The 72089-nt window shown below is 41.6% G+C and overlaps 4 non-coding genes across 4 annotated transcripts; 3 read left to right on the top strand and 1 right to left on the bottom strand.

The window, feature by feature from the left end:
• Window positions 1–37595: 37595 nt before the first annotated feature.
• Trnat-ugu (transfer RNA threonine (anticodon UGU)) lies at window positions 37596–37670 on the bottom strand. The gene has a single exon. It is a non-coding gene; the product is annotated as a tRNA-Thr (tRNA).
• A 305-nt stretch (window positions 37671–37975) lies between these two features.
• Trnat-ugu (transfer RNA threonine (anticodon UGU)) lies at window positions 37976–38050 on the top strand. Its single transcript has one exon. It is a non-coding gene; the product is annotated as a tRNA-Thr (tRNA).
• A 370-nt stretch (window positions 38051–38420) lies between these two features.
• On the top strand, window positions 38421–38495 carry Trnat-ugu (transfer RNA threonine (anticodon UGU)). Its single transcript has one exon. It is a non-coding gene; the product is annotated as a tRNA-Thr (tRNA).
• Window positions 38496–38865: 370 nt separating this feature from the next.
• Trnat-ugu (transfer RNA threonine (anticodon UGU)) lies at window positions 38866–38940 on the top strand. Its single transcript has one exon. It is a non-coding gene; the product is annotated as a tRNA-Thr (tRNA).
• Window positions 38941–72089: the final 33149 nt, after the last annotated feature.

The raw sequence follows: 72089 nt of genomic DNA, 5'->3' as shown, positions 1-72089 counted from the left end.
GCACCACAAAGGGAAGAGATTTGCGACTTCATTGGACTTTTTGATTCGTTACGAGGAAGAAGGGGATGACATGTTGAGTCAAATTGTCACTGGAGATGAAACATGGGTATCCAATATCACTCCCGAAAGCAAGCGACAATCGATGGAATGGCGAGACACAACCTTACCTGGCAAGGTCAAAGCCAAACAGACGCTGTCAAAGCGCAAGATTATGGCAACTGTGTTCTGGGACCGGCGCGGTTTTTTTTTGCTAGTGGACTTTATGCCACGAGGAACGACAATCAACTCAGATGCCTACTGTGCAACTCTAAAGAAGCTCCGCAGAGCAATTCAAAACAAAAGGCGCGGCATGCTGACAAAAGGAGTTTTGCTCCTGCACGATAACGCTAGGCCTTACACCTCTCAAAAGACTCGGGATTTGATTGATTCTTTTGGCTGGGAAGTTTTGGACCGTGCACCATACAGCCCCGACCTTGCTCCTAGCGATTTTCACCTTTTCCGGCACCTGAAACACCATCTTGGCGGGCAGTGCTTCAATGACGACGATGACGTGAAAGCGGCCGTGAACTCTTGGCTGTCGGAGCAGGCGGCCGAATTCTTTGAAGAGGGAATTAAAAACTTTGTTGTACGGTATGACAAGTGCTTAAATAAACAAGGCAACTATGTAGAAAAATAGGTAAAAGTGTGTAGAATCAGAAAATAAAAGTTTTTTTACAAAAGTATTTGTATCTTTTTTAAAAAATAAAAACGGCCCTTACTTAAAAGACAACCCTCGTATTCTCCTCGCTAAACCACATAGCATGGGAAAGAGGTCACGGTTACGCTGTCACCTCCCAAGCCGATCACCTTCGTCGCCAATATTCATTCGGATTAAATAAAGGTCAACATCATCGGTAGACTGACTATGGTATGGGACACAGTCTAGTCACTCCGAAAAGAGAGACTTGTTTGGCTTCTGAGAGTGAATGACATTCGCTCAGCGGCCCTAAATAAATATTTATAGATACAACAAAAATAGAGTAAGATATTACTGCCACATTATAATTTTGTTCTAACTTATCATCACACATTTGGCTGACAGTGTTTAACATCTCATCTCTGCCAGACACAGAATTTTCAATAATCGTAAGGGCGGCCGTAGAAAAGTTAGTATTCTGTGCAGAGTCCGAATTTCGACATTCTCGTAGTATCTACAGTTAATAGACGATAACACACCAGTTGTACTGTACTGCCAAAATACAGGTGATACTGAAACTAGCGTGTGCAAGTTCAAGTTTCATTTGTTGACCACGCAGCTGGTATTAAACAAAACAACTGGATCTACAGTAATCTAAACGTACTCTGTATCTTCGGGCCTTGTACTAGAACGACTTTTCAGTTTGTGCACCCATAAAAAGAAACTGAATTGTTAGATACTTTTCACCATCCAACATTCCTATTGCACCTTTTGATGGCTCTAAAATGTCAAAAGTTCGTTTGCAACTAGTAAGTTTTTTAGAGATGCCTCTCCCCGGAAGCATTTCCGTGATTCTATCGTGTTGCTTGACTACAGTCTGTAGCACAGAAAGCTGTTTCATCTACTCTCCTTTTCTTGCTTCAAGCTTGTCTGTATCGAATTCTCGTCACCAGCTTTCTTCATGACATGGACAGTCTTTATGGCAGCATAAGACATGGATTAAACCACTGCCATCTCATTTATCAAATAATCGTCATCGAAAATGTAGGTCAGGACAGTGTTCAAAACATTTGTAACGCACGTCTAATACTGAAAGGCTGCAATGCCTTGCATATATTACGGCCTCGGTCCGTGACAAATGAAATCGTATAAAAATGCTGGGGATTCACTCGTATCAATTTGAATAATGTTTCCTCAATGTAGTTCTCAATAAATTCGCCAGATTATTTTCTTCTCAGAAAAGAGAGTTGTCACCAGTATCATATTTCGCAGTGCCTAATCTTGATAAACAAAGTGTGCAGTGATATATATATATATATATATATATATGTTACATATTTTCCCGTATGTTCCGAAGAGAGGAAGTCAACAATTGGATACCTGTTTAAATCTGAAGGAGCAGTAATATCCTGGCAGAGTAAGAAGCAGACAACTGCAGCCGTATCCATAACCGAGGCACAACATATGACCATGACCTCTGCACGTCACGAAGCTCTGTCATACAGCCACAGAGTCTATTGCTTCGAAGGTTAGACAGTGAAATATCTTCAAACCTAAGAAGGATCCTATCAAACTATTATGTCACAACAAACAAGAAACTGACTTGTCTCAGACTAGTTCTTACAAGAGTCGAACCAAACATTTGGACACAAAATACCACTTCGTAAAAGAAAAGAAGTAGAGTCAGTCCACCTCACTGCGGACCACATGTCTACAGACCAATTATAGCGTCACAGCCAAGTAATAAAATATTTTCCCCTGAATGTTGTTAACGTAAATATGTCGAAACAGACACTGTAAAGTGCGTAAATGAAAAGTAGAAAACTTTAGGGATACATTAAGTGTAACAGAGATACCAGTGTGTAAATGTAATCTCTAAATGTGCAAAGATCATAGACATAAGTGATTACATAAGTCATTGTACAAGAGCCCTCGATCTCTCTTTTTGATATCATCGCTTATTTTGCTCCCTCGCTTTCTTAACTCGCTCGATTCTGAATTGCGCTGGCTTTCATCAAATGATAATTTAGCTGAGTGTTCAGCTTCAATTCTTAGCTGGAGAATAAACGTTTCTTCAGATTCCAGGAATAATTATATGTACAGGAATCATATAAAAGTATTGTGTTCACAGACAACATTTTTTGGTTTCCCGTCACAACTATCGATTAGTCGCTGTTATGACTAAATGTGTATGTGTCAATTACTTTGAATATATTGTTAAATTCATTTTTATTTCATTTAAAATACTACTCCTTTTCTTACAAGATTATTAATTGTGGAGTAATTAAATACGGAGGATTTTCTGTCTGTCCGCGTAATTTCCAAGCGCTATTTCATAAGCGGCTATCTTTTCCCTTCAAATCATATTCTTTTCCGAAAGGAACAGCATTAAATTCCACGATCAGTCTATAGATTATCAAAAGAACTGTCTTCCAAGCTAACTGTATGCCGTAGCCATTTTAAAGTTGCCACAGAAATTTTTTAATAATTCACGTAAAAGCATTACCAATGGAATAAACGTTTTCTTTGACATCACCGTCATTGTTAAGTATTACAAGTCAGAATTTACAGGAAGTTAATATTTATCATGTCTCAGTTATTTTACGTAATCCTTGTTCATTTAGTGGGAGGTGGTGACGTTAAACAACTACTGGCAGTCATGATGACAAAATCTGCGTCAAAGGCTCACCGTCATCTGCTGCTACAAGATTTTGGATTGAAAATGTAGGTTTTTAGGGTTCCCTACTTCAAAAATGGTTCAAATGGCTCTGAGCACTGTGAGACTTAACATCTGAGGTCATCAGTCCCCTAGAAGTTAGAACTACTTAAACCTAATTAACCTAAGGACATCACGCACATCCATGCCCGAGGCAGGATTCGAAACTACGACCGTAGCGGTCGCGCGGTTCCAGACTGAAGCGCCTAGAACCGCTCGGTCACAAAAGCCGGCTTCCGTACTTCATCCTGCAAATAACGGAACCGTTATAAGATCACTTTGTTGTCCGTTTGTCCGACTGTTCAAAACCATTTTTCTCGGAAACGGGCAGACGCACCGAGTTGACATTTAAGTCACATATTAAGGTCTGCGGTCCCTTGGCGATGTAAAAACGTGAAGCTTCTGAGTCAATGCAATCAAAAGATACGGCCATTTATGTCACATATTTTGATATTCGCGGACTCACTCATCAAAATCTACCGGCTACTTTCTATTGACCAAGAATCATGAAATTTGAGAAGAAGCAAGGTTTCACACTGCAACTAAAGGATAAATTCCTAAAATTATATGTTTTTAATTATGTAACACGAAAGAAATATCTCTTTTGTCATTAGCCGGCCGAGATGGCCGAGCGGCTCTTGGCGTTACAGTCTGGAACCGCGCGGTCGCTACAGTCGCTGGTTCGAATCCTGCTTCGGGCATGGATGTGTGTAATGTCCTTAGGTTAGTTAGGTTTAAGTAGTTCTAAGTTCTAGGGGACTGATGACCTCAGGAGTCAAGTCCCATACTGCTCAGAGCCATTTTAACCATTTTGTCATTAGTTATCTGACTTCAGTCCAGAAATTAAAACAGTCTTGAAGGACCTGCAGTCCCTGGGATCATATATATTTTAGTAGGGGTGTGATCTATACCTGGGTAATGTAAACATCTTTTGCATTACTATGGACGCTCTTTTCTTTATTCCATGGACTGCATTGAACAAGAGTACGTGTAACGATGGTTAACTTGTTACTGTGTATAGTAAATACTATAGTTCCAATCAGATATCTTCAGCAAATTTCTCTGCTAACAGAAAGAAAAGGCAGTTCACTACCTCTACCACCTTGAACCAGGCTATTAACGCAAGATTCTCTCATTTTACCCGACGGCGTCTGCCTGTGTATGCACCTGACTTTGACAATGATGGTTTATAATTTCTTTTGCTGCAGAAATGATGTATTTTGTCCTGTATTTTGTAAATAATATTTGTATTGTATTGAGTGAATGCTATAATTATGAAAATTACGAACGGAGATAAATTATTTTACATATAAGAAATAGATCGTAATCTTTAGTGTTCCATGGAGAAAGAAAAATAGTGCATTATGAGTTTTAGCAACATTAACTGATAAACATTTCAAATTCGTTGTCAACTGTAGACAATAGTTTTAACATCCTTAAATTTCACAAATTAACCACTGAAGGTTTCCTTTTATGGAAAACGCACTTACTGACTGATCTAGCCATGTAAATCTCACAGTCTTCCTTTACAGCTTCAATGTGAAGTCTGGACAGCAGGACAAAGATCCTGGCGATATTTCAGTACGCCAGAAAACCCGCAGAAATGAAGTGTGGAGTAAATTTTGATGTTAATGTTTCGTAATAATAATTATTAATGGTAGCATATATATGAAGAAAAAAATATTCAAACTAAGTTATTTTTCTGAGTACTTGTAAAAATATTTATTCAAGTTCCTAAATTACATAACCTATTATGACGCTAACTGGTATTTGCTAACTACAAGGGTTGCCCAGAAAGAAATGCACCGCATACTTTTTTCTCAGCAGAAAACAATGCTACAAATGCGAAACGTTATGTATGTATTATTTGAAGTCTTCTGACAAGGGAACCTCCCCATCGCACTCCCCTCAGATTTAGATATAAGTTGGCACAGTGGATAGGCCTTGAAAAACTGAATACAGATCAATCGAGAAAACAGGAAGAAGTTGTGTGGAACTATGAAAAAATAAGCAAAATATACAAACTGAGTAGTGCATGGGCAAGATAAGCAACATAAATGAGAGTCTGAGCTCATGAGCGCCGTGGTCCCGTGGTTAGCGTGATCAGCTACGAAACGAGAGTACAGTGGTTCAAGTCAGCCCTCGAGTTAAAATTTTAATTTCTTATTTTTCACAAAGTTATGATTTGTCCGTTCGTTCATTGACGTCTCTGTTCACTGTAATAAGTTTAGTGTCTGTGTTTTGCGACCGCACCACAAAACCGTGCGATTAGTAGACGAAAGGACGTGCCTCTCCAATGGGAACCGAAAACATTTGATCGCAAGGTCATATATCAACCGATTCCTCCACAGGAAAACAGTCTGATATATTCTATACGACACTGGTGACGGCATGTGCGTCACATGACAGGAATATGTTGTCGACACACCTAACTTGTAACTTGGCGAATGGGTAAAAAGATTATTCTAACTTGCCCGATCTAGGTTTTCTTGTGGATGTGATAATCACTCCCAAAAAAGTGATGGAAACATAAGAGTTTGTCACATAAACAGAAAATAAGAAATTAAACTTTTCACTGGAGGGAGGACTTCAACCAAGGACCTCTCGTACCGGAGCTGTTTACGCTAACCACGGGACCACGGCGCTCGTGAGCTTACACTCTCCTTGATGTTGCTTATCTTGCTCATGGACTACTCAAATTGTATATTTTACTTATTTTTTCATAGTTCCACAAAACTTCTTCATGTTTTCTCGATTGATCTGTGTTCAGTTTCTCAAGGCCTATCCACTGTGCCAACTTATAACTAAATCTGAGGGGGGTGCGATGGGGAGGTTCCCTTGTGAGTGAGCGTGTCAAGTTTCCGTCACTTCTAACAGATAGCGTTGCTGCAGGACAGTTTCAAAATGGCGTCTGTAGGTGATGAACGTTACAAACAACGTGCCATCATTGAATTTCTCACTGCAGAGAAAGAAACTGTGGGAAATATTCACAAACGCTTGTGCAAAGTCTATGGAGCATCTGCTGTCGACAGAAGTAGAGTTAGTCGCCGGGTATATGAGGTCATCAGAAAGTGGTTCGGCGGAGCTCCACGATTTGCAGCGGTCGGGGAGACCATCCACGGCTGTCACACCTGACAGCCACGACCTAGCCCCCTCGGACTTCCACTTGTTTCGGCCATTAAGGGATGCCATTCGTGGAAGACATTTTTAGGACAATGAGGTGATTCACACAGTGGAGCACTGGCTCTGCCACCAGGAAAAGGATTGGTACCGACAGGACAAACACGCCCTTGTTTCGCGCTAGAGGAAAGCCATAGAACGGGAAAAGCAGAAAAATAGGGTGTGTAGATAGAACACCATCTTTCGTGTGTTTAACTCTCATTATGTTCAATAAAGAATTGTTGCAGAAAACGCTGCATCACTTTCCGGGTAAACCCTCGTATGTAATATACACGTAAATAAAAAATGTCTCGGTTCCCTGCGTATCATTCATGTTACCTGGGTGATGATCTCGTGTCCCATACTTTGCAGTTCGATAGCGGAAGTTATCGCCTTGGTTCATTGTTTTTAAAGTCTATGCAGATAGTTGGGCAAAAAGAAAATCATTAAAGCAGTATTCCATTTTATTAGGATCGAAACTGGAGTCCAGGACTGCTCCCAGCGGAAAGGCCTCGAACAACATGGGGATGGTTCACTCCAATCACACACTGCTCGCACCCCAGAAAGTACAGAAAGTAGTTAACTGCCAAATACAATAAATATGTGATCTGTACACTTTCTGAGATTAAGACTAATCATAAATGCTAAATTTAGTATTTATTAATGAAATGCAACGGCTCTGTACACCCATAGGGGAACATATTCTATGATGCGTGGTACATGGATACAAACACACTCACCCTGTCTAAGAGCTTCCAACTTCCGATGAACACAGCTGATATGAGCAACTAATATCTTCTTTGTACAGGGAGGTCTATGCTATATACTACTAGATAGAGGTCACTGGGTACCGTCTACTAGAAGTTAAAGATGTTACTTTTCCTTATTCTGGATATCTCGGTCGGGAAGAGGTTTGCTCACAAAAGACAAAGCCCGTGTTCGAGTTCCAGTACGCACGACCTTGCAATCTGCCAGGAAGCTTCAAAACAGAGCTCAATCAGCTCCAGAGTGAAAGATGCAATTAGTGAGACACTTATTTATTCATCCACCAGTCATGTAATACGAACTGTGGGTGCTGATTCTTAGAGTTTGTTTATGTAAAATTTCAAAGAATAACAGTTAATCAATATGTGAAACGTCTATGATGTGTATATGCAGACTGAAGTGACGAATGAAAATTTGTACCAGGGGCGAGATTCAAACCCAGGTCTCCTGTTCACTGGGCAGATGCTGTAACCACTACACCATCCTGGCACGGTGGCTTTGCCCAACTAGACGGACTACCCAAGCACGCTGCCCTCCTCAGTCCATCTACGGTAAGGATCAATGTTTACCGCAGCCAGTGCTTGGTACAATGCTGAATTCTATTGCGTGTGTAACAACTTCACATAGAAAGTAAAATCAGAACTAGAACTGTGTCCAGGTGCTAAAACACGCTTTTAAAGTTATTAGCAGCAGCTTGAACGACTACTGATATCACAATACACGTGTTAGTTGCGTGTTTCATGGATCATTTTGCACGATAGGTCGTAATGATGCGGAACGAGTTATTTTACATTCACATCGCAAATTAATTTGGACATGCGGCTACATTTTAAGCATCACCAAGCTTTTTTTCTTTTTTTGAAAAGGAAAAGATATACAGGTGTGAGTTAGTAATTCCTACCCACCACCTATCACACATTACAATAACAGAAATTCTGCTACAGAATAGAATGACTTTTCAAGCAGAAACTTTCTCAGTTTGATATCAAATTTTACTTTGCTGTCTGCCAGACAATTTAAATCGCCGAGTAAGTGCTCACAAGTATTTGTGCTAAAGACTAGAGGAATGTGGAATAATGAATGTCATTTTTCCTTTGGTATTGTAATTGCGTACCTCGTTGTTCCTTTGAATTTTAGTGGATTACTTACAACAAACTTGATATGGGAATAAACGTACTGTGAAGCAGTAGTCAGACTGCCCATCTCCTTAAACAGATGTCTACATGATGATTGAGAGTGAGCACCACATATTATTCTTACAGCATGTTTTCGCGCAATGAAGACTTTCTTTGTTAAAGATGAGTTACGCAGAATATTATTCCATATGACATTATTGAATGAAAATATGTAAAATATGTCAACTCACTGATTTGTCTCTCCCCAAGATCGGAAATACTTCTAAGCGTATGTGCGCCTGAACTATGTTGTTTTAGGAGTTCCAAAACGTCTTTATTCCAATTTAAATTCAGCTGTTTTCAAATGTAGTCGGTAATAATTCCAGTGTTTTCTTCTACACTTGTGAAATTACGTCAGAAGCCAATCCAGGTCGCAGATGTTCCTTCGGTAACATTATTGTAAAAGGTAGCGTAACTATTAAAATGAAACTATATGGTTTCAGAGACCTTTTTAATATGTGAAACGTCTACGATGTGTATATGCAGACTGAAGTGACGAATGAAAATTTGTACCAGGGGCGAGATTCAAACCCAGGTCTCCTGTTCACTGGGCAGATGCTGTAACCACTACACCATCCTGGCACGGTGGCTTTGCCCAACTAGACGGACTACCCAAGCACGCTGCCCTCCTCAGTCCAAATGTCCACTTGGTATTCCTCGTAAATTCGAACAGCACTGCACGCGCTCTCCCACTGTATTGTAATAGCATCTCAGTATCGAACGAAATGGGGAGTCCTGTCTGAAGCCCATGCATAGGTGCTTCAATCAAAGCTTTTGATTGAAGCACCTATGCCTAGGTTTCATGCAGGATCCCCCGTTTCGTTCGATGCTGAGATGCTATTCCAGTACAGTTGGAGATCTCCTGGAATGCTGTTCGAGTTTTGATGAAAGCATCTGTGTCTGGGTTTCAAGCAGGATTCTCCGTTTCGTTCGATGCTGAAATGCTATTCCAATACAGCACGAAATGCTTACTTCGTAAACAAACGCTGCCGTGATCGTCAAGTGTCAGACATTTGAAAGTAAAAGTTATTTTAATTACGTATACTGTCATGGTACTCGATACACAATCGTAAGGTTTTCGTCAATGAAAGTTCCTAGCTCCTCTCTGGCGCATCCTTATTTAACAATCCACAATTGAAATTGTAGAGCCGGCCGTTGTGGCCGAGCGGTTCTAGACGCTTCAGTCTGGAACCGCGGACCGCTACGGTCGCAGGTTCGAATCCTGCCTCGGACATGGATGTGTGTGATGTCCGTAGGTTAGTTATGTTTAAGTAGTGCTAATTTCTAGGGGACTGATGACCTCAGATGTTAAGTCCCTTAGTGCTCAGAGCCATTTGAACTATTTTTTGAAATTGTAGGAAATTTATAGACTTTGAATACATTATTTGAAAGTCAAACAGAGAATCACATTTGACTGTCAATATTTCCTACAGTCGCCGTCCTGTGATACAAGACGGTGTGACATCTGTGCACAAAATACCGGAAACGGCAGCAGAAGACTACACAAGATCCAAGATAGTGAACATCCACAGCTGTAGATTACGTAGCATAAACTATGCAAGTCCCAGCAATACCAGAATATTTTCGACAGCAAAGGGGTTTCCCTTGGCCCTTTGGTAAAGTGGACATTTACACTGTCCAGTCACCTTAATGTGACCACGAGTCAGATGCCTGCTACAGCGGTAACTGCTGCGAGACGTGGAGTGACAGGGATGTGGAGCCATGCTGTCTCCAGTGCCGTGACCAGCTGCGTTAGGATTCTCGGATGAGGATTCACGGTGTGAACAGCCCAAAGCAAGGTGGTCCCGCATATTCTCGATTGGGCTTAAATCAAGGGAGGCTGGTGGCCACGGGGGTACGGTGAACTGATCCTGGTGCTTTTCAAACCATAAACGTACACTGCCAGCTGTGCGACACATTGCATTTTCCTGCTGGTTGACGCTGTCGTCCCGAGGAAAGGCAAGATGCATGCAGTGGTGGACGTGGTCCCCGAGGATAGATGCAATGTGCCTTCCAGAATGGCGAGATAACTAATGCTACGAAAAATCCCCAGGCCAAAACACTCCCTTCTCCAGCGTCGACGTTTCAGACAGTTGACACCGTGCACGCCAACAGCCATCCTGATGGGGCAAAAAACGTGTGATTTATCTCAAAAGGCCACTTGTCGTCACTCAGTGGATGTCCAGTTGCGGTAGTGGCGTGCAAATTCCATCCTTAGACGCCGATGAACATCAGTCAGCGTGGATAAATGAACGAGGCACCTGCAGTGGAGGCCCATATGCAGCAACGGTCGTTGAGGCGACACTGTTGATAGAACCTCAGGTACCGCTCGCCGCGGATTTTGAATTCGCGCCAGATGGCATGGACGTTGAAGACCCCTAGAGGTATCTGCACCATCACGCTGTAAGCTGTGGCAGCGTGCGCCTCCTGTCGCACATTTAATGTGAGGGCGCCACAGTGGAACACGTGGTCCCAGCGGCCAATAGCGGTGTCCCCGATCATGTATTTAAGTGCCTGCCTCTCGCTCAGCCAATCTCCCAAGGTGGCTTCCGTCAGCTCCCCCTCCCTGATGATGTCCTCCTCCCCTCCATCTACCCCTCCTATCAACTTTGACCCTGCCCCACCCCCCACTTCCGGTGTCCTTTCCTTTAGGCACCCTCCCTCCTTCTCTTCCCTTCCCTTCTCTTTCCTTTTCCCCCGTCCCCTCCTTCCACCCCTCTTCCCCCGGACTTCCCCTCTCCCTTCCTCCCTCCCCCTATCTCCCCTGCCCGTGGCATCTCTGCTCTCCCCTCTCCCTCTCCCACCCCCCTCCTTCTCATCCTCTCTTGGCAGGTCCCCGGACTCGCACACGCTCAGTGAACATTCGCGCGCCGGAGATCATCGCCATCTGTGTCTCTTGTGTGTGACGTCGTTTTGTGTTTTTTAGTGTCCGCTGTCACGCTTCTACGTTCACTTGTGCCGTCGGATTCACCAGTGTTCTGCGCGCCGTGTCAACGTGTTTTCACTGTCGTTATCGTCGAGTGTGAACGGCTCCGTGTTTTTTGTGTATCTGTGACCACTCTTTTTTGCACGTCACTTTGTTCATACTGATTCTCCATTCTGTGTTCTGTTATTGTCAACACTATGGCTGAAGAGCGGCGTAGCATGCCGCTGACAGCCTACCTGTTGTTTAGGTATTAAAATAACAATAAAGGAAAAAAAAGCTCAGCCAGTCAGTCTAAACTTTGCTTGCGTCTATTGACATCTCGCCTTAGACAGCGTATTTACGTTACTTTGTTCCGTGTACGAGTGGACGTCGTTGATTCGTGAGGTCTTCTTGTGACTCTATTGTTTGTTGCTTCCTGTGGTTCGTAAGGTTTCGCTTGGTTGTCCTTCGTTGTTTGTGTCCGTCCTCTCCTGTTTGTGTTGTTGTTCGCGGGCCGCTCCGTGGGTCCCGCCACGCTTTCCTTCATGGCAACACCGCGGTCCTTCCAGTCACGGTTACAACAGCCCCTTGGTTCATCTGGGCGGTCAGGTGCTCAGCAATTACACCTCTATTCGTCAGTACACATCTCCACAGCCGCCATTCAACCTTTCATCTACGGCCCGTGGTGCACCATAGTTGCCTCGGCGCCAGTTTTGGATAGCTGCATTTGCCATACACGTTATGTTTTAACTACGGTGACACGTGAACAGTTTGCGAACTTAGCTGTATCAGAAATGCTTTCACCGTTGGCCCACGAGACAATGATCATGTCCCTTTGGACGTAAGGGGCAATAAGACAACGACTGCACTGTTATCCCACGTACTGCACTACTCTGCACGAATTAACCGACTGTCATTGAGTCCGGTGATGACTTATGGTAAGCAGCGTGGCTGACCTCTTGGTCAATTTGATGGCCTCTCTTTCGAATTGGCATCACGCTACTTTTTGAGGTTTGCGAAGTAGTCTAAGGCTGCTTTCGTGGGGGGGGGGGGGGGGGGGAGATGGGGGGGGTTCAGAAGACGGAGCTCCCCCGGAGACGCTTTATATACTCCTCCGTCCGATCAGGCCTTGGAAGGCCCAACGGTACCATCCGGCCGCCGTGTCATCCTTTCAGCCCACAGTCCGCCGCTCGTGGTCTCGCGGTAGCGTTCTCGCTTCCCGAGCACAGGGTCCAGGGTTCGATTCCCGGCGGGGTCAGGGATTTTCACCTGCCTCGAGATGACTGGGTGTTTGTGTTGTCCTCATCATTTCATCATCATCCAAGAAAGTGGCGAAATTGGACTGAGCAAAGGTTGGGAAATTGTACGGGCGCTGATAACCACGCAGTTGAGCTCCCCACAAACCAAACATCATCATCATCTTTCAGCCCAGGGGCGTCATTCGATGCGGATACGGAGGGACATGTGGTCAGCACACCGCTCTCCCGGCCGTTGTCAGTCTTCGTGACCAGAGCTACTTCTCAATCAAGTAGCTCCTCAGTTTGCCCCACAAGGGCCGAGTGCACGCCGCTTGCCAATAGCGCTCGGCAGACCGGACGGTCACCCATCCAAGTGCTAGCCCAGCCCCACAGCGCTTATCTTCGGTGATCTGAGTTGGCACGCTTTATATACATTCCGCTGCTAATGCTGCCACCTGCCGTCTGTGAGTGGTTATTGCATGTTGACGTCGAAAAGAGGTGATGGTCACATTAATGTGACTGGACTGTGCATAACAATTTTCCATCAAAGAATAAACTACAAATAATATCTCGAAGTAACAGAGCTCTGTTGTTACCGCCCCTCCAACGATTATGGAAAACTCCTCGCCTCCTTTTATAGTGGCACGTCCGTCTCTTGTGATATGTAGTGGTCAGTTTCGCATTACTCAGCAAATTACACAGAAGTGTTCGGATAGTTTTTATCAAATAGTGCATCACAGCTTGTCGTAGATGGTTGAGGATACTGAAACATATTTACTGGGAAGTTAAAGTACCAAAAGAAAGGAATAATTAACATTCGTAACTTTGAAACTTCCTGGCAGATTAAAACTGTGTGCCCGACCGAGACTCGAACTCGGGACCTTTGCCTTTCTGCAAGGTTCGCAGGAGAGCTTCTGTAAAGTTTGGAAGGTAGGAGACAAGATACTGGCAGAAGTAAAGCTGTGAGTACCGGCCGTGAGTCGTGCTTCGGTAGCTCAGATAGTAGAGCACTTGCCCGCGAAAGGCAAAGGTCCCGAGTTCGAGTCTCGGTTGGGCACACAGTTTTAATCTGCCAGGAAGTTTCATATCAGCGCACACTCCGCTGCAGAGTGAAAATCTCATTCTGGATTCGTAACTTTATTTTATCTAAAGAGTCGATGAAGTAACAACAATCTCTTTTTTAATTACTTCTCAATAACACACGTGAAAAAATTATGTGTTGCAATAGACATAGTGTCACGTTTCGCTAACATAAAGTAACCGGCAGATCTTTTATCTGTGAGGCAGAAATCAGACGCCACAATTCTGTTTATCTGCTGTCATCCGAAATTCATCTAGTATGCAAGTTGAGACTGCTGTGGGAGTGGTATCTAAAGAGACGTAAGAGAAAGTATGCCGCAATAAACTTAACGCGTGCTGTGGTTAGCAATCCTGTTGTCATTAAAATCTGATTTAACCGTTTCGTCTAGGACATTCTCGTAAAATGTACATAGGACAGACTTCGTTTTACAACGCATTTTGGGGGAACTAATCTATCGGATTTCATACAATTAAGCTCTGATTACGAGAGACGGCACTAAATTTTTTAAGTTATTTCAGATGTCAAACTATGCCGCCTCCTAATCAGTTTCGAGCAGTGTACAACTCTACTGTCTGCTTTTCCCCCTTTCTGCGTCATTATAAATCGGCAGTAATTAATACAGGGTATATCAAAAAGAATCATCCGATTTTAAAAAAATCTTAAGTATCATGTTACTTGAGGTACGTGCTTGAACAACATATTGTTGGAAACAGCAAACACTCGAGTTTTACATGGTTCCTGCTAGGTAGCACCAGTGTGCTCCCACTTCAGTTCTAGTAAAAATGGTGTTGGGACAGCAGAAAGCGTTTTGTGTTCTACATTTTGCGAAGCGTGGGTCAGTAATAACTGTTCAGCGTGACTTTCATACTTGGTATCGTGTGGATCCTCCTACAGCACAGAGCATTAGACGATGGCATGAACAATTCCGGAAAATAGGTTGTTTGTGCAAAGGAAAACCAGCGGGTCGTCCCCGAGCGTCTGACACAGACGTGGAACGCATCCGCCATAGTTTCACAAGTAGTCCGCAGAAATCTGTTCGCCATAGTTTCACAAGGAGTCCGCAGAAGTCCGTTCGCCGTGCAGCTCGACAGCTCAATATGCCCAAGATGCCAGTCTGGCTTGTGTTGCTTCGATGTTTACACATGAAACCATACAAAATTCAGCTACTGCAAGCTCTTCGTGAAGGTGACAAACAACAACGTGAGAAGTTCTGTAATTTCGCTCTTGCTAAGATTGAGGGTGACAGTTTTCTTCCGCGCTTAGTATTTAGTGACGAGGCAACATTCCATTTAAATGGGAAGGTGAACAGTCATAATCTGAGAATATGGGGTACTGAACAACCACATGAAGTAGTACAACATGAGAAGGGCTCTCCAAAATTTAATGTGTTTTGTGCAGTTTCACGGGAAAAGGTGTATGGGCCATTTTTCTTTGCCGAGAACACTGTTACAGGGAGCACATATCTCGAGATGCTTGAGAACATTCTTTTCCCATAGCTGGAGACTGAGTCGAACGACTTCATTTACCAACAGGATGGGGCACCGCCACACTGCCTGCCATGTGTAAGAGCGGGCATTTTTAGATCAAAGGATTACTGAACCGTGGATCAGTCGAACTGGACAAAATGATTCAGCCTTACATTACTGGCATCCAGTGTCACTGGACCAGACTGTATGTGTGGGTTTATGTGATTGTATGTGTGGGTGTATGTGGGGGGTTATAAAAAACTCTGTTTATGTGCCTCCGTTCCCAACAACAGTGAATGAACTGAGACATCGCATAACAGCAGCTGTGGAAGTTGTAGCTCAATACGTGCTCGCTGCAGTGTGGGAGCAATTTGAATACCACAGTGACGTATGCCGTGATCTCAAGGAGGGCATATTGAACACCTATGAAAAAGTAACTTTTTGAGTTTCCCGTTCATCAAAAAACAAAATTCATTTTATATGTTTATCAGTTTCAGAAATAACAGATGTGCCAAATCGGATGATTCTTTTTGATACACCCTGTAATTCGACAACTGCATGATACACTTGTATGGAATGTTTTTACTTCTTATTTTGGCTGGAAGTTGACAGCAGGCGCTTGAGCGTTCTCAGTGAAAAACAACTAGGCAAGCACAAGCAAAGACGGTGGGGTCAACCATTGACGTCATTGTAGCTAGTTACACATTTCTGTGTACATGTCAGTGTTCGGGGACTGCATTCCCCTCTGTGCTTCAATTTCTACGGAAAACAAAATGGCTCAAATGGCTCTGAGCACTATGGGACTTAACATCTATGGTCATCAGTCCCCTAGAACTTAGAACTACTTAAACCTAACTAACCTAAGGACATCACACAACACCCAGCCATCACGAGGCAGAGAAAATCTCTGACCCCGCCGGGAATCGAACCCGGGAACCCGGGCGTGGGAAGCGAGAACGTTACCGCACGACCACGAGCTGCGGGCTACGGAAAACAATATGCAGCTTGATCTTCACAGCTGATTGCTAATACGCAGAATCAACGAAGGTGACTAAACGTTTTTAACACATGCGCAGCGATTATACCTGTTCAATCAAAACAACTGTGCCATTAAAATAAATAAATAAATAAAATGAAAAAAATAAAAAGAAAGGTGAAGGAGGGAGTGCGAACGCATGACGTTTCGCTAAGCAGTCGTATGGCTCTGATCACTATGGGTCTTAACATCTGAGGTCATCAGTCCCCTAGAACTTAGAACTACTTAAACCTAACTAACCTAAGGACATCACACACATCCATGCCCGAGGCAGGATTCGAACCTGCGACCGTAGTGGTCACGGGGTTCCAGACTGAAGCGTCTAGAACCGCTCGGCCACACCGGCCGGCCCAGCAGTCGTATTCTTAAGATTTCTGTACGCATGATGAGCACGGAGTAATAATTCAGATAATAGATCAGAAACATTCAAGCTTGGGTTACACCTTCCAGGTGGCCCTAGGACGTAGTTACTCACTATAAGGAAGTTCTCATTTGGTATTTTAAATGGAAGACTCATTAGTGTTCCATGGTTGAGATCTCATTTTAACTACAGGTTCCATCATAAATACCTGGGTGAATCAGAGTTCAGAAAAAGGCATCTCCAATGCCATCGTTCCCGTTACAGCCTGAGAGTGTACAAACTAACCTAAGGACTGATACTTGCTTCACAAACGCACTGGAGACTTTCAAACGACTTTATTATGTTCTCCAGTATCACGCTCCATCCCACTTAAGCAGCTGCAGATGTTTCCTACCACGACGTTACGTTTTCAGAAGTACGAAATACAGCATACCCTACTAGCGGAGAAACCCAGTGTTGCCCAGGTATTTATTTATAGCTGTGCGCCCATGCCCGTACTATGAAGCGTATGGCCTTAGTGTTTATGACCTCACATCTTCTGAACTATGTGTCGTACAGTGATATAATAAGGTATGTACATTCAGTGAGGCATGTGGACACTGTCTGCGAAATTTATTGCTAGTGGATTTAGCATCAAAGAAGTAACAAATTTAAATATCGTGCATAATGCAACAGTTTTTCACGCATCACATTGTTTTTATCATCATATCTCCTGAACTAAGTCTCGTCAAATAACATAATTTTGCACTTAACTTTCGGTGGTGTATGTGCATATTGTCTGTAAAATGTGTCGCGAATACAGTTGGTAAGAAGGAAATAATAAATACAACGTCACGCCCCATGCAGTACGTTTACACCAAGAACAGCGGAAAAGTAGTAAGGACTAAACATTTTTCCTTTCATCATTTTGTAGGGGTTGTCAGCGAGAAAAATTTTTGTAAAGGTTTGACATTATGTGTAACGTTTGTTGCAAGTCGCTAAGTGCAGTCATTTTCAAATAAGGCACGAATAAAGTATGAGAATTCAAGCGTCGCTGGCTACGCTTCTTCTTCAGTTCCACCTCCCCCCCCCCCCCCCCACCAAGCCAACCACTTTCGTAGGTAGGTGGTTCTTACCACAACAACGACTGTCGCTTGACGGTAAAGTACATGTGTACGAAGTTTTAGGGGGAGATGTGGAACATACACACTCGCACGCACGCACCACACACACACACACACACACACACACACACACTGAGAGAGAGAGAGAGAGAGAGATACACTTTTATGATATGTATGGACTTCTAATATCTATTCCTGTTTCAAGCACTGCAGTGCCCTCTCCCCCTCTCCCTCAAAAAAATCATCAAGACAGCAATATGCAAATGAAATGAGAAATGCCCTCTGATGAAAGAAATCTACGTTTACATCCGTAGTTTCCAAACCACTGTGCAGTGCGTGGCAGAGTGTACTTCCTGTTGTAAGTACCGGTATTATTAGGGTTCTTTCCCGTTTCACCAGTGTGTGGCGGGCGAGAAGAAGGACCTCTTAGACGTTTGTATGTGGGTTGTAAATAGTGTAGTCTTGCTTTCGCGACATGTAGGAGACTGCAGAATATTGCTGCAGTCATCACTTGGTACTTCCAAAGGGCCGACTGCACCAACATCGATTAAAAAGCATTATAACTGAGGGGATCACTGTTAAGGCGTAAGCGTGGTTAAGTTATTTCCGTGCCGTACCAACTTAAAACGCTGGTTAACAAAACTTGTTCAGTTAGTTATCGTAATGTGGATATTGTTACAGCAATGCAGAGGGCAAAAAAAGGAGGTCAAATGTCTAAAAATTTTAAATTGGTAACATTTTAGCGCTAGTCAGCTGTAATGCGAAAGTTTAGAATGAGTGGTCATATACAGCAACAACACTGTTTATTTCATTTCAGGCCAACGAGCAATGATGTCCAGTGTAGTTAAAATGTGGTCACTGATGGTTTGGCAGTTAAATCAAAAATATGATTTTCTACTGTGGAAGAGTTCCACGTTATATCCAGCCAGAAGATTGAATCTTTGTGTAAATACCGCAGGAGACTGAATCTTTATGTCAGTAACAGTCCACTGTACCAACGACTCTAGGAAATCAATCCAATACGCTAAAACCATCCATCACGGAGTGCAATTCCGGTCGAGAAGGAAACTTAATGTATTGTGAAGACATTGCTGCTATGATCCTAATACATTACTAACAGTTCTTTGCACTACATGCATTAGCACTGTCACCAATAATTATATTAAATACACCAGCCCTTACTGTCATTGGAAGTCCGTTCTTTCCGAAAAGTAGGAAATTTCAGTCTTCCGTTAATCTGACCTACTAACCACCACATTGTTTCTTTTCAAAGACAGAATCTCTCTTGTAATTTTCTGTCCCCATAATTTTCGAAAAAAATTTTCTTTTCCACAAGCACACCAATACGATTGTGCTGACGATCGATATGGTCAACATGTAACATTTCTTCATCTTCTGTGCCATCTAAAACATCAAAATGTGACGCCATCTTAATACAGTATATGCTTACTTCATTTTAACTGCGATAAATTCAAGATAAACGAGCCTCCGATTTCGGTCAACTTTAATTGCAACTAACTCCCTCGTTTAGCTTTAACTGGGGGTGATGCGGTTGAATCTTGGGGTCGACCGGGGCTAAATGCCGACTACGATTAATTTTTAATCAGCATTTGTGCATTGGGCCCTAAGTAGGCTCCTGCTTGATAATTTGTATCTACCTTCAAGTGTTTGCTAGTTTAGTTTTTTTTCAGTATCTCCCTGGTGCTCTCCCATGGATCAAACAAATCTGTGACCATTCGTGCTGTCCTTCTTTATTTATGTTCAGTGTCGTCTGTTAGTCCTATCTAGCATAGGTCCCACATATTTGACCAAATATTCTAGGATTGTTCTCACGAGTGTTTTGTAAGCAATATTTTTTGCAGGCTGATTTCATTTCCCTATCGTCTGCCAATAAACCAAAGTCTGCCACCTGCTTTATCTGTGACTGATCCTATATGATTGTTTCGTTTCATATCCCTGCCAATTATTATAGCAAGGTAAACCCTAATATAAAATAAACTACACATCACGAAGAAATTGTCCGAATGGGACAGAAAGCAGTTGATGCAGTGTATATGTGCAGACAAACGAATGATTATAGTTTCAGAGAAACAGACCGAGCGAGGTGGCGCAGTGGTTTGCACACTGGACTTGCATTCGGGAGGATGATGGTTCAAACCCGCGTCTAGCCATCCTGATTTAGGTTTACCGTGATTTCCCTATATCGTTTCAGGCAAATGCCAGGATGGTTCCTTTGAAAGGTTACACCCGACTTCCTTTCCCACCCTCCCTAATCCGATGGGACACACGTCCGCACTGTTTGGTCCCTTCCCCCAATTCAACCAACCAACCTTCCAAAGAAATAGGATGATTTATTCAAGACAAAAGGCTTCACAAATTGAGTAAGTTGATAACCGTTAATCCACCTCTGGCCCTTATGCAAGCAGTTACTCGGATGGGCACTGATTGACAGACAGATTTGTTGGATGCCCTGGGGGATATCATGCCAAATTCCGTTCAACTGGCACGTTAGATCGTCAAAATCCGGAACTGGTTAAAGGGCTCTGCCCATAATGCTCCAAAATTCTCAATGGGATGAGATCTGACGACCTTGCTGGCCAAGGGGTGTGCTCCGACAAGCTCGAAGACAAACAACAGTAACTCTCGTCATGTGCGGGCTGGCATTATCTTGCTGAAATATAAACCTAGGATGGCTTGCCATGATCTGCAATCAGACGGGGCGTAGTACATCGTTGTCGTACTGCTGCGCAGTAAGGATGCCGCAGATGACAAACAAAGGAGTCTTGCTATGAAATGAAATGGCCTGGTTGCTGGCTCATATGGCGGGAGCATCTCCAGACAGGTCTTTGTTGGTAATCGAGAACTGGAATCTTATTGACTGTCGTAGAATTGTGTTCAGTGATGAGGCCCGCTTCTAATTGAGCCCCGATGAGCAGCAAAGATGTGTCTAAAGACGCCCTGGCATTATCTTGCTGAAATATAAACCTAGGATGGCTTGCCATGATCTGCAATCAGACAGGGCGTAGTACATCGTTGTCATACTGCTGCGCAGTAAGGATGCCGCAGATGACAAACAAAGGTGTCTTGCTATGAAATGAAATGGCCTGGTTGCTGGCTCATACGGCGGGATCATCTCCAGACAGGTCTTTGTTGGTAATCGAGAACTGGAATCTTATTGACTGTCGTAGAATTGTGTTCAGTGATGAGGCCCACTCCTAACTGAGCCCTGACGAGCAGCAAAGATGTGTCTAAAGACGCCCTGGATAGTGGTGGGATTCGAACCTGACTGCCACATGCCATACGACCCGATGACCAGGAATGATGGCCGGGGGGTGCCTATTCATTGCATAGTAGGACACCTTTGGTTGTCATCCGCTGCACCGTTACAACACAGGGATACTCTATACCCCGTTTTGTCGTCCTTCATGGCAAGCCATCCTGGGATTACATTTCAGCATGAGTGTTTCTACCGCTTGTCTTCGTGCTTACCAAACCCTAGCTTGGCTAGCAAGGTCGCCAGATCTCTCCCTACTTGAGAACATATGGAACGTTATGGGAAAGACCCTCCAACCATCTCGGGATTTTGATGATCTATCATACCAGTTGAACAAAATGTAGGAGGACCTCAAACAACTCTATCAATTCATGCCAATCCGAGTAACTTCCTGCAAAAGGGCTAAATGCGGACCAACACGTTACTGATTTGCTCAATTTGTGTAGCACTTTGTCTTGAACAAATCATCCAATTTTTTTGAAATTGTAATCTATTGTTTGTACATGTACGTCGCATCTACCGATTCCATCCCATTCGTATACTTCTTTCGTGGTGTGTTCTTTTTTCATTTTTAGAGTATATTTGTGTGAGTTGACCTATTCCAGCTGTGATTCATTGAGATTATAGACATAGGATACTACGGTTTTCGTTTTGTAATGCAGCAAATTTTACATTTATGAACATTTAAAGTAAGTTTACAGTTTATGCACCACTTTGGAGTCTTATAAAGATTTGCGCAGCTTTTTTCAGACAATACTTCTTTATAGATAATAGCATCATATGCAGTAATTCTGAGAGTACTATTAATGTTGTCTGCAACATTATTAATATACAACCTGAACACTTCCCTAAAACACAAATGAAGTTAATTCTGTATCTGTAGATGATTCTCCAACCAAAATAACATGCATCGTTTCTATTACAATAAACTGTCAATACGTTCAAAAATTTCACTTGATACACCACGTGATCGTACTTTTGATAATTAGTGTAGATATGGTACGAGTCAACTGCTTTTCAGAAGTCAAGCAATAATATACCTATCTGGCTGCCTTCATTCATGCCTTTCAGGATGTCATAGGAGAAGAATGCAATGTGTGTTTCACACGATCGGTACGAAAGGGTAAGGGCACAATTAAAAAAAAAAGTTAACAGTGTGCTGATGTTTCTTACATAATCATAGACTTTCCATTCACATAAACCACGAAACAATGTCGTCACTATAGCGTCATATTTTTCTGTAAGTGTGCCCATGTTCAAACTTTGTGATTTCGTGAACTAATTACTGTCTTTGATATATGAATATGTTCAATATCCCTTGTTACATCTTATATATACTATTTGGTTATTGCATGGATCCACTTGAAAATCGTTTAAAGCCGAGATCGACTAATCGTGTAAACAATGACGTGTTGGTATAAAATACTGTCAAGGTGGAAAATGCATAAACAATTTAAATTTTTTTGCTACAGTGCTGGAATTTCTTGGAATATTTGTGTGTATCGACTGAATTTGCTTCTTTTGCCTAAATATGAGTATGACAACATCGCATTTCTTTTTTAGGCACATTCCATTCACCACTCGCAACCGTTATATCAACTGAAAGATGAGGCGGAATAATTCTTCTTCTGTTTCCCCAGTGACATGTAACCAAATTTGCATCGTCTACAACTGACGTTTTCTAGGAAATAAGGTAATGTAGAACTTTATTCTACTGTGCGGCGGCAAACCAGTGGAAATTACTTATGTTTTTGTCCGTACAACATACTTTTGCATCAGTTTCAAAATTTAAGTTATTTTGAGAAAATTTTATTTCATTCCCATTGATTTTATTTATGCAGTGGTTCTCTCACATGGACACATGTTTATTTGAGCTGTTCTATGGATTCGTTTATAAATAATTTTTCCCCTACTAGTGACGATTTTCTTTTATTTACAGTTTACAAGACGTTTTTCAGGAAACGATCATTTTCGAGTGTGTTTATCTCCGCGTGCTGTACTATTTCTTCGTAATGTTTTTGATGTGTGAGGTTGTACTTGTTCTGTTGATAAAAAACGCGCAATTATTAAAATAAATACACTTTGTAAAAAAGCATGTCATCCTCTGTGTAAAACCTATAACATTATCTCTGATGATTGCATCTAAAAAGGTCTTTGGAATTGTCTTGTTCCTCATTCTCGATACACGCTGTGCACAGAAAATTGTATGCGAAGCTTAGCATACGTGAGACACTGCACAACAGGGCCATAAGAAAACTGTAAGTACGAGTTCCTCCAAATATGTAAAGATCGGTAATCACCTAAAAATGGCAGGTTTTTTATATATTGCAGTTAAGTCAACAGAATAAAGCAGAACCTCACACATCAAAAAGATTACGAAAATTGGTTAATATTCAAAGTAAGACGCACCTGAAAATGGGAACCATCTCCGAAATGAATAGTGTAAAATGTAAATAAAAGAAAGTCGTGACTGGTAGCAGAAAAGTTATGTAGAAACAAACGAATTCTTTTCACAGTCGCTGACTTTCGTAAACCATTTCTGATGGATCAGTTCAGATCAGTGCTATTTTATATCGATGTAGTTCATTGTATTGACTGAACTGGTGGGTGTTAGTTTAAATTTTTGTTTCGTAACGTGGCTAAGCTGATTGTTAAAGTCTATGGGTAGTCTGTAACCCGTTATACCGAAAACGTTAACCGATAGTTTAATTGCTGACGATAATCATCATTATCTATTAAAAGTAAGGTCTCTAAATCAGTTCCAAAATGGTAAAGACTTTGTAACCCCATTCAGAATTAATTTTTTAGGGGAACCCACACGAGAACAGATAGTAGACACGCTACAAAATTTTCTCACTGGTCAGCCTTCCCAGGCCCAAACGCAAGGCCGACGTGAAACTGATGCAGTACGCAAAATGAGGTTTGCGAAACACGTCAGTAAAGAAATCGTCAAACATGGAAACGTGACGAATCCATCAACGACTCTTTACGCAACGACCGGCGAGGACGTGTGTGGGCGAGTTGTCACTTGACTCCGCTTATGCCATCCTCGCGGCTAATCTTAGACATTCGAAAATTTCTACGCTGCCTTCTTTTCCTAACGTTATCAGTCTCTATGATCTAGGTCATTCTCCCACAAAGGTAATAAGTGAATAATATGTTTAGGAAGAAGTTCAAAAATGGTTCAAATGGCTCTGAGCACTATGGGACTTAACATCTGTGGTCATCAGTCCCCTAGAACTTAGAACTACTTAAACCTAACTAACCTAAGGACATCACACACATCCATGCCCGAGGCAGGATTCGAACCTGCGACCGTAGCGGTCACGCGGTTCCAGACTGAAGCGCCTACAACCGCACGGCCACACCGGTCGGTAGGAAGAAGTGCTCAAATGAAAATATACGTAACGTCGTAATAACCAGACCAGTTGAAATTTGAATATGCCACTTTGGGATTATGTGGTGAGATATCTAGGGACTCGAGCTAGGGTCGTCACCACCCCTTAAAAATTTAAAGCTGTGCCCTTAGCAGGCTAAGTGATGCTCGCCGTCTATTTCGATGCCCGAAATCCGATACTCATCGAATGCCTCGAGCACGGACAAACAACTAACAGTGATGTGTGCCGTGAGACACTCCGCAGCCTTCGCAAATCCACTAGGAACAAACGCTGTGGGCTTCTCACGGAGGGAGTGATTCTGCTCCACGACAACACGCGTCCACATGTTTCCAAGGTCACACAAAGTGTAGTGGCCAAGTTCAAGTGGGAGCACATGAGCATGCTCCTTGCAGTCCGGACATGTCGCCCTGCGACTTCCATGTGTTTGCTCCGCTAAAAAAAATACCTCAAATCGAAACGCTTCAACTACGATGTCTAACTGAAGGACAGGACACAGTGAGGGACTCACTTACGTCACAGTCAATGGCGTTCTGGTACATCTACATCTACATCCATACTCCGCAAGCCACCTGACGGTGTGTGGCGGAGGGTACCTTGAGTACCTCTATCGGATCTCCCTTCTATTCCAGTCTCGTATTGATCGTGGAAAGAAAGATTGTCGGTATGCTTCTGTGTGTGCTCTAATCTCTCTGATCTTATCCTCATGGTCTCTTCGCGAGATATACGTAGGAGGGAGCAATATACTGCTTGACTCTTCGGTGAAAGTATGTTCTCGAAACTTTAACAAAAGCCCTTACCGAGCTACTGAGCGTCTCTCCTGCAGAGTCTTCCACTGGAGTTTATCTATCACCTCCGTAACGATTTCGCGATTACTAAATGATTCTGTAACGAAGCGCGCTGCTCTCCATTGGATCTTCTCTATCTCTTCAATCAACCCTATCTGGTACGGATCCCACACTGCCGAGCAGTATTCAAGCAGTGGGCGAAAAGGTGTACTGTAACCTACTTCCTTTGTTTTCGAATTGTATTTCCTTAGGATTCTTCCAATGAACCTCAGTCTGGCATCTGCTTTACCAACGATCAACTTCATATGATCATTCCATTTTAAATCACTCCTAATGCGTACTCCCATATAATTTATGGAATTAACTGCTTCCAGTTGCTGACCTGCTATTTTGTAGCTAAATGATAAGAGATCTATCTTTCTATGTATTCGCAGCACATTACACTTGTCTACATTGAGATTCAATTGCCATTCCCAGCACCATGCGTCAATTCGCTGCAGATCCTCCTGTATTTCAGTACAATTTTCCATTGTTACAACCTCTCGATACACCACAGCATCATCTGCAAAAAGCCTCAGTGAACTTCCGATGTCATCCACAAGGTCATTTACGTATATTGTGAATAGCAACGGTCCTATGACACTCCCCTGCGGCACACCTGAAATCACTCTTACTTCGGAAGACTTCTCTCCATTGAGAATGACATGCTGCGTTCTGTTATCTAGGAACACTTCAATCCAATCACACAGTTGGTCTGATAGTCCATATGCTCTTACTTTGTTCATTAAACGACTGTGGGGAACTGTATCGAACAACCCTAGTAACAGGGAATCATTCGTTCGTGAAACAGTGGCGTGGTTGTGCTCGGCCACTGGCGATTATTTTTGGATAAAGACTTCAATTATACCACCAGTTTTTTTAGTACCCTTTGTTTTAAACGCAACTCACATAATAGAGCCCAGGACCTTCCCCTCAACATTAATTTCATGCACGTATGCTTTTCCCTGAACATCAGTCGACACTCAGCTATAAAAACGACTTTAATTTAAAGTTACGAATTTATCTTATTGGCCGCCTACCTTTCATTACTGAGGGAATGGGCACAATGATTGAGGCACTGGATTTGTATTCGGGAGGGCAGGCATTAAAATCGTAATGGATCGATTCAGACTCAGTTTTTCTGCAATTTCGTTAAATTACATGAGGATGCAGAATGAGATTTTCACTCTGCAGCGGAATGTGCGCTGATATGAAACTTCCGGGCAGATTAAAACTGTGTGCCCGACCGAGACTCGAACTCGGGACCTTTGCCTTTCGCGGGCAAGTGCTCTACCATCTGAGCTACCCAAGCACGACTCATGTCCCGTCCTCACAGCTGTAATTCTGCCAGTACCTCGTCTCCTACCTTCCAAACTTTACAGAAGCTCTCCTGCGAACCCTGCAGGTTCTCGGTCCGGCACACAGTTTTAATCTTCCAGGAAGTTTCATATCAGCGCACACTCCGCTGCAGAGTGAAAATGTCATTCTGGAAACATCCCCCAGGCTGAGGCTAAGCCATGTCTTCGAATATCCTTTCTTTCAGGAGTGCCAGTTCTACAAGGTTCGCAGGAGAGCTTCTGTAAAGTTTGGAAGTTAGGAGACCAGATAATGGCAGAAATTAAGCTGTGAGGACGGGGCGTGAGTCGTGCTTGGGTTGCTCAGATGGTAGAGCACTTGCCCGCGAAAGGCAAAGGTCCCGGGTTCGAGTCTCGGTCCGGCATACAGTTTTAATCTGCCAGGAAGTTACTTGAGGATGGCCGGCATCATTAATTGTCCAAACTAAGCCTCTAATGTCCTCGTGGTTAATGGGCTGTTAATGCCTATGTACCAAAAAAAAAAAAAAAAGTTCAAATGTGTGTGAATTCCTAAGGGACCAAACTACTGAGGTCATCGGTCCTTAGACTTACACACTACTTAAACTAACTTACGCTAAGAACAACACACACACCCATGCCCGAGAGAGGACTCGAACCTCCGACGGGAGGGGACGCGCAATCCGTGATATGGCCCCTAGGACCGTGCGGCCACTCCGCTCGGTGCCTATGTACCTTTCTTTCCTTATTTTTTTTTATGGAGTCGTATTATTAGACGCCATATTCTTGAGGGCTATTTGGAATAATTTAGGTTAACTTCATAAGTCTTGTTTCTATCTAAAGTGTTATCTGCAGCTACAATGCATAATGACAGTCGTTCACACTTGTTATCAGAGAGGGTGGTAACTATATGAACAAAGCTTCATACAAACGACAGCGTAGGTGGGGTTAAAGCTAGGTGTGAGAAAAAACCCGCTCCAAGTTTCTCAATTGACTGTCACCGATTCAAGAGTAGACCACTCTAAGTTAATACTACATGAACGTTCGTTCCGAGAGGTCACTACAGAAGTGAGAAAATTATGTAAGTCTGATTTTTAGTACTTAAGTGTAATTTTTATGTTTTACTTGTACTTACTTGAACTTACTATTTGGCGAGTAGATGTTTCAGTTGGTCTCCAAAATCAACAATGACACATTTGTCAGAAAGTGGTAGAACAGGGCAAATCCCCGCAGGTCTTTTGGAGTACACGACAATTTTGCAGTGATAATCCCCGCAAAAGATGATACTCGAACACACTGCGTGATATTATTTCAACTGAAGACATAATTCCACTGTCTAAAATAAAGATTTAGGGGAAACTTTTTGGCAAAGCATTGAAACCTGTGAGTCTAACGTCGACACCCAATAAAGAACTATTGGAAAATGAATGCAAGACGAAAAAAAACTTAGTGCAGAGAAAGAGAGACGTGCTAATGAAAGAAAGCAGCGTTCTGTAGAAATAAAACGACGTTTGCTAGATTTCATTACATTAAGGCCAAAAAAAAGGAAGAAAAGGTCAAACAGCCAGTTAATTATTCTTCCGAGTCAGATTCAGACTTCTCGCATCACGACAGTAACTTAGATATAAACATGAACTTACTATTTGGCGAAGAAGTATCCGAAGAAGAAGAATGAAAGCCTGGGACTTAAACGAAAAATGTGGGGACCTAACAAAGTACTTTACTTATTAGGTACCTAGAAGCATTAGTGCCGGCCGGGGTGGCCGAGCGGTTCTAGGCGCTATAGTCTGGAACCACGCGACCGCTACGGTCGCAGGTTCAAATTCTGCCTCGGGCATGGATGTGTGTGATGTCCTTAGGTTAGTTAGGTTTAGGTAGTTCTAAGTTCTAGGGAACTGATGACCTCAGAAGTTAAGTCCCATAGTGCTCAGAGCCATTTGAACCATTTGAACCATTAGTCTAATTAATAGAACTCTTTAAGGTTACCTACTAATCCTCATTCCGTAAAGAAGAAACTATTATTTTTGATTTAGGAGACGTTACAGTTCAATATTGTTTCAAATGTTTTAATTATGCAGTCATCCATTTTTATCCATGTGTACCTGGAATCGGGGACAGGGCTGCACCGTGAGGCTTTAGCCCATTTTGTGGGGTAAAAATCAGCAATTTTTTCTATCTAAATTATAAATTTCTCTGTAATTAATAATTAGACACAGCTGTAATTTGGGTGGGTTATAGATAACAGCTCAGTCTATGATTTCAGGCTGAAATCGAGGGGAAAATATACCCCTCATTGACCCTGTATTAGAAAAACTGAAAATTGCGTGGTTTTGGCCCCACATACCATATTGCTCCGATTTTCTTGAAACATCTGCTCTTCTTTGAAGAGCTAGTTCTCGGTTCTAAAGGTACACTTTAGAACACTCTAACGCGTCATAATTTTCACTCGAACGATATGACACTGATCTTCTTGAAACATCTGCTCTCGTTCAAAAACAAGTATTCGTTTGTAAAAGTACACTTCGGAACTATAATACTTTTTACTATCTCACAAACTAATCAACATTAAGCCAACCAATTAGTTACCGTACCACAGATTCCAGAAAATTTTATCATTGTAGTATTCGCTCACCTTCGCACAAAAGCCACAAGCCACTGCTGTTGAACCTCCATTTCCTCTGTAATGCCAAGTCACCCATCGTTAGACATGTACAGCAGACCAAAAGAGTCTACACCTCCTGAACAGTACTGTGTTTCTGTAATCGAAACTGCCCATTCTATCCGGATGTACCAGGACGTCTTGGCTAATAAACGTACCAACTGGAGTCAGATGAATCAGTGCTTAGACATGTCCAGATATGTAGGTGATGACGGTTTTAATCACTAATCTACACTCCTGGAAATTGAAATAAGAACACCGTGAATTCATTGTCCCAGGAAGGGGAAACTTTATTGACACATTCCTGGGGTCAGATACGTCACATGATCACACTGACAGAACCACAGGCACATAGACACAGGCAACAGAGCATGCACAATGTCGGCACTAGTACAGTGTATATCCACCTTTCGCAGCAATGCAGGCTGCTATTCTCCCATAGAGACGATCGTAGAGATGCTGGATGTAGTCCTGTGGAACGGCTTGCCATGCCATTTCCACCTGGCGCCTCAGTTGGACCAGCGTTCGTGCTGGACGTGCAGACCGCGTGAGACGACGCTTCATCCAGTCCCAAACATGCTCAATGGGGGACAGATCCGGAGATCTTGCTGGCCAGGGTAGTTGACTTACACCTTCTAGAGCACGTTGGGTGGCACGGGATACATGCGGACGTGCATTGTCCTGTTGGAACAGCAAGTTCCCTTGCCGGTCTAGGAATGGTAGAACGATGGGTTCGATGACGGTTTGGATGTACCGTGCACTATTCAGTGTCCCCTCGACGATCACCAGTGGTGTACGGCCAGTGTAGGAGATCGCTCCCCACACCATGATGCCGGGTGTTGGCCCTGTGTGCCTCGGTCGTATGCAGTCCTGATTGTGGCGCTCACCTGCACGGCGCCAAACACGCATACAACCATCACTGGCACCAAGGCAGAAGCGACTCTCATCGCTGAAGACGACACGTCTCCATTCGTCCCTCCATTCACGCCCCACGTGTTGAGCAATTCGGCGGTACGTCCACCTGGCCTCCCGCATGCCCACTATACGCCCTCGCTCAAAGTCCGTCAACTGCACATACGGTTCACGTCCACGCTGTCGCGGCATGCTACCAGTGTTAAAGACTGCGATGGAGCTCCGTATGCCACGGCAAACTGGCTGACACTGACGGCGGCGGTGCACAAATGCTGCGCAGCTAGCGCCATTCGACGGCCAACACCGCGGTTCCTGGTGTGTCCGCTGTGCCGTGCGTGTGATCATTGCTTGTACAGCCCTCTCGCAGTGTCCGGAGCAAGTATGGTGGGTCTGACACACCGGTGTCAATGTGTTCTTTTTTCCATTTCCAGGAGTGTATTCACCCATTCGTCTTGGTGTACGGTACGCCCATAATCACTGCTTTTCTTTTTTTGTGTAATAAGTCAGGATCTTATGGAATGTCTCTTAATTACGAAAACTTGTGATACCACTTATTTTTTTAACCATGTTTACACCAATTTTCAGCTTTAAAGTACCTAATTCATGTTTCTGAATATTTAAAAATTTTATTAGCTCTCGAGCGAAGCATTGGCTTATATCAACGAAGATAAAGTCAGTCGTCAGCTGCACAAAAAAACGTTTATTTGGTTCACTTTACCGGCTTCATCAATTTCAACCGTCATCTACAGAAGTGAAATAGGCTCAAATTATTCGTAAACCAACATCAAAATAAGAATCGGGCGGTAGTGTTCTCCAAAGGTTTGGCAGAAATACGTGTGTAAAGCATGTATGTCAAAAAAAAATGCACAAAGAATGAGCAGTAGAAGTAAAACAGGTTTGTTAAAATAAATGTAGAGTAGTTAAGCATGAGAACCACAACATACCTTTGCTACAGAATCAGTAAAATAGAGTGACTTGGTTAAAAATATATATGGGCGATGAGTAGGAAACAAGGAACTGTCAGACAGCATATCGTACATAGAACGGGCGCCGAAAGTTAACCAACATACCGGCAACATGAAGGGCATTGGACACGCCTGTATTCAAAATGGGAGCGCCAGTGTACATATAAACTGCAATAATGTCTGCAACAGTTGAAGTGCAAGTAAGCATTAAACCTGGAATTAGGTTTATATATATATATATATATATATATATATATATATATATATATATATATATATATAATTTTTTTTTTTTTTGCCGGCTAAATATCGATAGTTTCATACGCTACTTAGCTATACAATGAAAACTAGTTTTCCTATAAATGTCACAAAAACTTGTAAAACACAACGTTTTAACGTAATTCATGAGAAATTTCAACGTTTTTTATTAACTTACCAGTCGATGTTATGTACATTAATGTCGTAGCATAACATCCACAATTTTGCATTAATATCGTTGCTTAATATCCATAATTTGGAAAAATATGTAATTTATTTTGTTACTTTCATAAATATCTTTTACTTTGATAATAACTTCAAAGATTTTCTATTTGTAACAAACACTGAATATTTTGGAATTATGTCAAATCAAAACACAAAAATTCGTTAAGTAATATTTTGAAAGTTGTGGATACTTTCAGAACAAAGCATAATTGATACACGTTATAACTTTTATAGTATTGCGACCTTGCTCGCTAGCTGTTCGAGAATCTTTGCTGTGAGGATTGTGAATAAAAATATACTACATACGACGTTTTTATTATGCAGACTGTAACTTCGATTGTCGTGGAAAATGCTTGTGAGGTAGCTATTGAGTTGGCAGAACTGTAAATAAAAGCCGACGGGTGAAAAATAACTACAAAACTTCAGTCAGTCTTGTACATGACCTGGAACCTATTTGTTTTTAATAAGGTTATGCAGACTGGATACTGAGGCCAACAATGAACCTCCAAATCATTATAAAGTATCCTCTTAACTACTTACTATAATTACTGCTGTAGCAGTGGTCGACGCTAATAAGCAGTAAATACAGACTAACATACTTCGTCATAGTGTAACGGGTACTTTATAACTCAGCGGAATTATTTTGACACAGATAGATATAAATCCCTCATAGATAACCACACTGGACAAAAAATTAGTCACCCGAGGAGATATCAAGTTAATACAGTGTAAGTAAGAGAGTCTCTACGTTTATTCAGGAGAGATACCAAATTGATAGGTTATTGATCGCTACAGTTTACCCACTGTTCCTAAGCCCCCACACGTTTTCTGTCAGATGAAATGACGTGATTTAACAGAACACTAAAGTTGTGATAGAGAGTGTGGATGTCCGCCAAACCATCAATATATGCGTGCAACGCTGTGAGTGGGCTGTTGGGATCTTGAAATATGGGAGCGTCAGCAACGTACTCGTGGTGACAACATAGAAGAAGGGACAGCACTTTGTCACCGAGTGTGGCGAAATAAACAGTCTGGTTCATGTTCGCGGTAATCTGAATGGGTGGACTCAAGCCATGGACGGGAAATACACCTGAAACATCACAGAATCATCTCCGACTTGAGTTACTCGTTCCACACAATGTGAGTTAAAGACTTCATTGGTCCGTCGGTGTACTCGACATCTTGCATCATTATGGAAAGAGGTAAAGTAGTGACTCGTCGGAATACGCTAAACGCCTCGTGTCAGCTAATACACTACTGACCAACCAAATTGCTACACCATGAAGATGATGTGCTACGGACGCGAAATTTAACCGACAGGAAGAAGATGCTGTGATATGCAAATGACTAGCTTTTCAGAGCATTCACACAAGGTTGGCACCGGTGGCGACACGTACAACGTGCTGACATGAGGAAAGTTTCCAACCGATTTCTCATACACAAACAGCAGTTGACCGGCGTTGCCTGGTGATACGTTGTTGTGATGCCTCGTGTAAGGAGGAATGCGTACCATCACGTTTCCGACTTTGATAAAGGTCGGGTTGTAGCCTATCGCGATTGCGGTTTATCGTATCGCGACATTGCTGCTCGCGTTGGTCGAGATCCAATGACTGTTAGCAGAATATGGAATCGGTGGGTTCAGGAGGGTAATACGGAACGCCGTGCTCGATCCCAACGGCCTCGTATCACTAGCAGTCGAGATGAGAGGCATCTTATCCTCATGGCTGTAACGGATCGTGCAGCCACGTCTCGATCCCTGTGTCAACAGATGGGGGCGTTTGCAAGACAACAAACATCCGCACGAACAGTTCGACGACGTTTGCAGCAGCATGGACTATCGGCTCGGAGACCTTGGCTGCGGTTACCCTTGACGCTGCATCACAGACAGGAGCGCCTGCGATGGTGTACTCAACGACGAACCTGGGTGCACGAATGGCAAAAAGTCATTTCTTCGGCTGAATCCAGGTTCTGCTTACAGCATCATGATGGTCGCATCCGTGTTTGGCGACATCGCGGTGAACGCACATTTGAAGCGTGTATTCGTCATCGCCATACTGGCGTATCACCCGGCGTGATGGAATGGTGTGGCATTGGTTACACGTCTCGGTCACCTCTTGTTCACATTGACGGCACTTTGAACAGTGGACGTTACATTTCAGGTGTGTTACGACCCGTAGCTCTACCCTTCATTCGATCCCTAAGAAACCCTACATTTCTGCAGGATAATGCACGACTGCATGTTGCAGGTCCTGTACGGGCCTTTCTGGACACAGAAAATGTTCGACTGCTGCCCTGGTCAGCGTATTCTCCGGATCTCTCACCAATTGAAAACGTCTGGTCAATGGTGGCCGAGCAACTGGCTGGTCAGAATACGCCAGTCACTACTCTTGATGAACTGTGGTATCGTGTTGAATCTGCATGGGCAGCTGTACCTGTACACGCCATCCAAGCTCTGTTTGACTCAATGCCCAAGCGTATCAAGGTCGTTATTACGGCCAGAGGTGGTTGTTCTGTGTACTGATTTCTCAGGATCTATGCATCCAAATTGCGTGAAAACGTAATCACATGTCAGTTCTAGTATAATATATTTGTCCAAAGAATACCCGTTTATCATCTGCATTTCTTCTTGGTGTAGCAATTTTAATGGCCAGTAGTGTCTGCGTTGTTTTGTCCATTGAAGACGTGCAGCTTTACCTGCACGTTGGAGCAATTACCTTGTGTGAGGTTTACGACTCCAAGTGTTCGTTACATGCAATTCTCTTCGCTCGTTTCTGCCAATTTGTTCGCGTCTCCATGTCGACCTGTCTTACTGCCGTCATTCTATACGACCAGCAGACACAAAACTCTATCACGGCCGTTGCTAATCCCAGAGCTGCAAGGTCACTGGTACCAGCACATAACTATGACTGGTTCTTCACGATTTGCAGCGCTCCAAAGCGACTAATGTGCTTTGTCAAGGGGAAAAGTTGAATAAATTGGCACTGAACTGGAAGTAAAGAAGACTGATTCATAAACTTAAAAATGACATTATGTAACATGTGAGGCTGCTGCATAATTTGTATTTAATTACACGGTTGGTATCAGTCAGTACCTGCTGTACAACGTTATGGAGACTGGACAATTTTCAATCAAAAAGGATGTTTGAAAATTGTAGCCAAATACGAGTAATACTTACAAATATTTGTTAATACCAGCTCTTATGTACATAGGGTGTAATGCTTATAGGTGTAGATATTTTTATATGGGGTGCTTTAATATGTACACACATCAGCGTGTCGGTTGTTTTTTCTCTGTCTCAAACAGTCTTCCCACAAACATGTCAACAACTTTATATCCTGTTGTGTATATGGATGTAAGTGCACAACTAAGTGAACTACTTCCGTCGGTATAGACTAAACGTTTTGCGTCCACGCGTCCATTCTTCAACAACTGACCTGCTGCCTAGAGGAAAACAAGCATTAATTGCTTGCTCTTGCCACATGTACTTGAAGGTACTAACCAACCTAAAAACATACGACTTGTAATAACTACAATTATTAGTATGCAAATGACACAAATACTGCTGTAATATTGTTCAGCACACTGTACTCAGTCACCCATAGAAATATCTACACTTATGCCCGTTACACCCTGTATATATTATAACGAAGCCGATGTCAAAATATAATATTTGTGAATAATATTTTGTTGTGGACAAGGTGGATGGAGTGTCAGCTATACATTGTCTACAGAAAACATAAAATGAAACATCAAATAATTACCATTATGAGTAATATTATTTTTGTGATAAAATTTAATGGGAAGTTTCAATATTCTTCTTGTTATTCAGTTCAAGTTGTCCATCAAAATGAAATTTGGATCTTAAATATATTGTGAAAAGAGGTCTATCGCTGTGAGATCTATAGATCTACCTTTTTCTGCTTTGTGTAGAGTAGTAACACAATTTTCAATTTGTCTGCTAAATAGTTTTTATACCTTAAGTATGTAGAAAGTTTCAGTGGGTTGCTTTTCTCGGTATTACATTGTTCATTATAACTTGTACATGTTTTTCTACTGGTTTTTCCAATGTAAAATGAATTGCAATCAATGCACTGTATTTTGTACGTACCTGATTGGTGGTAGTATGATGTTGGGTCAGATTCATCTTATTCTCGATTATATTGTATTACCACATGGACCCAACTTTTGTTCCTGTTCTACAAAATACGTAGCAAATTTTTTCAGATATTTGTCCCATTGTGGTAAGACTACATATTTTCATTTGTTTTTCCTTCATTTAAAAAAGTACTTCTCTCCCTATTTTCTTATGGTTCTTAATTTTCTTGTCTGTATAGTTTTTACTAACTAACTCAGAACTTACTCACTTCCTGTGGCTATGCAGCACTAAATCCAGTAAAGTATTACGGGATTGTCTTTATATTGATGAAATATTTTTTTTATTCATGCAATACTTGAGTAATTTATTACATACCAATACAATAACATGTCACGAATAAAAGAGTAGCATCGTTTTTAAAAAAATTGTGTGGTACAGCTTGCATAATTGACATTTTGTTGTAAAATAATGATACCAAGTTGTTAGATGTTTTCGCTCTATTTCAAGGTTCTTATCAGAACAGAAGTACAAATATAAACATCAGTAAGGAAGAGAAAGTGGCCAATATTAGAAAAGTAGTTATAGAAGGATGCCCCCTATCTCTGTATTTATTTAATGTGTTCCTTGAGGAAGCTATTCAACTAATGAAGGAAAAGACAAAGGGAATAAAAGTCAAAGACGGAATGGTGCATTGTATCAAATTTTGTGATGGCATCGTAATAGGTGCAGACTCCGAGAACGAAATGAATAAAATGCATCAAGTCCTATCAGACACTTTTAACTACTGAAATCGAAACTGAACGAACAGAAAACAAAAGCAATGATAATGCCGAAACACATGGTAGAAATTAAAATCAATATAAATATTAATGACGACAGAATTAACCAGGTGAAAAAATTTGTTATCTCGTTAGGATACGTCACAGAGGACAATAGACGCTTAATAAAAGTGAAGAGAAGACTGTGTCGGCAAAACAGGCATATATGACAAAGAAAAACATTTTAACCAGCAAAAAACACAAAGATGTATGGCAAAAAATCATTTGTATCGAGCACATTTATCGATGCCTCTCAGCCAAGATAACTATCCGAGTCCTCTTTAACAATAAGTCCTTGATCCACTCACAAACTTAGTTTGATGCTCGCTACGACCATACTTTCGATCTGTTATTGATGGGGATAAAGCTTGTCCAAGCAATTCACCTTGCACTTCTGTTTCGAAACTGTTATTCGTCGTACGAGGTGAAAATTTGACGTTATTGTTTCGTCTTTCAATAACTCTCCTCACACGTCTATACATTCCTTCTTCAAATACACTTGGTTGTACAGAAATTATTCCGTGTCCTGCAGCGAAATCCGTGTTAAGTGCTAGGATCACGGTCAGCAAGTAGTCGCACACGCCCGCTCGTGGGTAGCGTGCCAACAGCTGCGTCACGCTACGTCGCACGAGCCACGGTCATTGCCACTCAAACCTCGCTCTGCATTTGTCTGACGGCGATGTGCGCACCGTACGCTGTGACGTTCAGGTGTGGATCGCATTTTTTCCATCTTCTGCCCACACTAAAATCAGAAGATTAACTGCTGACGCCTTCCGAATGTGCGGTTGCACAGTGGGAGCGATTTTCCACCAGAAGTCTTGCAAATGTTGATATGTAGCTAACTGTGAAATCAACGAAAAGCAAGCTTCAATTGAAATTGTTTCACTGTAATTATGGTCACTAGACTCCTATATAAACGCCTTAAATCACTGATAAAAAATAACAATAGTGCGAGAGATCGATTAAAAAAAACATCTGTCTGCAGCAATAAATCCAGTAAAGAATTAAGGGATTTTTTTTTTTAAACTATATATGACGGTAGTATCTGTTCCTGAAAGAACAGTTACCGTCAATGACCATGCAGCTTTGCTAGAAATCAAATGATAATTAAATGGACACCCTAGCTGCAAGCAGGCGTTGATACATTTCATTGGGGACATGCTGAAAATGTGTGCCCCGACCGGGACTCGAACCCGGGATCTCCTGCTTACATGGCAGACGCTCTATCCATCTGAGCCACCGCGGGCACAGAGGATAGTGCGTCTGCAGGGACTTATCCCTTGCACGCTCCCCGTGAGATCCACATTCCCAACATGTCCACAACACTACATTCGTAGTGCGCCTAATAGATGTTTGCCCGTCATACTCATTACTCGTGGCAGATTAATCTACCAAGTCCCGTACGAGTTCGGGCATAGCGTGTGCGTTCGCACAAGAAGGTCAAAGGCCGGAAACCCATATTTTTTTTAAACTATATATGACGGTAGTATCTGTTCCTGAAAGAACGGGGAGCGTGCAAGGGATAAGTCCCTGCAGACGCACTATCCTCTGTGCCCGCGGTGGCTCAGATGGATAGAGCGTCTGCCATGTAAGCAGGAGATCCCGGGTTCGAGTCCCGGTCGGGGCACACATTTTCAGCATGTCCCCAATGAAATGTATCAACGCCTGCTTGCAGCTAGGGTGTCCATTTAATTATCATTTGATTTCTAGCAAAGCTGCATGGTCATTGACGGTAACTGTTCTTTCAGGAACAGATACTACCGGCATATATAGTTTAAAAAAAATATGGGTTTCCGGCCTTTGACCTTCTTGTGCGAACGCACACGCTATGCCCGAACTCGTACGGGACTTGGTAGATTAATCTGCCACGAGTAATGAGTATGACGGGCAAACATCTATTAGGCGCACTACGAATGTAGTGTTGTGGACATGTTGGGAATGTGGATCTCACGGGGAGCGTGCAAGGGATAAGTCCCTGCAGACGCACTATCCTCTGTGCCCGCGGTGGCTCAGATGGATAGAGCGTCTGCCATGTAAGCAGGAGATCCCGGGTTCGAGTCCCGGTCGGGGCACACATTTTCAGCATGTCCCCAATGAAATGTATCAACGCCTGCTTGCAGCTAGGGTGTCCATTTAATTATCATTTGATTTCTAGCAAAGCTGCATGGTCATTGACGGTAACTGTTCTTTCAGGAACAGATACTACCGTCATATATAGTTTAAAAAAAATATGGGTTTCCGGCCTTTGACCTTCTTGTGCGAACGCACACGCTATGCCCGAACTCGTACGGGACTTGGTAGATTAATCTGCCACGAGTAATGAGTATGACGGGCAAACATCTATTAGGCGCACTACGAATGTAGTGTTGTGGACATGTTGGGAATGTGGATCTCACGGGGAGCGTGCAAGGGATAAGTCCCTGCAGACGCACTATCCTCTGTGCCCGCGGTGGCTCAGATGGATAGAGCGTCTGCCATGTAAGCAGGAGATCCCGGGTTCGAGTCCCGGTCGGGGCACACATTTTCAGCATGTCCCCAATGAAATGTATCAACGCCTGCTTGCAGCTAGGGTGTCCATTTAATTATCATTTGAATTAAGGGATTGTCTTTATATTGAAGAAATAATTTTTTTTTATTTGTGCTGTACTAGAGTAGTTTATTGCATACCAATAGAATAACATGTCAAGAATGAAAGAGATGCATAGTATAAAAAAAATAAAATGTGTGGTACAGCGTGCATAATAGACATTTTGTTGTAAAATAGTGGCACCAAGTTGTTAGATGTTTTCGTTTTATGGTTCTGCAACTACACTACTGGCCATTAAAATTGCTACACCACGAAGACGACGTGCTACAGAAGCCAAATTTAACCGACGGGAAGAAGATGCTCTGATTCGCAAATGATTAGCTTTGCAGAGCATTCACACAAGGTTGGCACCGGTAGCGACACGTACAACGTGCTGACATGAGGAAAGTTTCCAACCGATTTCTCATACACAAACAGCATTTGACCGGCATTGCCTGGCGAAACGTTGTTGTGATGCCTCGTGTAAGGAGGAGAAATGCGTACCATCACGTTTTCGACTTTGATAAAGGTCGGATTGTAGCCTATCGCGATTGCGGTTTACCGTATCGCGACATTGCTGCTCGCATTGGTTGAGATCCAATGACTGTTAGCAGAATATGGAATCGGTGGGTTCAGGAGGGTAATACGGAACGCCGTGCTGGATCCCAAAGGCCTCGTATCACTAGCAGTCGAGATGACCGGCGTCTTATCCACATGGCTGTAGCGGATCGTGCAGCCACGTCTCGATCCCTGTGTCAACAGATGGGGACGTTTGCAAGACAACAAACATCTGCACGAACAGTTCGACGACGTTTGCAGCAGCATGGACTATCAGCTCGGAGACCTTGGCTGCGGTTACCCTTGAAGCTGCATCACAGACAGAAGCGCCTGCGATGGTGTACTTAACGACGAACCTGGGTGACGAATGGCAAACCGTCATTTTTTCGGATGAATCCAGGTTCTGCTTACAGCATCATGATGGTCGCATCCGTGTTTGGCGACATCGCGGTGAACGCACATTTGAAGCGTGTATTCGTCATAGCCGTACTGGTGTATCACCTGGCGTGATGGTATGGGGTGCCATTGGTTACACGTCTCGGTCACCTTGTAACCTCCCCACAATAATTTAAAATCATTAATATAAATACATATCGTCATTCAGTGTAACCTGCCCACAAAATTCTTTCTGATTTAATCTAAGCTCAAAATTCATTCACATTTAGCGTAACCTCAAAACAGAAAAATTCCTAAACCTCTCAACAGTAAAAATTATAATTATGTCGTTCACATTCAGTGTAACGTCCCAATAAAAAATGAATTCAGTAACCTGGTAATAAAACAATGCAACTAACCTCTCAATTAAATTGTCGCTCACTTATGACTTTTCAATAATTCACTGTGAATTTAACCTGGTAAATTTTGGACGACAGCAGTGCTGCGTCATGGCCCTGAAAGATCATTCTGAATAAAAAAAGGAAAAATTCATACCTCAATGAAGTCGTCGGACATATCTGCTCTTACAATAAATTTTTCCGGCACAGCTCTGTGCAATGCTGGCCGACGTATCTGTCATTTATGAAAGGAAGCAACTGTTTTTTTTACTGCAATAATCGGGATGATCATGGATGGGAGAAATTAGTAAATTCTTTAAATTGAAATGAATGGTTGTTAAAAGTTACTTTTTATGAGGAAGATTATTATTAAGAGAGTTTTAAAACATTTACATGCGACTTGAGATAACATTACTACATATGCGCGAGGCTGCTTTTTACCTTATACAATAATACTCAGGCTCCGACGTCACTGCACTGCGACCGGGTCAGCCAACACGATACACCATACCAGACCAGAGCAGACTCCAGACTAGCAACAACTTACTGCTACAGCTACATAGTTCCTACTGCAGTCAACACTGCTCTCTGGTCAGAGATTTTCTTATACCTTGCATATCCCAGTCAGCGCATGAGCAATACATCGAAATTACATCTGCTCAGACCTCTTACATAACCCTCCACTGGGGGGGGGGGGGGGGGGGGCAAAAATTTGGCAGCGATGGTGAGTCAATTGGACTTGCCATGAGCAACAAATTTTTCTAAAATCTACTTAATTAACTAAGTTTACAGTCACAGAGTATATATATATATATATGTATATAAAGTGCAGAACATGAAATGAAATAGAGTGCACATGCACTGAGTACAGAACATATCAAGCAATGACAAAATGTATACGCAATGAGTACAAATCACATTAACAAATGACATAAAGTGCACACGCACTGTATATATTTTTTACCATTTTACAAGAACTAGGATACGCAATGAGTACAAAACATATTAATAAATGACATAAAGTGCACACGCACTGTATATATTTTTTACCATTTTACAAGAACTAGGATACGCAATGAGTACAAAACATATTAATAAATGACATAAAGTGCACACGCATTGTATATATTTTTTACCATTTTACAAGAACTAGGATACGTATTGAGTACAAAACATATTAATAAATGACATAAAGTGCACACGCACTGTGTATATATATATATATATATATATATATATATATATATATATATATATATATACCATTTTATAAGAACTAGGAAAGGAAAGGGAAGGATTGCATCATGTTTGTAGCACATTAGGTTGCACGTAGCTGCAGTGAAATTCCATATCTTTCTACAGAAGCACAACACCAAGTGAGACAATCTGAAGTTCTCTTCCCTGAAGTATTAATCAGTGTAGCCAAGACACTGAAATGTCGTATTAATATTCAATGTTATCATTTTGGTAGTACATTAGGTAAACCAAACAGTGGGACCATAATAACATCTCCATCGTTCAAGGTGGTGGACAGCATGATGTGTCAACACCACATTCTTGTAAGGTACACCAACGTAGAATTAGTGCAAAAACCAAATATCCATGATCATGAGGATAGACAGGACAAATGGATATAGCGGTAATTTCTGGTAATTAGGTCAGAAGGTGAAGGACATTATGTCTTATGCTAGTCATCATAGAGAATTACACTAGTCTATCAACCAATTTGAGTAATTGTTGGCAGTCAGTGCCTAGTTACTAAACATTTCTGTACTATGTATGGAGTATTACAGAACATTATTCATAAGTCATCTGATTACACTAAATATTGGCACTCATTGGCCAGTTACAAACCATTTTTATACATTATTCAGAAGTCATAATTCAAAACAGGAGTTAATGAGTGTAGCATTAAGCTACTGGTATTCATATATGATATCATGTAAGTGATATAAGACAAATTTAAAAATATAAAAAACACAGTGGCATTCATTGGCCAGTTACAAAGTATTCATATACTTTTATAAAACATTATTCAGTATTATTCAGAAGTCATCATTAAAAATGAGAGTTAATTATTGGCATAGCATTTATAGAGGATAACAAAAATAATATTTACAGAAATTGTTGGCATAGCATTTATGCATTATTACAAAATATCATTCAGCATTACTCAGAACTCATCATTCAAGTGACATAGGACACATCCAAAATGCAACACACTGCAACTATTACTCAAGGTCCATGGTCCAATAATACATAGGTATAATGGATTCAATACATCTGACAAATCTGCATTGTATTTAGTACTATAAATATCTCTTAAACTAGTAGCATTATTTGGGCCTGGTAATACTTTTTTTTTGTGCAAGCAATGCATATCTTTGGGATCGATAATTAATTGCTGGGGCATGAAAATATTTGCTTTTGACTTATTGCTACAAATAACCATTAATAACGTCATTCGTCATGAGTCAGCTGTAGCAAGGTTATGAAACAAGTAGAGTATATGTGATCATATTCATGAATGACACACACAAATGGGTAAAAAAATGCAAGTACTAGAATAGGTTTAATAACTAACTGCTTATAGCACATTAATTTCATGAATAGCTTCTCCTGGAAAAAATACAAAATGGATTATTCAGCTGAAAGAAGAATCGCATATTATGCTGAAAAGTAGTGAACTTCGAATTAACAGGTAATGAAACGTGTACTCAATATGTATGTACTCTAGCTGTCCTTTCCAAAACATTCAGTCATTATACCACGCGATATAAGACATACTGTCAAAACGAACTGCAACAAATACTTAAATAACTACATAGCATCTCTTAACTAACAGTAAATATAAAAACTTCATCATTATCCTCATCAACAAAGAAAAACTTCATTATTCATATTACTATAACTTCATCACTACCATCAGCTGCAAAGAAAAACCTCATTATTCATATTAGCATATTCTTCATATAACTATTCATCATCATTCATTATCATTTGCAAAAAAGACACTTCATTATTCATATTACCATTTACTTCATACAACTATTCATAGTATAGAGTTTCTTATTTCTAGCATATTTCATCACTAAAACTAAGATGTGTAGTTCTGTCTGACAGCCCGCATCAATCGCCGCCTCGTATTCTGAAAGAAAAAAAAATTAGTTAAGACTGCTATCATACGATGTGTTTAGTATATTCTTGTTAATGCTTGTTAATTCTGATCCATTTACTCTTCATCACAAGGTATTCCATTTTCTTTCGTTCATTCCGAAGGTGAAATTCCCATTTCATAGTAATCCACTGTGGTTTGTTTAAGTTATTTCTTTTACACGTTATTGCTTTCTGAAAATGATGAATAAGGATTAATATCTTGCATTTAAATCATATACTCATTAAATAAAAACTTGTTTCTAGTGATATAATTAAGCACACAGTATGGCATGACAGAAAACGTATTATGTCAAAAACATAGACAGTTTAGGTGCAAAAATGTACACACAGTCTCATAATGCAGTAGCCAAAAGTGTAGAATAGTCAAGATATTGAGATATCATAAGGAAAAATGTTAAAGTCAACTGGTGTTTGTTATATCTTAAAGATTTCGTAGTGCATACAAACAAAACAGGAAAACAATCATACATACACGAAAAATGAAAAATGTGCACGGTGTGTTATATAACGACAAGAAACGCGACCTGCTACCCTTATCTTGCCGGGCACTTGCCAAGAAAAAATACGATAATCATCAGTAAGTAGTCACATAGAATTGCATAAGTGGTCATAAAATATGTAAGTTTATCTGGAAAAATGTGCACGGTCTGATGTGTAACGACAAGAAAAGCGACCTGCTAACCTTACCTTGCCGGGCACTTGCCAGGAAAAAATACTATAATCATCAGTAAGTGTTCATATAAATATCTGCAAATGGCATTACAGTGCGACAAATCATAAAGTATGTTCATTCAATAAAGGGTTTAATATTGGAGACATGGTGGTTGCCTTTACTTTTTCTGTTTCTCAAAGTTTCGACGTGTACTACATTGGGGTGAGGAATGCTGCGAATTCTGTATGGACCTGCATATAGAAGCTCAAATTTACTGCATCTACTCTTTCCTCTGTTGGATAAATAATGTGTGCGTACTAATATCTACTGTCCAATGTGAAAGTCACGGCGAGTACAAACCTGTTTCTGCTGTCTTCTCCGGCGCTCTGCGGCACGTTTGATGTTGTTCAGCGCAATGTCAATTATTTCATGGTGTCGTAGTCGACGAGATGTAGGAAAGGATACTAATTCTTTAATTTTGTTAGGTGGTTCAACATTTTTCAGTATAACTGTCGGAAATAACATAGTAGATTCATTTGGTATGGAGTTAATTACATCCTGGAATGACAGTATCTGTGTATCCCAATCAATATGTTTTCTATAGCAGTATATTCTACATAGTTTACCAATTTCTTTCATTAGTCGTTCACAAGGGTTCGAAGAAGCGTGATACTTGGATATATATATAGATCGGAGAAATGTTTCTTGTTCGTAACATATGTGTCCATATAGCAGATCGAAACTGTGGTCCATTGTCGGAAATTACTTTCAGTACATGCCCTACATGAAATAGAAAATGTTTTACAAGTGCTTTCGAAACAGATTTAGCAGTAGCTTTGCGTAACGGAGTGAAGGTAACAAATTTTGAAGTGAGTTCAACAGCGACAAAGATGTAGCAAAAACCTCTATTAGATCTGGGAATCGGACCAAAAATGTCTACAGCGGCCATGTGTCTCAATTTAACAGGTACAATGGGATGTAACGGAGGAATATGCGAAGTCGTGTCTGACTTAGCTTTCTGGCAGATTTTACATGACGCTAAAACTCGTCGTATACGTTTCTCCATGTTGGCAAAATAACAGTTCTATCTCAGTATAAGAAAACATTTTCTGGCTCCATAATGTGCGTAACTTAAATGAGTATACCAAATTAATTTGTTAACCAGTTCGTCAGGAATGCATAGTAACCAGTTGTTGCTGTCAGGGTGAGAGCGGCGAAACAGAATGTTATTGCGTACAGTGTAATGGTTTCTAATGGTAACTTTATTCCTATCTTGCCAAAAGTGTTTAATTTCTTTCCACACGTTGTCTTTACTCTGCTCTTGTGCTATGTCTCGTAATGATGACGAAATAAAATTTTCAGATGCAACTTGTTGAATATACATGACGCTAAAATTTGCTTGGCGGAAGTTGGTTGCGATGTCTTGCTGATTGTTGCTGAGAGAACGGGATAGTGCGTCTGCTACAATATTTTGTGTACCGGGAATGTGAACAATTGTAAAATTAAATTCCTGTAAATAAGGTTTCCATCTGCTTAATCTGTCATGTGTAAACTTTGCGGAAAGTAAAAACTGTATAGCTCTATGATCTGTGTAAACGGTCGTAGTTCTTCCGTAAAGAAAATGCCTGAATCTCGTAAATGCCCAGACAACACATAATGTTTCAAGTTCTGTGACAGAATAATTGCGTTCAGCAGGTGACAGAATGCGACTCGCAAAGGCGATGTTTTTAATTACTGTAGAACCATCTTCTTCAATTTCCTGAAAAATGTATACGCCTAAAGCGGTGTTAGAACTGTCGGTGGCAATGGAAAAATTTCTAGTAAGATATCTGGATGTGATAAAAGTGGTGCATTCAACAAAGCTTGTTTCAGATTGACAAATTCAGACTGCTCTTGGCTATCCCAGGACCAAATAGTGTTTTTACCCGTCAATTGACATACTCTAGGGGTGTCTAAAGCAGAGTAATGAATAAATTTACGAAAAAAGTTAATTAAACCCAAAAAGCTGCGTAGTTGTTTCTTCGTCGTAGGTACAGTAATGTCACGTAAAGCTTGAAGTTTTTCCGTGTCAGGCGCAATGCCTTCTGCTGAACTTACATGTCCAAGAAATTTTATAGAAGTTTTGCCAAAGTGCGATTTGCTAAGATTAACTGTGAGTCCTTGAGCACGAAAAGTTTGCAACAGTTGTTCAAGAATCAGATTGTTTTCAGACCAGTTAGCTTCTGCAATAAGAATGTCGTCTACATACGTTGTGATTCTGCTTTTTAATTCTGTAGGAAGTATAGTATTTAAACCGCGAATAAACGCTGCTGAAGAAATAGTTAAACCGAACGGTAATTTGCAAAATTGATAACAGTCACCAAAACAGAGAAAAGCTGTGTACTTTCCGCAGTTCGGATGGAGCTGAATTTGCCAAAATCCCGATTTCAAATCTAATGTGGAATAAATAGCAGTACCATGAAATTTCTGTAGAAGTTCTTCTAGTGTTTGAGGGCGATCTGTTTCATTAATAATAATGTCATTGATGTGACGCGAATCAAGTACGAGGCGAAGTGAACCATCCTTTTTCTTAACAATATGGAGCGGGTTTATGTACGGACTAACTGCCGGTTCAATAATTCCTTGGTCAAGCATAGCTTGCAATTCTTTCTTAACTTGTTCTCTGTGAATATACGGAATGGGATAATGTTTCGCTTTAAATGTGTCGTGCTGTTTAACTTGAAATTCATACATAAAACCGGACATAGTACCAGGGACGTTGTCAAAAACTGGAGCTTGCTGTAAAAGAATTTTGCGCAGTTGCGTGCGTTCGTCGTCTGTGTTTGCACTGCTTTGTTTTGCTTTATCAGAAATCATTCGCATTACGTCATAGTCAGCTTCGTCTGGTGTATTGTAGTTGTGAACATACGTATCTGTGAACAATGTGGAATGACAGTCTATGTTACGTAATGCAGAAATGACCTCTGTCCGATTAATTGTTTGTTCTTCTGCAGATAAAAGAGTGCTGAAATTCTAATGCCAGTTGTACATTTTCATCCTTTAACATTAAATAGGAATTTTGAAAGTCAATAATTGCGTCGTGTTGTACCAAAAACTTCGTACCTAAAATAACGTCTGTTGTCAATAAGGGAACAATCCAAAAATTTGAGTAAAACGTATGACCTGCAATACAAAACGATAAGTGTGTCTGTAATTTTACATATACTCTTTTACCAGATACTGCTCCTTTTACTTTAGTTTTGCCTAGTGGTAACGTAGGATGGGTATTCTTTTTGTTACATCTGTTGAAAGTTTCCTCATTTATAACTGACATATGTGATCCAGAATTGATTACTGCTGAAAATTTGGATGATCCAATCTTTACTTCAATGACAGGGTGTGAAATGGTTTTTTGAATAACTGGTTTTTCCTGCAAAAGAGTGTCTCGGATGTCGTCCAAAGTAATAACATTTTCGTGAACAAGATTCTGTGTGTCAAAAGTATTGCTTGCGTTGCTGGAAGATGCAACCTGTACTGTATCTAGTCAAATTCTATCTGACGTGCTATTATTTGCGGGAGGATGCTGTGGCATTTCGACTACTTGTACTGTTCTGTTATTTCGTCCTGACGTATTACGTTCGGGATGATATCTACTGTCTGGTTCATTCATGATAATCTGTTGTTGCGGATGATTTTGTTGCTGGTAAGACCGACTGTTATTAAATGTACGCTGAAAATTGTGCTCATTACCTTTACGTCTGTCATGATAGTCATTTCTATACGGCGCGTTGCGATATGAGTTGAAATGGTGTGTTTTCTGTACGTAGTGATTTCCTTGTTGCTGTGCGTTACTATTTGGCGGAGCCGACGCTATACGTGTAGGCGGCGAAACATTAAAGCTTGGTTGACCTTGCACATTACATTGTTGGTTAGGTATGCTAACCGGCTGGTTTTGTTGTTGTTGTGGGGAAAAACCTCTATTGTTACCAAAATTCGTTTCCTATTGCTGATAATTTTGACGATACTGATAACTAAACTTTTGTCTGGTATCAAAGTTCTCGTGGTTGTCATTTCTGGAGCGTATAATAACTGTCACTTTCAGGTAAAACTTGTCGTATCAGGTTTTCTTTACTCATCCTTAATCCTAGATAGATCGATAGTTGAAGAGCTGTTTTGATAGATATAAAGGATAGTAAAAGAGTAGGCAGCAGTGCAGAAAACTAAAGACGAAATAGCACTACTACGGCTTGGGGCCCTGTGCACGCTACGGCACATATTCATCGAAGCGTAATGAATCCCCTGAGGTCTCTTACGCGCTGCAAATAAATTTTGGTTTCTGTGTTACAGGCAATGCCGGTGAAAATTCAAAAACAAATTGTTGTATCCAGTCCAGTGCTAGTTTCTGCGTTACAGGCCAAGCTGGTGAAAGTACAAAAATAAATTGTCGTATCCAATCAAAAGGTGAATCTGTGTTCTGTCATTCTTAAATTTCCCAACGGATAGAAAGTGCTTGTAATCAAAATTATCGTCTCTGAACGTGTGACAGGTTCAGGATTATATGACAATCTATTTGTCTGTGTCTCTTCGGATTCTAAGTCACGTAGTCTCTGTAAATTACCTAAGTTATACTGGCTGTGCGAGTGCGAGAAATATTCGGAATGTGGCGTATGCTGTGACGTGTTGGTGACTGAAACATTTTTCATTCCTGTCACTTTAAAACGATCGTCAATTTGGCTGTTCTGTTGTCCAAATTTCTTATCGACTTTCACTTCCAGCGTGTGTGAAACTTCTGCTGATATTAATTTAAACTCGTCGCGTAACTGTGTTGCGTTTTCAGAACATTGTTCAGTAATTGCACTACTTTCATCAGTAAGTAATTTCTTTGTGGCTACATGTGTATTACTTAATTCTTGAGCCACAGATCTAATTTCTTCACTACTGCTCCTAGTACAAGCCTTAATCTCCTCACGTAATTGGTCTTTAGTATCATGACATTGCGCGGCAACGGCTGTAATCTGTTCACTAAGTTGATTGTTCTGTTCATTAAGTTGTTTGAAATTGTTATCTTGCTTATCATTCGACTGTTTGGAATTGCTGTCTAGTTTTTCATTAAGTTGTTGTTTGAGGTTTCATTACGTTCTTTGTAAGATTCATTAAGTTGTTTGTAATTGTTGTCTAGTGTTTCACTGAGTTGTTTGAAATAGTTGTCTATTATTTCACTCTGCTGTTTGAAATTTTCATTAAGTAGTTGTATCAATGATGCCGTAACTCGATCCATGCCAAAATTAGCTGCTGTGTTCTCTGTGCTGTGGGATGGTGTATGTGCATTTGTCACGTTTTGTGTACCGGTAACCATTTGGTCATTCTGTGATTCTTGAAAAGGTTTGCCAATCGGATGTGCACTGTTGGTCACTACATCGGAATCAAATAAATCTGACGTGTTTTGTGTATATTGTTCACCTTCGTTAGAATCATTTATCTGTTCACTGTGTAAATTTTGCAAGTCAGGTGTGTCAAAGTGTTCATTGTAACGGAACGTGCCCCGTCATCAATTGTCGTTAAATTAACAGACGACACAATTGAATTTGTTTGCTCATCATTAGCATTAAAATCATTACTAGTGATCGGTACGCACTGATTGTCTGTAATTGGAGGATTATCGCTATAACACTGAGTGTCGCAAGTATTATCGGTCAAATTATTCGAGCCGTGTGTTTCACTCATTGCACATCGCGATGTACTGTTAACAGTTTTTCGCGGCATTTTCTCACAAATAAAAATTAAGCACAAAATGAAACAAAGACGAAGCGAAATAGAACAAACACAATTACAACAAGGAGCAATACATTGCCGATGATCTGTGAAAGAAAAAGTGACAAATTAGTAAATGAGTTGCACCAGATGCAAACTACATTTAAGTAAATAAGAGCAGATATATGACTACTTTTCAGAAATCCACAAAAAAAAATACTATCCTGGCCGGTTGTCGCCAAGTGTAACCTCCCCACAATAATTTAAAATCATTAATATAAATACATATCGTCATTCAGTGTAACCTGTCCACAAAATTCTTTCTGATTTAATCTAAGCTCAAACAAAATACATTCACATTTAGCGTAACCTCAAAACAGAAAAATTCCTAAACCTCTCAACAGTAAAAATTATAATTATGTCGTTCACATTCAGTGTAACGTCCCAATAAAAAATGAATTCAGTAACCTGGTAATAAAACAATGCAACTAACCTCTCAATTAAATTGTCGCTCACTTATGACTTTTCAATAATTCACTGTGAATTTAACCTGGTAAATTTTGGACGACAGCAGTGCTGCGTCATGGCCCTGAAAGATCATTCTGAATAAAAAAAGGAAAAATTCTTACCTCAATGAAGTCGCCGGATATATCTGCTCTTACAGTAAATTTTTCCAGCACAGCTTTGTGCAATGCTGGCCGACCTATCTGTCATTTATGAAAGGAAGCAACTGATTTTTCTATTGCAATAATCGGGATGATCATGGATGGGAGAAATTAGTAAATTCTTTAAATTGAAATGAATGGTTGTTAAAAGTTACTTTTTATGAGGAAGATTATTATTAAGAGAGTTTTAAAACATTTACATGCGACTTGAGATAACATTACTACATATGCGCGAGGCTGCTTTTTACCTTATACAATAATACTCAGGCTCCGACATCGCTGCACCGCGACCGGGTCAGCCAACACGATACACCATACCAGACCAGAGCAGACTCCAGACTAGCAACAACTTACTGCTACAGCTACACAGTTCCTACTGCAGTCAACACTGCTCTCTGGTCAGAGATTTTCTTATACCTTGCATATCGCAGTCAGCGCATGAGCAATACATCGAAATTACATCTGCTCGGACCTCTTACAACCTCTTGTTCGCATTGACGGCACTTTGAACAGTGGACGTTACATTTCAGGTGTGTTACGACCGGTGGCTCTACCCATCATTCGATCCCTGCGAAACCCTACATTCAGCAGGATAATGCACGAATACATGTTGCTGGTCCTGTACGGGCCTTCCTGGATACAGAAAGTGTTCGACTGCTGCTCTGGCCAGCACATTCTCCAGATCTCTCACCAACTGAAACCGTCTGGTCAATGGTGGCCGAGCAACTGGCTCGTCACAATGCACCAGTCACAACTGTTGATGAACTGTGGTATCGTGCTGAAGTTGCATGGGCAGCTGTACCTGTACATGCCATCCAAGCTCTGTTTGACTCAATGCCCAGGCGTATCAAGGCCGTTATTACGGCCAGAGGTGGTTGTTCTGGGTTCTGATTTCTCAGGATCTATGCATCCAAATTGCGTGAAAATGTAATCACATGTCAGTTCTAAAGTGCGCGTCATATATCTTGGCGGCCGAGTTTAGGTTCGTTCTGCGCATCTGACGTCACAAAACACAGTCAGCCAATGAACAGAGAACGACGTTGCCAGATCTCGACTGCAGTGCAGAGCACAGACGAGTGTCTTCAGTTTTAGAAACGTTCAGTCATAAATAAAGTAATAGAACAAAAGCAATGTCTTGATAGCAGACTTTCTTTTATAGAAAGTTTGGAAAAAGCATTCTTTATACCAATTGCTTCATATTCTATTAATTAATTAAACCAAACAAGAAATAAGACTCCTAATTCAGGCGATAGCAAGGAAAGGTGTTTGTTTCAATCTCACGAACTGCTTTTTCGCAATAAAGAACAGCGGTAATTGTTTATTTCCTATTGTACTTCGACGAAGCGTGAGTAATTCATAGTCATACCAACAGTGTTTATAAGTAGTTCCGTGAGGTGTTAGAGTCCTAATGGAGTCACACTATTCGATGAGCCGATGTAGCGGAACGGTTAAGGAGTTCGGCTGCCGAGTTCAAACCTTGTGCAGTGCTTAATATTTTCTTTATTTAAAAACAATATTGGAGTGCCTTACTTCACGAATTTTATTCGTTTGAATGAAATTTCTAGTGCTTTGCCTCTTCATTAACTTTTTCGCTGCTGCAGACCCGTGCTCCCGCATTCCGCGCTGTGCGCGATTTTGTCATCACTGCACTTCTCGCCTGTGCAGACACATGGTGTTCCCACTGCTTTGACACACTTATCATTCGATTTCACAAAAACTATTTGGCCAAAAAATTTGATTTTTACACGTCTTCTTGACTGATACCTTCCCCCCCATAAATGACTTAATTTTGTTTTGATGTGCAGCATTAAATGTAGTAAACCATTGCACGAAATTTTGAAGTCCATAGCGTATACTTTCCGTATGGTCGATTTTAGTTGCCACAATGTTGAGAATGAAATGTGGACAAGATACCTAAATTTCATATAATATTTACTGTATAACAATATCTCATTTAATTTAAGTACCACATAGGTGTCGTATGTAATATTGAGAAATATTCCGTCTTTCGCGAATTTAATAAAAGTTTTATTTACACAGGGCACGTTTGGCTTTATTTTGAAGCACTTCCATCGGTGAAATGTATGGCACATACGCAATGGTATTCATGTTCTATTTCTTGTTTTTGTTCCACACTCGCAGTTTTACCAATGGTATTGAAATATATCCCTCTTCTGCAACTGTAATAAGTGACTTATTTAGACCAGATGCGTTTCTCTCTTTTGAAGCATCATAAGAGGACTGTATTTTGTGTCCTCCATTGCCAAATCACCTTTCGTAGTTGTGCTGCGGTAGCACAATATTCAACGTTTGTGTTGGCTCATCAGTGTTTTAGCAAATAAATGCTGTTTGTGTGTGCCACACACAAAATTATATTTGACATAGCTCTGAGCACTTCACTGACAGACGGTATATTCAAGTCCTAATGTTTTTGTAAGTCCACAGTTTTGTTTAATGTATTTTGTCTACTTCCTTTTGATTGATTGAAGTGCTTTAAAATAAAGCCAAACGTGCCCAGTGTAAGTAAAACTTTTGTTACAGTCGCAAAAGGTGGAATATTTCTGAATATTACATACGACACTTATGTGGTACTTAAATTAAATGAAATACATAGGTATCTTGTCCACATTTCATTCTCAACATTGTGGCAACTAAAATCGACCATCCGGAAAGTATACTCTATGGACTTTACCTCTGCAAACTCTTCAAAATTTCGTGCAATGGTTTACTATATTTATTGCTGCATAATAACTGCGTTGAACATCGAAACAAAATTAAGTCATTTATGGGGGGAAGGTATCAGTCAAGAAGATAGGTAAAAATCAAACTTTTGGGCCAAATAGTTTTTGTGGAATCGAATGATAAAAGAGTGTCAAAGCAGTCGGAACACAATGTGTCTGCACAGGCGAGCAGTGCAGTGACAAAATCGCCCACAGCGCGGAATGCAGGGAGCACGTCTTTGTAGCAGCGAAAGGGTTAATGCGGCCGTGGTGGCTTTACTTCATGAACTGCGCGCTCCCCCCTAAACGTAAGCTTGCGAATTATGCTATACTATGGCGCTGCTTCACTTGGCGCGTGCGTCGTGTGCAACTGGCAACGCAGCAATCTCCCGCGTCTAGGCGGGCATGCGCGAGCCGCCAAGATAAAAGAATTGAACTATAGTACAATATATTTGTCCAATGAATACCCGGCCGGTCGGAGTGGCCGAACGGTTCTAGGTGCTACAGTCTGGAACCGCTACGATCGCAGGTTCGAATCCTGCCTCGGGCATGGATGTGTGTAATGTCCTTAGGTTAGTTAGTTTTAAGTAATTCTAAGTTCTAGGGGACTTATGACCTCAGCAGTGCTCCCATAGTGCTCAGAGCCATTTGAACCATTTTTGAATACCCGTTTATCATCTGCATTTCTTCTTGGTGTAGCAATTTTAATGGCCAGTAGTGTAGTTTCTACAACTACATCTGTATTCCAGAAGCCACTTGCGGTGTCTGGCGGAGTGTACTTCGTGTGTCACTCTCACTTCTCTCGTTTCCTTTTTCAGTCGCGAATAGTTCGCGAGAAGAACGTTTTCCGGTAAGCCTCCTTGTGGACTCGAATCTTTCTAATTTTATCTACATGATCTTTTCAAGAAATGTACGTAGGGGGAAGTAAAGTATTTGTTGACTCTTCTAGGAACGTACGCTCTCGCTACTTTAATAACAAACCGTACCGCGTTGCAGAACGCCACTCTTATTGCGTCTGTCACAGGAGTTCGTTAATCATCTCTGTGAGGCTTTCGTGGTTACTAAATGAACCCGGTGCTCTTCTGTGGATCTTCTACATTTCCTCTGCCAGCAGTTTGTGGTACGGATCCCGCGCTGACGAGCAAATTCAAGTATTGGTGAAACGGTTGTTTTGTAAGCTACTTCCTCTGATGACGGATTACATTTCCTGAATCTCAGTCTGGTATCTGCCTTACCCGCAATTAATCTTATGCAATCATTCCACTTCAAGTCGCATTCCGTATGAATGTGTCCGCAGCTCGTGGTCTAGTGGCCAGCGTTTCTGCCTCTGGATCACGAGGGCCGGGTTCGATTCCTGGCCGGGTCGGGGATTTTCTCTGCCCGGAGACTGCGTGTTTGTGTTGTCCTCATCATTTCATTATCATCATATGTGGCAGGGGCTAGAGTGGACTGTGTAACAGTTGGCACTTTGTACGAGCGATGAGGACCGCGCAGTTGAGTTCCCCATAAACCAAACATGATCATCATCGTTTGAATATTCCTAGATATTTTAGGGAAGTAATTAACTCCAATGATTGTTCTGAAATCGCGTAATAACACAATAACAGGTCTTTTAGTCTACGAATTCGCATAAGTTACATTTATTTATACTGAAAAGGGAACCTCCCCATCGCACCCCCCTCAGATTTATTTATAAGTTGGCACAGTGGTTAGGCCTTGATAAACTGAACACAGATCAATTGAGAAAACAGGAAGAAGTTGTGTGGAACTGTGAAAAAATAAGCAAAATATACAAACTGAGTAGTTCAAGGCAGGATAGGCAACATTAAGGACAATGGGAATGCAGGAGAGCCGTGGTCTCGTGGCTAAGTGAGCAGCTGCGGAACGAGATGTCCTTGGTTCAAGTCTTCCCTCGACTGAAAATTTTACTTTCTTTATTTTTGCATAGTGAGCAGCTGTTATTTTTGCATAGTTATTATCTGTCCGTTCATTGACATCTCTGTTCACTATAATAAGTTTAGTGTCTGTGTTTTGCGACCGCACCGCAAAACCGTGCGATTAGTAGACGAAAGGACGTGCCTCTCCAATGGGAACAGAAAACATTTGATCGCAAGGTCATAGCTCAACCGATTCCTCCACAGGAAAACACATCTGATACATTCTATACGACACTGGTGACTGCATGTGTGTGTCACGTGACAGGAATATGTTGTCAACCCAAGTAACTTGTACACTTGGCAAATGGGTAAAAAGATTCTTCTGCCTTGCCCGATTTAGTTTGTGGATGTGATAATTGCTCCCAAAAAAGTGATGAAAACATAAGAGTTTGTCACATAAACTGAAAATAAAAAATTAAACTTTTCACTCGATGGAAGATTTGAACCAAGGACCTTTCGTTTCGCAGCTGCTCACGTTACCACGAGACCACTGAGCTCCTGTGATCCCAATGTCCTTAATGTTGCCTATCTTCCCTTGAACTACTCAGTTTGTATATTTTGCTTATTTTTTCACAGTTCCACACAACTTCTTCCTGTTTTCTCAATTGATCTGTGTGCAGTTTTTCAAGGCCTATCCACTGTGCCAACTTATAACTAAATCTGAGGGGGGTGCGATGGGGAGGTTCCCTTGTGAGGGTCAATTGTTACTCCCTACACCAAGTGTCAGTCCTCTACAGGACTTCCTGCACTTCGCTACAATTTTCTAGCGTTGCTACTTCTCTGTATGCAACAGCATCGTCTGCGGAAAGCCTTATGGAACATCTCACAGTATTTACCAGGTCATTTATATACATTGTGAAAAGCGATGGTGCTATAACGCTCCCGTGGGGCGCTCCCCAAGTTACTTTTGTGGTTCGAAATGTCATGCTGTGTGCTGTTTGCTAGAGACTCTTCAACCCAGCCACACAGTTGGTCTGATATTCCCGTATTTCCTTCACTAGGCGGCAGTGCGAAACTGTATCGAATGCCTTGGAAGTCAAGGAACACAGGACCTACCTTGGTGCCTGTATCTACTGCTTCCTGGGTGGACGAACAGAGCTGTCTTGGTTCCAGACGATCGTTGTTTTCGGTACCCATGTTGGTTTCTACAGAGGAGATTATCGGCCTCCAAAATATTATAAAACGCGAGCACAAAATATTTCCAAAAATTCTGCAAATGAACGACGTCAGAGATTATAGTTTTGTGCGTCCGTTCGACGATGCTTCGTGAAAACAGGAATGTCCTGCGAGTTTTCCAGTCTTCGAGTACACTTCGCTCCTTTGAAGACCTATGGCACACTGCTGCCAGAAAAGGGGCAAGTTCTTTTGCATACTGTACGTAAAATCATAATAGTATCCCGTCAGGTCTAGTGGTCTTCCCTGTTGACTGATTTCATTTGTTTTTCTGTCCCATGGTAGCTTATACAGATATCAGGCATTTTGTCTTTCGGACGACAACTTAAGAAGGCACTACAGTGCGTTCTTCCTCTATCAAATAGTTTTGGAAAAAGACGTTTATTATTTCGGCCTTTTATGTTTCGTCCTCCTTTTCAGTACCAGTATGGGCACAGGGAGTCTGGATAGATGGCTAAGTACCATTTACTGATTTAACATAAGATCGAAAATTCTTAGAATTTTCAGTCAAATCATGGCCGTCACCTTCTGGTGCACAGAGATACGATACACAAGCTAGACCACACAGTTTCTTTTACAAAGAGAAAATATAAATGGTACTGCTACATCACAATCATTACAGGGGCTGTTCCTAAATAGCACCACTATTTTTTTGTTATAGTACATTAACTTATAAAATTATTCAAACAATGTCACTCTCAACTGCAGGGTGTTGTTATGCTACCTGATTCAAAGAACGGAATTTCTGAAAAAGAAAGTGGACAAGCTACATTTAATTTATAAAAAATCTGCAAGTGGTACAAAAAAGCAATCCGGTTTCGTAATTTTTACCAGTAGGTGCCTAAACTACAGCACCTTTACCAACTACTTCCCTCAGCTTAAAGATGGGTACTAGTCTAAGTTCAAGGACACGTGTCACATTTTAGTTCTTACATCGCTATTTGCATACAGTGAAACAGAACTTTTTCACTCCTTTCCCCTACGCCTGCACATTCTTCATTTCCGGCAACTGGTCATTTCTTCCTTTCGATTTTCCTCGCAAAACTCGCAGCTCACAACAGCTCTGTTTTTTGAATGAGTTTCTATGGTGGTTTCCCGCAGAATCGCTAAGACACTTTCTTTTCAGAGGTGGACCTGTGCTTAAAGATTTCTTCTACGCTGCTTCGATTAGCTTGTTTTGCATCAGCTACTCGTCGGTTCACACGCTTCTTGGCTGGGTCTTGACATTTTCTTGGAGCGTTAATTATTTCCCTCGATTCCGCGATATTTCTTGGATGGACTCCTTCAGTCTACTTTTCGCCTGCCATAGCTTCTAACGCATTGAAATTATGGCGCAATTCGTTTTGTTCTGCGATGTCGAACCCTAGTTTTCTTACGTCCGACATGCTTCAACCGAACGTTATATCTTCAAATATAAGAATATGCTCTTCCAAGTCGTTTTCAAATTCTCTGTAAAGCGCTTTATTGGGGTCAAATATTTCTATATCACCTTCTGCGTTTTTGTTTTTATTTTCAGCATACCTCTTAGTTGTTAGCTTAGGCACACTGTATAAGCATGAACATTCACTTAATCCATCAACCCCTTTAAACAAGCTGTTACAACTAAATGCAATTCACCTGTGTTCCACTTTCCATACCGCCTTTCTGTTGCCGTACTGCAAAGCAAAATAATTATGCAATTAATAACTTAAGATAAAGAATGCATCGAAAATTCACCACATAATTTCTAATCATTATCTTGCACTAACAACGCCAAACGCAGTTTTAAAGCTTATTATAAGAACAAGTTTTTAAATTGTACCGGTACAATCTCATTTAAACAACGTCGCCATTTGTCAATTTCCTACAAACTTACTACAACGATTGTAGAGTCATTAGTGTCTGAAGACTAAGGGTACTTCGTCTACATTCCCTACAAATAAAACACTACGTTCCCAATTACAACAGTAATTCCCTTCTCCAGACACGGAAAAAGTTAGATGAAAACTACCGTAAAATCGACGCTGTTTACAAACGATCTGTTCGTCAACACACAGGACTCATCTCTGAGAATATGCTTCCAAGAAGACCGTATTAGTCGACCATAGTAATCAAATGTTCAAATGTGTGTGAATTCCTAAGGGACCAAATTGCTTAGGTCATCGGTCCATAGACTTACACACTACTTAAACTAACTTATGCTATGGACAACACACACACCCATGCCCGAGGGAGGACTCGAACCTCTGGCGGGAGAGGCCGCGCAGTCCGAGACATGGCGCGTCTAACCTCGCGGCCACTTCGCGCAGCACCACAGTATTATTGCACCTGGGAGTTATGGCGCTTCGATCGGCTTACAGTAAGTTTTTATCGTGAAATTTCACAAGGAGACGCTAAACCACTTGATACTATATGCTCAGCTGTCTTGAAGTCATTCACAGTGCGATGCATTTTCCTTAGTCACTACCGTAATTATTTACTGTAACGTCACAGTGTGTTTCCGAGATATATGTATGTATTGAATCGGGGACCTAGAAACGAAGGAGAGGCTACGACCCACTGCAGCCCTCAGTGGTTCACAACCCCACAACAGGCTACAGCAGTCCATCCACCCCACCACCGCCACCCATCGAATTGATTGTGCGGTTCGGCCCCAGTGGACCACCGGGATCGTCTCGTATCAGACGCGTGTAGCCCCAAATGTTTGCGTGGTAGAATAATTACAATGTGCGCGTACATGGAAACGGTGTTTGCGCAGCAATCGCCGACACAGAGTAACTGAGGCGGAATAAGGGGAACCAGCCCGCATTCGCCGAGGTAGATGGAAAACCGCCTGAAAAACCATCGCCGGCCGCTGTGGCCGAGTCGTTCTAGGCGCTTCAGTCCGGAACCGCGCTGCTGTTACGGTCTCAGATTCGAATCCTGCCTCGGGTATGGATGTGTATAATGTCCTTGGGTTAGGTTTAAGTAGTTCTAAGTCTACGGGACTGATGACCTCAGATGTTAAAGTCCCATAGTGCTTAGAGCCATTTCAGTCATTTGAAAAACCATCCACAGGCTGGCCGGCACACCGGACCTGGACACTAATCCGCCAGACCTGTCCGACCTATGTATACATGGTATCCATAAAGTCTGGGTACATAGGGAGTTCTAATGAATAATAACAAAGCACATTTTAGTCACTTTAACGTTAGTAAATAATATTTTCAACATTATCTCCGTGCTTTTCAGTGCATAAGTTGATGCACTTTGAAATATTAAGTTTAACTTGATGGAATGGGTCTGAATTGCCATCGATTTTAGTACAATGAAATTGTCATTCAACCAGTCTCCGTTAGCTGTAGCAAAATGGACAGAGCCTCCATCCTGCTGAAGCCGGTCTGGAAGTCCCTCGCACAAACGTTCAGTTTGACGCATCAATTTGTCACTCAGCATGTTCAGATAAGACTCACCTGTTACATGTTCATCAGAGAAGAAAGGTCCTAACACATGAGCTTTCCACAGTCCGTACCACACCATCACCTTTTGGCAGCCTTATATATATATATATATATATATATATATATATATATATATATATATATATATATAACCTTAGCCCTTGTCTTCTCACGTGAGTCCAGTTAAGGGAATGATTTCGAGGCCTAAACTTTTATAAAACATGTCTTATGAATATCAGATGCATGTAGCTTCGCAGGAAATAGTTACCCCACGACTGGGCTCAAGTTTGTTTCAACCATTTACAGCTGTGCGGGAGTGCTAGCAGATACAAGGAGCCTTTCTTTGCTAATATGTGCAGTCATGGGACTGAAAGAGCAGTGTTCGTTTCTGAAAGAGAAGTGTTTTCTGTGTTGACTAAACGTTTACCTCTGCTAACGATTTTAAGCAGAAAACTGCGTCACAAAGGATACTCGAAAGTCTGAAATGCTCATTTGTTTGTCTGCAGACATGAGGCTTTCCGTTAAAGCATCATAATTGCACTTACCTTCTTTATTTATTCATTGTTAGGTTATCCACATATTTGAAAGATTTTATAGCATTCTGCCGATGGAAGGTCTTAAATACCATATTACTAGCCGATGATTTTCTTCCGTTACACTAATCGCTACAGGCACCAAAGACTTAGGTTGTCTTACATTTGTGAAACACTTTTGTTGCAGAGTAACATTTCCACTTTCTTGATTAGTACAGCACGACATGGATTATTCTTAGAATTCAGATGGAAATATGAGAGCAAGCATCTAACATAATGGCTATGAAAATAAAGTTAATGATATTGGTCCCATATAAAGCTCGAAATGCAGAGAAACTAGGATAAACAGCCCAGATCTTACCAAGAAAGTGGACCGGATTGTACATATTTTGCTAAGTAATGCAGAAGTAGTTAACTCTGTGCTGATAGTAGCATAATAATAAAGTATAGGGTGTACGAAGAGATTAAAATATCCATCTACATCTACGTCTAGATCTGTACCCTGCGAACCACTGTGAAGTGCATGGCAGAGGGTACAGGATACGTCCCACTGTACCAGTTATTACTTCTCCCGTTACATTTACGTATGAGGCGCAGAAAAAAATGATTGTTGAAATCCCTGTATGCATGTTGCTTTAAACGAACCTTATCCTCCTCCCGCGGGTCAAACAAACCTGTGACCATTCGTGCTGCCCTTCCCTGCGTACGTTCAATATACTCTGTTAGTCCTAATTGGAATGGGTCCTACACATTGCGCAATATTCTAGGATGGGTCTCACGAGTGATCTGTAAGCAGTCTTCTTTGTAGACTGATTGCATTTACCCAGTATTCTACCAATAAAACGAATTGTGCTACCTGCTTTACTGACGACTGAGCCTATGTGGTCGTTCCACTTCATATCCCTATTAAGTGTTACACCCAAATATTTGTATTATGAGTTTACAGGTTTTAACAGAGACACGATAACATTATATTCATAGGATACTACGTTTTCTCGTTTTGGAAAGAGCACAGTTTCACATTTTTGAACAATTAAAACAAGATGTCAATCACTAAACTACTTTGAAATATTATCAGGGTCTGACTGAGTTTCTGTACAGCTTCGTTCAGACTGTACTTCGTTGTAGAAAACTGCATCATTTGCGAAAAATCGGAGATTACTGTTAATATTGTCCGCAAGATTATTAATATACAACATGAACAGCAAGGGACCCAATAAGGGACCTGCACACTCCCCTGGGATACACCCAAAGTTACTTACACATCTGTCAGTAACCCTCCATCCAAGTAACATACTATGTCCTGCCTGCCAAGAGATCCTCAGTCAAGTCACATACTTCGTCTGATGCCCCATATGATTGTTCTTTTGATCATAAGTATAAGTGTGCTACCGGGTCAAATGCTTTTAGGAAATCGAGAAATACTTCATCTACATGACTGCCTCGATTCATAGCTTCCAGGATGTCATGCGACAAAAGTGGAATGTTGGTTGGCATGGAGGATATCGTTCTGCACGAGATACCTCATTCTATTTGAGCTCAGAATATTTTCTAAGGTTCTACAACAAATGTATGTCAAGGATAAACTTTCGGAAAAATGCCATTCATAACCCCGAAAAGAGCAAGGGCAGGTTAAGTGCGAAAAATATCAAACAATTAGGTTAACGTCTCATGCGCCCAAGATGCTATCAACAGCAATATGCAGAAGACAAGAAAAGAAAATCGAGGAGCTGATAGGTGACGACGAGTTTGGCTTTATTTGGCTTCAGGAAAGATAACGTTACCATAGTGGTACCTTTTGTAGAATTTGTCGACCTAGAAAAAGTGTTCGACAATGTAAAATGGTGCAAGATGTTTCAAATCCTCAAAGAATTGTGGGTAGGCTATAGCATAAAACGAGTAATATACAATACACACAAAAACAAGAAGGAACAATAAGAGTGGAAGACGAAGATAAAAGTGTCTAAATTAAAAAAGCGTATAAGGCATGGACGCCGTCTTTCTCTCCAACCGTTCTGTCTGTAAGAAGCAATGACGGAAACAGAAATGAGTTTCAGCTGTGAGATTAAAATTCAGGATTCAAGGATATTAATGATATAATTCCCTGATGATACTGCATTCCTAAGCGAAAGTCTAGAAACAGGACTTGTTGTATGGACTGAACAGTCCAATGAGTACAGAACATGGGCTGAAGGCAAACCGAAGAAAAATATAGGAATTACCAGTAGCAGAAACGAGATTACCGATAAGCTTAACATGAAAATTGGTAATCACCAAGTGGTGAAAGGTATGGAATATTGCTAGCTTTAAACGAAATTAACATGAGGGACGAACAAGGACTTTAATAGCAGGCAAAGAGGGCGAGCATGAAAAAAAGGATTTTACTGGCTTCAAACATTAGGCTTCATTTATAAGAAATTTCTGAGAATGTACGATTGGAGGACATCATTGATGGAAGTGTGGGCAAACTGGAAAAGGAGAACATCGATGCGTTCCAGATGTGGTGCTATAGAAGGACGTCGAAAACCATATGGATTGATAAGAAATGAGAAAGTTCTTCACAGAATCGGCGAGGAAAGAACGCATGGAGACTACCGACAGTAAGAAACGACATGGACATGTTGACAGGGTGGAATAAACTGTAGAAAAAGACAGACAGACAGACAGAGAGAGAGAGAGAGAGAGATCGCAATGTATCGAACAAGTAACTGATGATATAGGGTCCAAAAGTTACCTCTGAGATGGAGAAGTTGGCAGAGGAGATGTCATGGCGGGCTGCATCTAACTAGTCAGAAGACTGATAACGAAAAGAAAAATCTGTGTGAAATATTTTGAAGTGCTTGGCTGATATTACTTTTTGCTGTATCATATATTAAGATTTTTCCAGTTCCATTCGCGGATGGTAAAAATGGCTGATTCTACGTGTCGTCGCGAGCTGTCATTTAACTTTGTCTGCACGGCCTATGCGGTGCACATACACTGTCCAGTCACATTAATGCGACAACCAATCAAAAGGCTGAGTAACCACATTTTGCAGCGCTGACTGCTGCTAGACGTGCAGGAAGAGCTTCAGTGAGGTTCTCGAAGTTATCAACAGAGACGTGGAGCTATACTGACTCCCGTGACGTAGCCAACGGCGCTAGGATTCTCGGTTGAGGATCCACGGTGCGAACAGCCCGAACGAGGTGGTCCCACAGATTCTCGATTGGGTTTAAATCCTGAGAGTCTGGTTGGCCAGGGGAATACGGTAAACTCATCCTGACGCTCTTCGAACCACGCACATACACTGCAAACTGCGTGACATGTTGCATTGTCTTGCTGGTAGATACCATCCTGCCGAGGAAAAACACGGGACGTGGTCCCAAAGGATAGATGCATACCTGCGTTGATCCATCATCCCTTCCAGAATGACAATATCACCCAGAGAATTCCCCAGACCGTAACGTTTCCTCCTGGTTGCAGGGCGTTTGCTTCCAGAGGTTTCACGCCGTCCGTATCAACGGCTATCTGTCTCATGGAGCACAAAATGCGGGTCATCATTTACGGTATTAGCTTGCAAATTCCAGCCTTCATCGGCGATGAACATGAGTCAACATGGGTGCACGAACAAGGTGCTTGTTGCGGAGCCCCATACGCAGCAACTTCCGCTGAGCGGTCATTGAGGAGACGCTGTTGCGAACCACTTGGTTCATCTGCTCAACAGTTGTACCTCTATTTGCCCGCAGACACATATCCGCAGTGGTCATTCACCCTTGTCGTCTATTGTCCATGGTGCAGCATAGTTCCCTTGGCGCCAGTTTCGAATAGTGTTATTTTGTCATGCACGGTATACTTTAACTACGGCAACACGCGAACAGTTTACGAGCTTAGCAGTTTCGGAAATGCTTCCACCCTTACCCTGAAAGCCAATGCCCATGCTCTTTCGTACGTCAGATAAATCGCTCCGTTTCCGCATTACGACAATAACTGGAATGCTTCATTGATTAAAGAACGTCGTGTCGCATAATGTTGTGGAAGCTGCACAGTATTTAAACGAGACAGCCCATAAAGTGTCTTGCTGGAACTGGCGCTTGTACTCTCAAGATCTTCTTAAGATGTTCAGGAAACTGCTTGGATTCGAAGAGGGCGGATGTCTTCCGTTGTACTGCATCAGTTGGATCCTTCTGGAGACGACGATACGCTGAGTCCTGCAGTAAATCCGTCATGTTGCCGAAGTAAGATGCTGCAGGCAAAAGAACAGTAGTGTTTCCCTTGGCAGCAAGTACAACGACTATTTCTGCGTCTTCTCTTAGAGAACGGAGCGCTTTTCTTTGTTCAGTGTTGATGTTCTGCATCCCAGTTACGGCCCTGCAAGTCTCTCGTCGTCTTTCTTCAGCACTCTCACTGGGAAGTTTTGGCATACCTTGCCCAACGGCAGTGATAAAATCCTTGACAGGCAAGATTTTTACAGTGGGCGCAAAATTTAGTCCCTTTTCCAGCACCACACTTGGTACACATCTCGTTTGCTGTCTGGAAGGAACTACCACCTATCAAGGTGTGAGGATGGGGGTGAAAAAGCAGTATAGCTCACGATGCGCGAATACCCATACTTTAATCATCTAGGATTGAGAGCACTTAGTTACTTGTGTCGAACTTTACACATAATTTCAAATCTTTGCGAAACTTTTTTCTCGCTGACTATATTTTCGCTTTTCTTAGACAAAAACTGCAGCAAGAAGCATGACGTTTTAATTTATTAATTTCTTTACTACTAGTTGTTTTCTTGACATATTTTTTCAGACAGTATTCACATTCGCCACTGAATGTACCAGCAAAATTATATCGTTCTACAACGCTTAGTGCAGGAGTTACGAGGTCATAAACACTGAATGCATGAACAACTACCGCATCATGCAAGACCTTTAAATTCGTTATTCCATTGCTACTGACACTATAAGCAAAACTTTTCGCAGACGATGTCTACTTTTGACGCTAAATGTACCTAGAAAAATACATCATTCTACGATACATAGTTCAGGATATATCACGTACTGAGATCCGTGAAAAACTGCATCACGCAGGACGTTTTAATTTATTACTTCTTTTCTACTAAGTCTATTCGCAGCACGTTTCTTAGACACAATCCATTTACAATGCTGAATGTATCTAGAAAAGTGTATCATTATGCTATACATTCTGCAGGAAATAAACACTGAGATGCGTGAGAAACTGTCGCATCATGCGTGACATTTTAATTTATTAGTTCTATACTACTGACTCTTTTCCCATCACGTTTCGCAGACAGCAGGCACATATACAACTGAATATACCTGCAAAATTATATCATTGTGCAGCAAAATGACACGACGTCATAAACATTAAGCTGCGTGAAAATAAAACTTCAAGGTGAAATTCGCTAGACAAAGAGTTGAAATATGTATAGAAATGCGGGTGAAATATGTTAAATATGTGTGAAATATATTTGACATGTGCATATGCGAGAAAAGCCACGGTTAAAAAGCACATCCTAAACCCATGGAAGGATTTGAATCAAATTTGGTACACCTATTAGTTAAGCTTTGGAAAGAAATAGTGAATGTGTACAAACACCAGCCTCCTGTTGAAGTGAGTCTGATAGAGTGGAGACAGGAGGCAGGACGAGGAGAAGAACGGAGAGCGAGGCACAAGGAGGAAATAGGATCAGATAGGAGGAGCAGGTTATGGATAGGAAAAGGAAAGAGGAGGAGATGGACAGAGACATGGGGAGGAAAAGACAAACTGAGAGATGGGGGAGAAGGAGATGGCTAGAGAAAGGGAGGAGGAGGAGAGGAGACGAACTGACAGAGGGGACGAGGAAATGGAAGAGAAAGGGAAGAGGAGGGAGGAGGAGATTCACAGAGGGAGGGAGGTAGGAAGAGGCCGATAAACAGAGAGGAAGAAGAACATGGAATTAGAGGGAGAGGGGGAGATGGACAGGAAAGGAAGGAGCAGATTGACAAAGGGAGGACGAGCAGAGGAAAAGACCACCAGAGAGATGGGGGAAGAGGAGATGAATAAACAGGTGGCGAGGAGCATATGGACAGAGAATGGGAGGAGGAGGAGATGAACAGGAAAAGGGGAGGAGGGAAGGGACAGAGAAAAGGAGGAGGAGGAGAAGATGAACAGACAGAGGGGAGGAGAAAATGGACAAAGAAAGTGAAGAAAAGATGGACAGAGAGATGAGTCAGGAGGAGATGGACAGATTGAGGGGCAGGAGGAGATTGACTGAGAGAGAAGGTAGTAGAGACAGATAGAGGGAGGAGTGGAGGTGACGGGCAGGTACAGGAGTTGTGGTTAGAGAGCGGAGGGTAGAGATGTGGGTAAAGAGAGAGGGGATCGGTAATGTGAGGGGCGAGGAGGAAGGGGAGAGGCAATAGGACATCCACAGAGAGCGAGGGAAGAAGGAGATGGACAGAGAGAGGAGCGAGGAGGAGAGAGTAATAGAAGGTTGGAATAAATAAATACACGGGCAACGTCGGGTTTCTCAGCTAGCATTTTCATAAATGCATGTGTTCGTACACGGAGAGAACGTTGGAGGAGCTGATCTCGCAATCGGGAAGGCTGTTGGACCTCACGATGATTAGCAGCGATGACATCATTTGAGTAAACTGCTCTCCCGTTTGGGACTGCAACTACACCGGAATGTTAGGTTAGTAACGTCACCATACGTTTCACTGAAACATGGACGATAAGTAGTTCAGAAATCTTTCGAAGTATGACAACGATGTTGAAGATTAGATGGGTAGATAGAAAAACGAAGGAATCGAAGAGAGGAAAAAGAAATTTACGAGACAGCCTGACTAAAAAAAAAGATATCCGTCGACAGGACACGTCCTGAAACGTCAAGGAATTTTCCATTTGGAAATAGAAGGAAGGGGGGGAGGAGTGGGGGCAGGGGTTAAAATAGCAGACGGAGACTAAATTTTGAATACAGCAAACAGTTTCGAATGGCTGGTTGCGGCAGTTATTCAGAGGTGAAAAAGGATGCACAGGGTGGACTACAGTGGAGCACTGCATCAGATCAGTCTCCAGAATGAAGGCGATGATAAATATATTTAGATGACACTGTGCCCTCCCTTGTGAAAAAGAAAACCACTTTCAAAGTTGCCCTCCTCTAGCTCAGATGCTGGGTTCGCTCTTGAACCACAGAGCTTTCCCATGTTTAGCTTAAGATTTTGTTCAATGCCAGGCACCCCACAAACGGAGTGAGGATTTGACAAAGAAAGCATTGTGTGAAATGGCAAAAATATCATATGACATCTATGTAATCTACTATACATAGTTGTGGTGTACATCAATGGGAGCAAATGTATGAAAAATGTGAATCATTGCGGGTGTATTCTTTCGTGCGACTAACATTCAAAAATCGTTTTGCAAAACTGTGGTTCCGTCCGAAGGTCCCAAGGCAAAGCTGGGACATCGCGACATAACCACAAGTAAGCGTAATTATTGCCAGACGTAGCGACGAAAGAGCTAAGTCATCTACATATACATTTACATACATACTCCGCAACGATATCCTTTACCACTATTAGTCATTTGCTTTCCTGTTCCAGTCGCATCTCCACTTATACTACCTCTCTTGTAGACGGGTGTGACCTGTGCCTTTTTCCAAGTACTGGACACGGTTTTTTGTTTGAGACACCTACGACGGATTATACCATTACACACAGTTAGAAGAGGGGCTAACTCAGCCGCAAATCTGACAAGGATTGTATCCGGCCCTGGAGCTTTGTTCAGTTTTAACGATTTCAGCTGTTTCTTAACACTAACATTTAATTCAATCAACTTTTCAGTGGTACGAGCATTAAATTTGGACAATTCTTCTGGGTTTTCCTTTGTAAAGAAACATTTGAAAACGTGATTAAGCATTTCAACTTTTACTTTGCTGGCCTCAATTTCAGTTCCTATCTGATGCACCAGGGACTGGAAACTACCTTTAGTGCCACTAACAGCCTTTACATAAGACCAGAATTTCCTTGGTTTCTGTGAAAGATCACTTGACAGTATTCTGCTACGGTAGTCAATAAAAACTTTACGTTTTGGTCTCTTGGCAGCCAAACGCGTTTCACTCAGTATCTCTCTATCTACAGCCCCATGCTTTGTTTTTCACCTATTATGCAGTAATCTCTGTTTCTTCAGAAGTTTCTTTACAGTGACAATATCCCATTATGAACTGTTTTATTGGGTACATATCTGTCCAGTGCACTGTCAACTATTCTTTAAATCTTGAGCCATATTTCCTTTTACAAGCTGTGCTGAAAGTTCCAAGTTCCTTACTGAGATATGACACTACCAATTTTTTATCTAGTGTACTGAACATCTATAGCTTTCTGCTTATTTTAGTTGCCCTTTGTACTTTGGTAATCATTGTTGTCACAACCGCGTCGTGGTCACTGACAGCAGTTTGGATGTGGTCATCCTGAAAGGGGTCAGGTCTGTTTGGTGCCATTAGAGCCAATATATTTCCATTTTGAGATGGTTCCTAACTATCTGTTCTAGGTAGTTTTCAGAGAAGGGATTTAGTAATGTTCCACAGGATATCTTATCACGCTCACCACTACCAGAACTGTAGTTTTCCCAATTAATTGCTAATTTCGTATTTTGGTAGACATGGTAGTTAAACCGATAAGGGTTGTTTATAAGGTGTGGTTATAAGGTTTGGTATCTTTGCAGGCGACTACAGTACTTTGTTCAAGCTGATCCCTGCTAGGGCGCTGTAAGAGGAAATAATAGACATGAGCTTTGTGCAGTCTGGTCTCTGTTGTTTTAAACCTAGTATCAAAACTTCCATTTGAGAATGAACAGACGTATGATTTCCTTTTTGATGACTTTTTTTTTACATCATTGCCCCTTTTGTAGGCACTGAAAGGAAAGGGCTACACTGAAAAAGGTACATTTCGTTTCAATAGAATAGAGGGAGCTCTCTGCAAGACCCCCATAAAACGAAAAAAGCTCTAAGAGGATCATATGAACAAGTAACTGATAATAAATCTGGACTGACTCTGGTTTCGTACCACGACAATAGTATTGTTACCATCGCCTCAAACAGAAGCGGAATTCATCCAACTGGAAAATCCAAACGCTACAGTAAGAGTACATGGAAAGGTTTGATGAGAATTTTGGAAAACATAGGATTAAATTCAGAACAAAGAAATGGTACTACCAACTTCTTGCTTTTCTACTAAACTCATCAGTAAACAATGCTTGGTTGCTGTACAGACAAACAATATAGTATAATGTCAATCAACTGGATCTACTTGGCTTCACAAGATATGTGGTTAATTCCTATGTTCAGAAGTACAGCTCACGACAGCCATTTACCCATCCAGTGGGAAATCCGAAAGCATCACACAAACGGTGCCCAGTGATATACGTTATGATGGACAAGATCATCTGATTGTACTATTAGGCAGAGAGCTAAAATGTTGCCCATGCAAGAAGAATACAACAGAATAATGTCAAAAATATAATATTTCTTTGCATGCAAATTGTTTTACGTGGTTTCAAACGAAAGTTGACATTGAACTCACCAACACAGCGTAAGTTTCTTTATTCCTTGTTTGGCTATATATTTATTTACTATACACATATAATATGCAAATGAACTTTTAAATTATCTAAGAAGAAAAATAAAATATAAACATCAAAAATTTAAATTCATTTCTCACAGTAATACACGCTGTATAAGGGAACTGTACCCTCTCGTTTCGTCTGTTCCTTTTTTTGGAACGTCTGGTTTTTGGTACTAAATATATTGTTAGAATCATGAAAATGGTATTTATAGTTTATCTATACTCTAAACATAAGACTTAAACAGAAATTTGTAAGAGATTTGAGCGACAAAGCTTCTTAGGATCAAACGGGTTAATAATGTTGTCAGGCAGCAGATCCGTTCACTGCATGATCTTCCCTTTCTGTATCCTGCTTGGCATTCTCCTGTCTGAGGCTCTACCCTGTTTAAGGGGGCTTTGCATAAAATATACCTATATATACTGCCGGGGAAAAAAAATTTGTACACCAGGAAAGACGGCGTCGGTTTTGATTCGATGACGTCATATGTCACCTGGGGGACAGTAGATGTGCTGATAATGATTTCAGTGTCGTCCGCCAATAGATAGTGTAATGGTACAGTTGCCAGAGCGCCTTCTGTGCCCATTCTTTAATAGAGAATGCTCCCAGCTAGAAGGTTCAGTGTGATGCGAACGTGTGTAGCAAGCAGGCAACCATGTCATAGAGATGCACTCGTGCTTACTACCACCAACTGAGTGAGTTTGAAATAGGTCAAATTGGGCCTTCCGAGTAGCAGGATGGTTCTTTCGGAGAACTGCCACACAAGCTGGATTGTTGCGTCAGTTGCTGGTCAAGTGAACACTCTCACACCCGCAGGCGATGTGCTGGATGTCCACGCAGCACAGACGCCTAAAAGGATCGTCGTAGAGTAAGGGCATCGCTGGTCAAGTGAACATTCTCACACCGGCAGGCGACGTACTGGACTCCATGCAGCATATACGCATATCGGGATCGTCGTACAGTTAGTGCAGGAGTGGCAGATCGTTCAGCTACAGATAAGAGGGCTCGTGAGCCCAGGCGTGTCAACAGGAACTGTTGCGAACCAGTTATTAACAGTGGGGCTACGGGCATGCACACCTCTAGCCCGTCTTCCTCTCATGCCACAGCATCGACGTGCAAGGCTTGATTGGTGCCATCAGAGCATCACTTGGAAGATGGAATGGCATTCCTTGCTCTTCAGCGATGAAAGTAGATTCTGCCTGCACGTAAAGGGATGGTCGTTTGCACGTATGACGTAGACCTGGTGAGAATTGGCTCGGAGAGTGCATTCGTCCAAGACACACTGGCGCCATCCCTGGCTTTATGGTCTTGGGTGTGATAAGTTACAAGTCTCGTTCACCTTCAGTTTTTCTGGAGGGGACGCTGACCAGCCCTCGGTATGTGCAGAATGTTATTAGACCCGTTCCTTTGACGCTTTTGCAACAGGTGATGTGTTGATCCAATAATGCTTTTCCACACACTGCACGTGAAAGTTGACGTGCTTTGCAAGACGTGCAGAAACGTCCCTGGCCAGCATGATCTCTGGGCTTGTCCTCAATTGAGAATGTGTATAATATATGGTACGAGAAGTGACTCGTGCGACTCGTCAACCAACAACTCTTACAGAACTAAGTGAACAACTCGAGCAGGCATGGAATAATGTACCCTAGGAAAGTATTCGCCCTCTGTACGATCGACTGGATGCCAAAGTAAGCCCATGCATTGCTACCAATGGAGGCTACTCCACATATTAATATGTGTGTTTTATCATGGGTCGATCTCTGGTAGGCCGGCCGGGGTGGCCGAGCGGTTATAGGCGCTACAGTCTGGAACCGCGCTACCGCTACGGTGCAGGTTCAAATCCTGCCTCGGGCATGGATGTGTGTGATACCCGTAGGTTAGTTAGGTTTAAGTAGTTCTAAGTTCTAGGGGACTGATGACCTCAGAAGTTAAGTCCCATTGTGCTCAGAGCCATTTGAACCATTTCTTTCTTTCTTTTTTTATCTCTGGTACTTCAGAACCACTTGTGCTATTGATCTGCAAATTTAATCATGTCATGGTCTCATATATATTGAAGAAGCAATGTCAGTTATAAAATATATGTTTGGACGTGGGATTAAAAGTCGGGGTGAAAGGGTATCAATGATAATATTCGCTGATGACATTGCTATCTTCAGTGAATGTGAGGAACAA

The sequence above is a fragment of the Schistocerca nitens genome, chromosome 8 (genome assembly GCF_023898315.1).
Source record: "Schistocerca nitens isolate TAMUIC-IGC-003100 chromosome 8, iqSchNite1.1, whole genome shotgun sequence".
Taxonomy (NCBI): domain Eukaryota; kingdom Metazoa; phylum Arthropoda; class Insecta; order Orthoptera; family Acrididae; genus Schistocerca; species Schistocerca nitens.
This window is presented reverse-complemented; position numbering and strand designations above follow the sequence as displayed.